Here is a 71,870-nt window from a genome sequence, read left to right as displayed (position 1 = left end):
AAAGAGGAGAAAGCAATGAAACATACAACATCACAAAAATCAGTGGCCTGCTAAAAGTGGGTTCAAGTGAAGTGAAAAAGAATTGCTGTATTAGCACTTGTTCCGCTTCTCAAAAAAGCCCTTTCCACATGTATATATAGAAATTAACACAAGAGAGAGATCAGAGTTGCATGTACTGGGCCATCCCCAACCACCACATGTTCAAGAGTCTATTTGTTCAGAGCCTACACATATACACTGAATTACGCATAAGCTTCTGTTCCTGCAGTCTGTATCTTGGACAAATACAGGGTATGGATTCTATATGTATTCAGTCTACATGCAAGAAGATTCTGAGAAAATGGGACCCCCAAATGTGTGGAGGTTAGAAGTGTGGGCAGAGGGTACAAACCCATTCTTCATATTCACATCTACACAGATGAATGCGTGAACAGGGCTAAAGATGGTATACTGTGTTACAAACACTCCTACCATAATCTAATTGAGATTCTTCTTTGCCTGTTCAGTTTTGAAATTAGAGTTCATAATGCCAGGCTGTCATTAATGACAAAATCATCCAGTCTCCAGCTGGAAGCTGAGAAAGAAGCTATCATTGGAGAACATTCAGAAAGCAAAATCTACAGTATTTCCCAGTGTCAAAGCAAACAGGCATATTGTGATGTCTTTCATTGTCCATTCTGGCTTCTGTCGAGCACAAGTGGCTGGCGAAATGGGTCAACCACTTCCTGGTGGCATTGATGGCAAAGTTATTGCTTGTCAGTCGACCCGACACAGACTTAAGTCCTTTGCAGCTGGTGGGCTTTCAGAGCACTCCACGCTGTGATGTAGGGTGGTGATTATTTTTAGCACTTTATTTTACCTTATTTTTCAAAATGAATTTTGTCATCTTCTGAAACTTTACAGAAGAAACCAGCATGCTGCGTTCATTGCCTCTTATGGGGAAAACCTATGAAGACAGAATATCTTATCCTAGGGATGAAATGTGTCTTGCCGAGAAATTAGGCCATTCCATTGCTAACAGAAGCAAGAGAAAAGAAGTTGTGTTAGCTACTGTTATGTGCGTCTTAGGGTTTGTTTCTTTGTTCACCTTAATGTTATATAAGTTATTTCATTTTATTTGGTCCTTTTAAAAATATATATTTAATGTTTTGTTTTTATGTGCTGTGCACGCAAGACTGCCATAGGGCAGCTGTTCTCTTGAAGTTTGATTTTTAGAATGCTGTGAAACTTGTAAGATGAATGAAGTGGCTCAAGCATAACAAGGGGCAGGATATGCGTATTATATTTATTACAGCTCCCAAGCACCTGGTCCTGCTTTTCTGCTGGTCTTTCATGTAGTCAGAGAAAACAAGATTGTGTGTGTGTGGGGGGGGGGTGTCTTCTCGTCTTTACCTTTCACTACCTATTCAAATAGAGCAGTTTGATATCAAGATCTCTGGGTACATCCTACAAAAGTTAGGGCATTTTAACAAGTGCCCAGAAAACTGCTTCCTCCATTTCTCACACCTGCCTATTTCCATAACACCTTCTCTACCAGAGGTAAATTGTCCTGTCTGCAAAGAACAAGTGATCCATTGTGGTGTGGGGGGGGAGTAAACACACAGAGACAAGATATGTTTCATTAGTGCAGTTTACTTACTGGTTCAGATCCATAGTAGTGATGGCAGCTGGAGGTAACAGTAATGTGATTGGATATAACATATACTTTTTGGAATACATGTGTCTTAATGCTGTGAAGGAGTAATCCCCCCCACACACACACACCCTTTCACAGCATTAAGGCACAGGCATCAGTTACTCCCATGGGAGGTATTTTGTGCCAGATGCTCAGCTGACATCATGCAGTTCCTGGTCCACTATCTGATACACTGTTTCAGGGATGGGTTCAAAGAACTGCATGGAGAAGTCTGCTGGTGGAACAGACACTTCCCATCCCCTCTAGTTTTATGCACACACACCCTGTGCCGCCCAAAAGCTGCTCCTAAAGGTCAGGAGACCCTTAGGAATAGTGCGGTTTGTAGCACATGGAGCAACAGTTCAAGTGGAAAATCCACAAAAAGCTTCCCTTGTGCAAGCAGAAGTGCCTCCCGCTCGAAGGGCACCTTCAAAACAAACCATCAGTAATCTCTGAATGTAAATCAACCAACATATTATTGTTGCTACAGTGTCATCTTTACTACAGATTTGAATAAACCTGCTCTTACTTCCTCTTCAAAAATGCCCTTATTTGTACACAGTGTATAGGAATGTTGCTGGGCAACTGTATCCCCAGCATCTGAGATGCCTAAGCACACTTAAAAAAAAATCTAGGTGTACAAGAATTTCAGGTATAGACAGAGTGAGAATGCACATATAGGTCTTTGTTTTTGAGTATGTTCGTTCCTTCCACAGCGTAGATCAGCATAGCAATAGGATGGCTGTTTTTTCACAAGGGGAAAAGTACAGCAACTGGCCACAGCTGAACTATATACATATGTACTGCAGTTGATAGGAGCTGCGGTGGTTCAAGTGGTCAAGTTCCGTGCGCCTTGGTGTTTAGTCACGCCGGCCACATGACCACAGAAATGTCTTTGGACAGCACTGGCTCTTCGGCTTTGAAATGGAGATGAGCACCGCAACCCTAGAGTTGGATTCGACTGGCTTTTGAGCAAGGGAACCTTTACCTTTACCTTTTTACTGCAGTTGATATAGTGCCAGATCCAAATGTGGGTGGCACAGTTCCAAATCACTATTCTGCTTTCAAAAAAATCACTGTTCTCAACCCTAAAAAGATTAGGTGTGTTAAAGATCAATGTGAAATAACTTGATTCCCATTGGATTTAAGTGCCACTCACTTTCTCTGGATTGGAGCCACTAGATTTGTGGCCTTGTGAGGAAATTCTTACATTCTAGGATCTTCTGGCTGCCTGACTGACAACCAAAGGGTTCCTGTCTTATGAAAGGAAGACAGAACGCCTTCAGAAAAGATAGATTAATATAGCTCATTTTCCTTCTCATAGAATGAGGCATTAGCCATTTTATGTATATATGCCAAGGTATTACAGTACATGTCAGTTTTCAAACTACATAATTTTGATAAGTAATTTTAAATTTAAATTAATTTTAAATTAAAATTACTTATGTGAGCTTGCAGAAACTCAGAGAACAATGATTAGCAAAAGTATTCCTGATCAACTAGTGAGCTCTTGAGCAAGAAAAAACATACATCCTATATGAACCAAATAATCTTTAAATTAAAAAATAGTTCAATGGCTGAGAAGCACTGTTCCTAAAAATCCTAGTTACTTTTATCACTAGCAACTTTTACATTCAATGTTTCCCTAGGTAATGGGAAAACAGCAGTTTGGGAGGCTGGTTTTGTTCTCAAATTCATGAAGACAAAACTCACTCGTCAGATATCTTCAAGTTTTACAAATTGAGGATATACCAAGGAGGACAAGGGCATCTTAATCCGTCTAGTTTGTTTTACTTCATAGAATTATACTTGCGGTTTTCTGTCAGGTTATCCAGAACTGGTGGTTCTGTTTTGTTTTGGTGATCATATAAGTTCAGTCTGTGTTCCTCCCACATACCAGTTAGAAGGTTTGTTTCTTAATGCCTCAGACATTAAGAAATCACAGGGATTTCAGAAGAGCAGATGGACACTGGTACTTTCCTACAGGCAGGTTTATGTTGAAAATGGCAGTGCCTAATATATATGGCTTTAGCTACATTTGGACTCTTCTTATAACACATTTTCACAGCCCAGCAGTAAAAACTTGCCCTTTAATGGCGGAATTTAGCAATCATGTCTTAACATGAAGTAAAAACTCATCTTTACGTTCTCAACTCCAATTACTAATCTCCATGACCCCCTTCCTACTACATATGCTATGTTGCATATGCTATGTTGCACAAGGGCAACTGAGTTAGCTTTCTTTCTTTCATTTATTTGCTCTTTATTTCACTTGCTTTCTAACAATTTTTTCCCCCATCAAGTTACAGCTGACATATGACCCTGTAGGGTTTTCAAGGCAAGAGACATTCAGACTTGGTTTGCCATTGCCTGGCTTTGCATAGAGACCCTGGTATTCCTTGGTGGTCTCCCATCCAAATACAAACCAGGACCAGCCCTGCTTAGATTCTGAGATCAGATAAGATCAGGCTAGCATGGACTATCCAGGTCTGGGTTTCTAAAGATTGTAGAGCACTTAATAAACAAAGGTCATCCAAAGTTTACAGTAGTTAAACCACTAATATTTGTGTCTCTTTTGAGCTCTATTTCCCATGTTTCAGGAAAGTAGATAAGGCCCTTTCCCAGTGGGCTTGTGAATGGAAAATGTTTCCACCTTGAAACAGCTGCCACTGGAGGAATGGATAACCTGCAAGCCTTCCTGAAGTGAGGAAATCATGCCAGGGATGGAAATAAACATAACTGCAGATGTGGCCACAGAGTGAGTTCCACTAGATGCATGGGTACCAGTGGGCATTGTATACATGGAAAACAAAGGAGGAACTGGCAGCTACTTTCTCAGAAGGAGAAGGACATCCTGAGATGGAGTTCATAGTAGGTGCCATGGTTTTTACCTTCTGCCCTGTGCCCTCTTGGCCTTTTTCTCCCTTTGCCAGAGAAAAGAGAATTGCCTGTAGTTCCTAGAATTAGGTCTTTCTGAATAAAGTCTAAACTGAAACAGGTTTTTTTCCCTATTTTATCCCCTCCCTATTTCTAGTTTGGCTAGTTAGTTCTAAGGTTCCTTTTTTTTAATTCTGGATTCCTCCTTGTGTGATAGCTAGCAAGCAAGCAGCACAGGCTTGGCCTGGGCCCACCAGCTTCAGACATGAGCGATCACCAGCATCTTAACTCCCAGATAATTAGGTACTACTTGGCATTAGCTGAGGCTTATTTTAGCAACCCCACCCCAATTGCAGGTACAATGGAGGGGCTGGTAAAATCTAGTCTTCCCTCATGACAGAGTCTCTTATCACTCTCTCCCATTACAGAATGTGATTCATTCCACGGGGAGTTTTGGAAGTGCTAGTAGTATAGGTAGGGCTGCGGTGGATCAGAGGTTAAGACACTGAGCTGCAGACTGGAAGGCTGGTAGTTCGGCAGTTCGAGACCCTACTGCTGTGTGATGGAGTGAGCGCCCGTCTCTGGCCCCAGCTCCTGCAAACTTAGCAGTTCAAAAGCAAGAAATTGCAAGTAGGTAAATAGGAACCACTTCGGTGGGAAGTTAACAGCGTTCTGTGTGCCTTGGCGTTTAGTCATGCCAGCCACATGGCCACGGGAATGTCTTCGGAAAACATTGGTTATTTGGCTTGGAAACGGAGATGAGCACTGCCCCCTAGAATCAGATTCAACTAGCTTTGAGCAAGGGAAACCTTTACCTTTAGTACTATAGGCAGTGGGACACAGAGGTACACAGTATAAAGCATATTGTCAATCTTGATATTCCTCTGATTCTGACAACTCTACAGTAACTGTTATGGGTAATCCAGCATCATCTATGCCTTAGGCAGCTATCTGTTAGTACTCCCAGTGCTCTCCCTGTTCCTACTCAAGCTCAGCCAGATCAGGTTCCAGCTTTTTCTTTATTGAGAATCAGACAAGTCATGCTGCCACTCCTTCAACACTATTGAAAGGGTGAGCCAATCTAACTGCCTTACTTGTTTGCAAAACAGCTTTTCAAACAAGTTAAAGAACTATGGTCAATCCAATAGTGTCTTCTCTCCATCTCCCCCTACAGACATGAAAATTACCACTGCTTCATCTTGAGCTTTTACCACCATAGCCTCATGTCATACAGACGGCTGCGTAAGACCGTGCTGTTTAGGAAAACATTTAAGGTTAGTTAGTAGTAACTACAACAGTCCTCTCTTTCCTGTACTGGCTTCCTGTTTTTATTGTGTGGTTGATTTTACCTTAGGTAGAAAAGTAGGCTACAACTATTGTAAACCAATAAATTAGTCATTAAGACAGAACATCTCTCCACTAGACTCCTACACTTGAAAAAGTTCCTGAGAGAAGTATGATTTACCAAACATGTCAGATTTTCAAAGGAAAAACATGGGGATATTTATTTGTTAAAGTACTGTTAACCCCCCCCCCCCTTCTCCTACTCTGGAGACTTAAAATATTTTATAAAATGAAGCACAAAACAAAATATAATTCAAGTAAAGACATACAACCCAACAGGCCCCAATATACCCTTGAAGCTGGTGATCAGGCAGAAGGTCATCCTGGGCTGGTGGTGGTTCCACTGCCATGGGTCACACAGGGCCCTGGCTGCAAGTCACAAGAGCCAAAGGACCGGGAGCTTTTTGGCTCTGGCCCTTCAGCTTGTGCCCCCTGGCTACAACTAGGCTTTAAGTTACTTGCAGAAATGGAGGAGGAAATGCCAGCCCAAGCCTTATTCATCCGTTTAAATTTTCCTTATACTCTTTACACCTCACCCTCCACTGGGTGAAGAGTATTCAACCAGGTCATTTAAAGGAAGTGATGCAGTCTAACTCAGTGTAGATTGATAGGCTCATCCCATCTCAGAATGGACCCCCCCCCCCGTTGAAAGGAGAATGTTGGTCCTACCATGAAGGTTCCCTCTGTGAAAACAGAAGACATTTTGGCCCCTCCTAACTGGGACCTGCACCAGCTTTTTAAAAAACTGGGTATTTTCCCCTCTACCAGAACAATTAGAATCTTCGTAATTACCTTCTTTTCTGCTCCCTTTTTTTCTCTATTGGCAGAAATATTTTTCTTAGCAATTGCATTTTTGGAAGATTAAACTCTTTTTCTGTATTAGGGTATTTTTATTCAGCTGTAGCTTTATTTGTAGTGCTGTCAGCTAAGTGGCTCTACAAGTGGATCTGTTTCAAAATGTCTGCCTGAGTAGGAGGAACATTCCCAGCAAGATGAATGTGCCATTTCTAGGCACAAGGTCACAACTAAAATGCAGTTGTACAAATCCCACTCTAGTATAAGAAGATCCACAGATTCCAGGTGCCGGTCATTGTACGCTTTCTTGTCAAACAGATATGTGAGATGCCTTAAAGATTGAAACCATTATAGTTACACAACCTGACCCTCGGTAAACAGTGGCACACATTTTTAGTGTGATGGGCTTATTTGGGCACACATTTTGGTGTGATGGGCTTATTCAGGTTGTTGATGGTTACCCATTAGTCCTTCCACACCATGGTACAGTGCTTTTAAGCACCACGCTCCATGTTTAGCTTCATTTGTTTTTGTTAAGTCCTATGCGTGTGAATTGTTTGGTTTGAAATGTCCATGCTGTAATGTTTCATATTTGAAAGGGGCTGCCAGCATACCAATATTTATTATCTGTACCTGAGTAATTTTTGAAAATAAACCTGGGTTAATGAAGTGTAATTTTTATAGCACAATGATTATTTTGGGACTTTGTACCTCGTTGGTCACAAGTGTTTTTAGAGAAGCTTCTTGATCCTATGTTTTGTGCACTGTGTCGACTGCTGCTGCTTCTACAGCTGCTGGCTTCAGCTGCTGAGTGAATGGCAATTGTGCAATTGTCTGGACTGATCTTCAGAAGTCTACATGTCTGCGCTGAAGGGTGCTGACAAGCAAAAGTGACTGTGTGTTTTTCATACAGGGCAAGAGTTTACTGTGACAGGCTCCTGGGAAGGAACCTCAGTATTGGCCTTCATCTGTACTTTTTCTTTATAAAGAAATAAAAATGAAAATGACTGTACATTACTTGCTGAGCTGACTGATCCTTGTCCTCCTCCCCCCCCCCCTTCACCAGCCCTTGCCAGCACTCCCTGGGCTGCCAAGAAGGAAGTACTCTTTGGCTCTGGCTCACTGGGCTTTTTAGGGGTGCCAGCCTCCAGGTGGGACCTGGGGATCCCCTGGAATTACAGCTCACCTCCAGACTACAGAGACCAGTTTCCCTGGAGAAACGGATGCTTTGGAGGGTGGCTGCTGTGGGATTGTATCCCACTGAGGTCTTTGTCTTCCCCTGGTTCCATCCACAAATCTCCAGGAATTTCCCAAACTGGATCTGTCAATCCTATCCCTCCATCCCCCACCAGTGGCCAGGAAGGACCTGGCAAACCTGGCTTTCATCCTAGCAGCAGGCCTTAGTCCCCCATGGCTCCACCTCTGGCTGCTTCAAACCCTTCCACAAGGCAGGACAGGAAATCTCACCATTTCCCATGGTGAGGGGGCCGCCTCCTTCCCTGGATACCCAGGATAGGGCTGCCAGGTGCCTACCTCATGCCGGTGGGGGGCATTCCAGGAGTGGGTGAGGATGTCAGTGATGCAATGACATCACTTCCTGAAGTGATGTCATTGCATTGGCGATGTCGGGGGGATGCTCTACTTTTTGGGCAAAACTATGATAAAAATGGCTACAAACCATAGAGTTTTGCCAAAAAAGTAGCGTGCCATCCCCCAATGTTGCTGATGTGATGACATCACTTCCGGAAAAGACATCACATCAAGGACATTGCACAGGGACGTCTGCTTGGGGGTGGGGCAGGCAGGAGCCCACAAAAGCAGGGGATTCCCCACCTGGGGACTTGCAAGCTGAACCCAGGATGTGTTGGACACCTGCCTTTGTTTCCAGAAGCTCCACCCACAGGAGGAACAGCCACAAGTGCTGGCTTGGGTGGTGGTCTGCTTGGCTGTGACACTGCCACCCACATAGCCATGGCCACAATCCAAGCCTCTGAGTGCATTACTTCCCTCATTGCCTTGTCCTGGCCTGTGCATCTCCATCTCTTCCTTGGCCTGTGTTGCACTGGAGCCTAGCAGAAATAATACACTTGTTTGTGGAAATTCTACTGTGTCAGAAGTGGATTCTTTAATCAGTTCTCACATTTTGAAAGCAGTCACACTGTGATGCTTTCCAGCTCTTTAGTGGTAACATTACTGGTATACCATATCCTGAGAATACAATATAAATGTCTGTATGATCAGCTCCTGGGGACATGCTGCTTCACATAGACAACTACTGCCCTCCAGTGTCCTCTTTTGACTCTCAAACTTCTGTTAACTGGCATTCCTTATCAACATATAAGATAATCAAGTCACAAGAAAAAAGAAACACCATGGAAACTAGATAAAGGTAAAGCAATTTTGGAAGCAGAGGCTCTTGTTAAATAAACTTTCAGAGGAGAGAGAAAACAGCAAGGCGGCCATAAACGGCTGCTGCAATTAACACAGCACTAGCGTTTGGTTGACCTATTACACTGACATACCTTTCTCCTTTTCCAGTAATAAAGCAGCAGGATTTAAAGACTGGGCTATTAAAAATGGCGTAGATGTAGTTTGGGTAAATGGTTTCTAAGTGCTTAAAACAAAGTGGTGAGCCATTTTTTTTTGGTAAATGCTGTCTGCATCCTTGCTCTGTTCACTGTCCTTGTTGTTAGGATATTCCTGGTATGGAAATAATTTTCCTCTTCCACTTCATGCATCCCTTTCCAAGAAAGACTTATGCAGGAGCACCCAAAAACTAAGTGTACATATTTTATTTGTTTATCTATTTACTTCATTTATACCCCACTTTGTTCCCAAATGGGGACCCCAAGTAGCTTACAATATTCTCCCCTCCTCACCTATGATTGCAATTATTAGAGAAAAGCATTATGAAATAATGCACAGGACAGTGAAAGTAGATAGAGAGAATTTTTCTACCTTTCCAATAATACTAGAACTCAGATCACCCAATCAACAGTGCAATTGTAATCAAGTCTACCTAGAATAATACAGAAGTCTACTCAACTGGGCTTATTCCCAGAAAGTGTTTTTAGGATTGCAGTGTAAGGTTATTATTAAGTAAATTTACATGAACACATAAATACATGAATCTGCCATATAATGAGTCAGACCACTAGATCTATCAAAGTCAGCACTGTCCACTCTGACTGCCAGTATTTTTCCAGAGTCTTTCAAATCACCTACTACCTGATTCTTTTAACTGGAGATGCTCCGGACTGAAGCTGGGATGTTTTCATGCAAAGCTGATACTCTACCACTAAACCATGTCCCCGCCCCTTAATTCAAGAAACATAAAATGAAGTACATCTTCACACAATAGATAACAGGGTTGCCAGATAAAAGGCTGGCCTCTGATGGGAAATTATGGGGGGCAGAGACCTACCAGTTCTGCACCCAATGTTGTGATGTCAACATGTCAGGGCAATACTTTAGCTAAAGCATAGCCCCTGACATGTTGACATAAATTCTAGTATGTACAGGAAGTAACGTTACAATGCGGAGGGGGATGGTCTTTTCATTTTTCACCCTGCTGGCCTGTTGAGTGCCATTGTGGAATGAGGGGCCTGGACAGGAAGTCACCCAATGAGTAATTAATTTGTGGGATTCACTGCCCCAGAATATAAGGGCAGCTACTAACTTGGGTGGTTTTAGAAAGGTGTTGGACAAATTAATGGAGAGGATGGGTCCCTGCTTGGCTATCAGACATAATTCCAAAGGGGTGTCTGTGTTAAGTCAGTTGTGGTTAGGCTTGCCAAGTCCCCCCAGGGGGCGGGGAAACCCCTGCTCCAGAGGCCCGTTCCCCACGGCCAACTCTATGGTTTTCCCTCGGATGGTCGTGGCCCCGCCCCAGCGTGCCCGGCGTCATAACGTCACTTCCTGGTGATGTGCGTGCGGCGCACGTGCTCCAGCCGCAGACCGGGAGTCCCCTGGTAAGGAGATTTTTCAACTTGGCAACCCTAGTTGTGGTACAATAAAACTGAAGTCCAGGGGCACTTCATGTCTTTAAGGTGCCAAGGGACTTCTTTCTTTTTAAATCATCTATGGCACTTAAATGGAATTTCCATGTGTAGAGGCAGTAAACATCTGTAATGGGAACAACAGGGGGGAAGCTTTGCCAACATGCCACACAGAATGCATGACTAGATAGAAAATTGTTCTGATTCCGCTCAGCAGGCCTAACGGTCTTAAGTTCAATGGAATTTCACACAGAAACTCTACCCCAGTGGTTTCAGATTGGTTACAATATATCCTTGCCTCATTTTTATCCTTACATGAACCCTATCAGTTACGATTGGCTGAGAGATTGTGGTTTGCCCAAAGAGCACCATGGCTGACCAGTACTTTGAGCCCAAGTCTCCTCTTTGAAATCTAAATCCAACACTCACTCTAATGCAGCAGGAAAAGGCTGGGTAGAAGCTATACTCCAGGTTTACCCCATGGCATTCTTGGTAAGATAGCAAACCAAAACAGAAGGGGGGAAAAAACAACCTTAAGAAACAACAAAGTTGGGTACCCAAAAGTTGGGTGAGAGAATTTTTTTTAAAAAAAATAAATTAAACCAAAATATAGGTATATATTACAAAGTAGACTAAAACTATACTTTAAAAACATTGGCACAATCCGCCCTTGAAGTGGTGTATATTTGAACTAAGAAGTCCTGAATCTATATAATCTGATACATTTTGATATTTCTGGGTTAAAACCCTTGAACCAATAAAACAGGACCAAATGCGTTTTGGCCTCCAAGGCCTTCCTCACTGGTCTAATTTTTGTATTTACATACACAGTATAATGTAAAACATGTTAGTGCCAAGGCCGGTTGATTATATAAATTATTGAAAATTATATTTTTAATTCATTATCAGGCCTTGTAATCAACCTGCCTTGGCACTAACACACACACACAAATGGCCACTGAGGAAGGCCTTGGAGGCCAAAACATGTTTGGTCCTGTTTTAACATGCTTCAAGGTTATCAACCTCGAGATATTGAATTATCGGTCCTGTTTTATTGGTTCAAGGTTTTTAACCTAGAAACATCAAAATGTATCAGATTATATAGATTTAGGACTTCTTCGTTCAAATATACACCACTTCCAGGGTGGATTGTGCCCATGTTTCTAAAGTATAGTTTTAGTGTACTCTGTAATAAATACATATATTCTTATTAAGATATTCGTAATGGAAGGGTTCGGTCTCTGGCTAACAAATGCATAATACCCCCAACTGGTTTGCAAATCGTCTTTGGAAAAACTTGGCAGTTCCAGCTATACTAGATCAGCTGTCACTTTCCCTTTGACCCCAGCTATTTTGGAAAGGACTTTGATGTTTACGGGTTTCAGGTCAGTCCTCCAGGGCACTCACTGTTTACTTATCCATGATTTATTGATTTGGAAATGGTCTTTTCAGCTTGTCAAGAAAGTGGACCAAAGGTGATAATTGGGGGCGGGGGGATAGGCTAAAGCGTTATTTGCCCTCTACCCCAATTCAAACATCCAATGGATCAGCAACTGTGCTGTGCAACTGGGATGTGCTGAGTGAGCCCCAAGGAATGCCTACCCTGAATATGCTTTATTCTTTTCTTTTCAAAAACTCCTCTTATAGCAGGAAGAATTTCCCTAGAAGAACTCAGAAGACTGCACTGGACAGAGATAGGAGCCAAGCTTGAACCTGCCTATCACATGTTTATAGCCTTCAAAATGTAATTTCCAAAGCCAAGGGGGGAAATGCTGCTTTTCATTATCTCTAAGAAAGATAACAGCAGCAATCCAGCTTGTTTGCCTGCTTTATGAGAGGCTAAAATCAGGTGAAAAGGCAGCAGTAGCTGAGTTAAAAATAATCTTTTCAAGATAAATGCTCCCTTTATACTTTTGAAACTGAAATCTTTGAAGAGTCCTCTAACAGCTGGCGCAGAGTACAGTACCCCTTATTCCAATGCTCTCCCAACAGAGAAATTGGGAGAAAAGACATTTATCTTTAAGCAACCAAGATCTTAGCAACACCCCTGGAGAGACCATGGTGACACCACCAACACCCACCAATCATGAAGCGGTATGCCTGTGTCAGACGCAGTCAGGGCAAATTCACGTACTTCAGCTGGTAGGCTGCCCATCACTTCCCCAGTCCCTCTCCTATCCCGTCATGCCTCCATTCTGCTTGCTTCTTTACTCAGACAGGCCTTATTAGCCGGCTCCCCTCCAGCCTGACTGTTTTATGCAGCTTAAATGCACAGTTTGCCACACGAGCAGTGATCATGGGAATTGTTAGCCCCAAAGACATCCCCCCCCTGCACTCCACTTTGCTGGAACAAAAGTAGGCAGAGAAAGGGAGATTCAGCCTGCTGTCACACACACTAAATAATCCCCTTTCAATGCACTTTCCAACTGGATTTTGCCAGTCCACACAGTAAAATCCAATTGGAAAGAGCACTGAAAGTGGATTGAAAGTGGATTATTTAGTCTGTGTGACCGCAGCCTCAGAGAGCGGTGCCACCAAGGCACTTTCCCCATGCCTTCTTGCCCTAAGAGCTGCTCGCACTTCAAGGTTCACCTGCAGGGAGAGACAATCCTCCCTGAGGCAATCCTCACCTTCCCCATGCAGTGTGTTACCGGTGAACTCTTTCTACAGTAACAGTTTGTGCAGCTATACATGGCCAGGCTGTAAAACGGGGAAGGCAAAAAGGGCCATAAAAATTTGGCCTGCAGAAGCAAATATGTGGCTGTGGCTGTATACAGTGAAAGATTAATCAGCATGTAGAGTTTCATGGGCATAAAGAGCCCTGTTCAGTCATTATGTTTCTGATGCTACTAACACATGTGTCAGGAGAACATGCCATGCACAATCAACTCAATATGTGTGATTGCCATTTTGTTTTGTCTGAATCAGGCAATGCACATATATTCCAGCTTTCGTACATGCAAATATGTACCCGGGTCTCTGATGGCAATGTACCAAGGCCAGAATACGTATGTGTTGCCCAGTTCAAACAAAGTGGTGATTGTGTATAGTAATAAAGATGGGTAGCCGTGTTTGTCTGTCTGTAGCAGTAGAACAGAGCAAGAGTCCAGTAGCACCTTAAAGACTAACAAAATTTGTGGCAGGGAATGAGTTTTCGTGAGTCACTGCTCACTTCTTCAGATACAGCATCTGACGAAGTGAGCAGTGACTCACGAAAGCTCATCCCCTGCCACAAATTTTGTTTGTCTTTAAGGTGCTACTGAACTCTTGCTCTGTTCTACTGTGTATAGTGAGATGATTTCATTTAGCATGCTTTCCTAGTACTTGTGGGGGAAGTGCCAGACATTCATTTATTACTTATTTTTTTAATTCATTTGTACCCTGCTTTTCCCCTGAGTGAGGACCCAAAGTGGCTCTTTCCCCCCATTTTTCCTCACAACAACCCTGTGAGGTAGATTAGGCTGACAGAGTGTGACTGGCTCAAGGACACTCAACAAGCTTCCATGGCACAAGTGGGGATTCATACCCAGGTCTCCCAGACACTGCTCCAACACTCTTAACCACTACACCACACTGGCTCATATGTAATGTAAAGACTGCAGAGGGCTATTGTCTCTGTGCCTTCTGTGTGGGAAACAAGGCTAGCAGCTTTTGAGGAAGGAATTGTTCAACCAATGCACAACAGCTACATATATCAGGAGTGGAAAGGAACAGACAAGGCAGACATTTGCATCAGACAGGAGGCATGGGGAAAAATTCATTCACCTATGTTGCATATATTGTCCTCAGATGAAGGAAAGGAGGTGAGGTTCCTGTTGGGTGCCTGCGGCCTGTGGTGGAGTACCTGTAAGAGATCTGAAGAGACAAGTGTTTATCAAGAACCTTTTCCTGTATTTGCTCAGGCTGTCTGTGCCTTTTTTGAGCAAAGCTCTTTAGCCAATGTTCTCATCATCAAAGACTCTGCTTCTGTGCTCAGAGTTTGCACAACAAGGGGCCAAAGCGATACAGCCCTATTTTCAGAGATACCAATGTCCTGGCATGAACTGCTGTGCTGCTATGTTTATGCTATGATTGGCTGCAGATTTTTCAGAATCCTATGCTCCATCATGGCTCCCCAATGAAGTGGGAGGTGGGGGCCGGTTACTTTATCTTTCCATTTATTTCACTGGGTGTATTTATACGTTCACCACTTTTGGGCTACAGTTGGGACCAGTGTTCCCACTAAGCTGAGTTAGTGTGAGCCAGCTCACAGTTTTTTAACCTCTGGCTCACACATTTTTGCCTCCGCTCAGGGAGGAGGGCTCCAGAGAGCAAACGCATTGATGCAGGAGCCAAATGGCTCGCTCACAACTTTAAGGCCAGGAGCTCACAAAGTAGAATTTTTGCTCACAAGACTCCACAGCTTAGAGGGAACATTGGTTGGGACTGAGGCTACGAGAGTGCATAGACGACCAAACTCCATTCCTTCCGTCACTTAACTGCCATTTAATTCTGCCATTTAATTCTGGCCTCCAGTGTGCCCTTCTGCTGGTGCAGGGATTCCTTTCTGGACTGGTATTTCCACACTCCTTAAATTCTGATGCTAGTACCGGTAGGTATAAACGAAGGACAGTTATTTAGGGTTGTTAACCTCCAAGTGAGGCCTGAGGTTCCCCTAGAATTACAACTGATCTCCAGACTACGGAGATCTGTTTGCCTGGAGGAAAGGGCAGCTTTGGAGGGTGGACTTCAGAGCCCTAGCCCTGCTCATGCATCAGCTCCCTCCTGAGCTTCCCTCCCCAGCCAAAACTCTGCCCTCCCCCAAGCTTTGCTCTAAAATCTCTAGGAATTTCCAACATGGAGTTGGCAACCCTAACTGAAGGGGTGGGGGTCCGATTCACAAGAGGAAAGGATACGTGTGGACAAAACCATCTTTAAGGGATTGTTCCGCCATTAGCTGCTTGCAACCAGCCCCTTCTGCCACATTATGGATCTGAAAAATCTAACTTATTTTATGACCTTTTCTCATACCTAAGCAGATGGCTCCAAAGGGATGTCTCCAAATTGGGGTGAACCAGCAACAAAATGGCAAATTTTGAGCCAGTAAGTGTTAAATAGCCAGCATGGAAAATCTTTACTTCACATTTACACTATTTGGATCTGAAGGAGGCAACTATCCAAGAAAGAGATCTCGGGGTTGTGGTGGATAGAAGCAATAATAAATACAGAATTTCAGTGGGCAGGATCAGTGAAATGGGGAAATTCCACGGTAGGAATTATTAGCAAAAGGATTCGATTATAAATGGTCAGTATGAGCTTTTTATATAATTCTTGCCAAAATAGATGAAGGACCGTTCTGAATTCTAAGCCGAAAGGTCATTTTAAAAAGTGATGTTTGTCTTCGTGCAGATATCAAAGGTCAGCCCTTTGACACACTGACAGCAGGCGTAGTATAGTGGCTAGTGTTTCAGATTATGGCTGGGGGCTCTGGGGTGCCCACGGCTCCTGCAACCATGAAGCTTATCAAGCGATCGAGGGTCAATCACGCTTCCAGCCTAGCCTACCTGACGGCATTATTGCGAAGACGATGTTGCATGGGGGAGTTAAGCAGATCTGTGCAGAGGAGGCATACACATTTTCTAAATAACAAATAAACAGTATGCGCTGCCCCGGGCTCCTGGGAGGGGACAGGCTAAAAATAATTTAGTCTAGACTGTACTGTATTGGAGCCTTGACCTTGAACCCTTCTGACAATTCTGAGAAGTGGGCTATTAATAGTTCTCAGTACTGCCGCTTTACGCCCAACTGGATGAGGGGGAAACGGCTCTATAAGCCAAAGGCCAGCAGAAAATAAGGTGGCTTTCCAGCTTGGCTGGGATTCGGACACTCTCCTCGCCCTTGACAGTCATACCGAAAGCAAAGGGGGTGGAAACAACAGAACGCTCCATCTGCTCCATCCAGTAGGCGCTCCAGCAGGCGCTCTAGTGCAACCAATAGCGGCTCAGGAAGCGCTGTTCCACTCTTACGTAAGAGACGCTGCCTAACAGGAGATTTGCGACATACGTCCCCCATCCAGCCTAGGGTGCCGCCCGCACTTTACGACAAACCTCCCTCCTCTGCCCTCGGTGGAAGTTATTTAGGCAGAGGGCGCGGTAGCTGGGCACCAATGGGTTGCGGGGTTGCTATGGGAACGGCGGCGCTGTCGTAAAGAAGAAGCCGGGGCCGGTCGTGAAGAGGCCGCTTGTCCCCGGTGGGAGTTTGTCATTGAAGGTGGTGGACCCGGGCCGGGCGGTGTGCTTTCTGTGCCGCTCCCCTACAGCCCTCTTCTGCCATGGCGGCGGTGCTGGCTCGCAAGGCCGTGGACTACGTGCGCAGCAAAGACTTCAGGGACTATCTTATGAGGTGGGCAAGCGGCTGCAAGAGAAGGGGAATCGGGATTCTGCCCCTTTTCAGGCACCACCACACCCCTCTTCCCTCGCCTCCAGGGATTTTTCACCTGATCTCCGTTATGGGCTAGGGGGAGGAATTCAAGCAGCCTTCCCACGCACGCTCAGAGCGGGTGCGCAGCTGCTGCGGTGGGTCTTTGTGGTTTGGAAACGGGGCTGGTGGATCTTATCTATAGGATCTTATAGCCGAGGCTGCAGTCCTAGATGCCCTTGGGCGTAAGATCTTAGAGAAAGGAAGTGGGGGGGGGGGGTGTCGGGATCTCCGCAGTGTGTTGGCATCCCATAGCCAGGATTTCTTTGTTCAGGGGGCATTTAAATTTTAAGAGGACAGTTAAATTATGGTTAATTAAATTAATGTGAATGCCTGTCTTTAAAGAGGGGAGGCTCAGAGCCTGTTTCCAGTCCTTCCTTTCAAGAGGCAGGGCAGCAAGCCCTTCAGTTCCTAGGGAAAAAACAGCTTGGAGGATATTTAATTGCTTTCAGAAGGCATTAAAAAGCCTTTTGAGTTCCCTCCCACAGGGCAAGACAGTTTAGAAGGGCACTCAAGAGTGGTACCTTCATCTCCAGCAATCCCCGTTTCTGCTAGCCCAGTCCTGCTGTATATTTCCCATGAGCCTTTGAGAAACATACAATTAAAGGCCCTCTCTGAGTCCTCTTTTCCTGGGTCCCATGAGGCCCCCCCAAACAAATTTCACAGTGGGAGGGAGAGGGAAGTCTGAGGACAAGCTGTGGTGCTCTCACCCTGGCCTCTGCTAGCCAGAAGTGAAGTGGGGGACTCTCCTCCAAAATAAGGTTTCAGGTATGTATATTTGTGGGGCAGGGCTTTTAATTTAGGGGGCGGGGCTCCAAAATGCCCCACTGTAGCTATGGGCCTGTTTGGCGTCAAACTCCAGTTCAAACTTTTCATGTGGATGAATTGTGTTATGCATTCCCTCCATCTGGTAGCTCTCCGTGGTAAACTACGTATCTTTTAGGGGGTGAGAGAGGGGACTGATTGTCCGAGGATGTGTGTCTAGGATCTGGAGGGGCTATTTGTGAGGGGTAATTGGAGAGCTAGTAGTCTGTTGGTATATGTAACGTCCTCTCTCCCCCTGGGACAGGTAATGATCCATGGTGTCGTTTCCACTCCTGAAACGGCAGGACAGACTTAGATTCCTCCTCTCCTCATTTGGAGTCAGGCCCTCTCTGGTGCTTAAGAATTAATTGTTTGGGAGCCCTGAAATTCTTTGGCCTGTCGTGATTACTTCAATGTAGTTACACTGGGTCAAGAGAATTGCCCTGCTTTCAAAGTAGCAGGGCCCCTGTTCTGCGTGGGTGGGGGTAGTTGCAAGTATCTGTCAGAACCCACAGCCAACAACGAGTACACGCTTTCAGGAAAGGTTATACTTTTATTGAAGAGCTATAGATGCAGTAACATAGTCACTGTTAAGAATGGCAGTTGCCCCTTGGACATAATAAGATATAGGGTATTCGTATGCACCCCCCCCCACTGCACTGGCCAATTAGGCACCCTCCAGCGTGCGGGATAAAGCTAGCAAGCAGTTTCTAGCCAAAGCTGGGAACTCGCCTTCTCCCAGGGCTCCCTGGAAAAAAGCAGACAACACAACTCCCACCTGCACATTGTTACAGATAAGCATTTCAGCGCAAAGCATGGAAAGGAATACAATAGCAATTACACTGACTCTGCCTGACCATCCCAACCCCCATGGCAGCATAGCTGACAGTATCATCCTGTAGTGGTTTCAGTAGGGGCCACCCTTTCATGCACTGTTGCTCCTGCCCACGTGTCTCACTGATGATGAGAGAGTGGATTTGCAGGATGGTTATCAATCAATCAGCTTCTCCATGTAGAAGGTGTACTGCTTTTCAAAAAATCTCTACGTACCTGGTTAGGCTGGAGGAGGGGTACAACATCTTACGCTTTAAAACAGAGGCTTCTTAAGTGCAATCAGTGTTGCAGAGATTATAACTGCACCTGCTGAGTGCTGTCTGGGTGCAGATGTTGGAAACTCTGTGATTGGATTTTCCTAGTATCCTTTGAGCCCTGCAGGTGGTTGATTTGGATTGGAGCTACATGGAGAAGGGAGAGGCGGTTTAATGTTTTTACTGCCTCACAGTGACTGACTAGCCAAAACTAGTTTGCCTGTATTGTTACAGCTGTTAAAAAACATAACCTGCACAGAAGGCAGGAAACTGTTTCTTTTCCTTTAAAGATCTAGTATCAGCTCTTGTAGTCCAGTTTCAGCTAACAAGATCTCCTTTCCCATGGGATCCTGATATGACCCTAAAACTGCTTGTGTAGCTGGGAATAAGTTTTCTGCAGGGCATGCTTTTGAAAAAAAGGCTATGATTTTGGTAACCACATTGGAGAGTTGCTTGTTATTTAGCAACATATTGTTCTCTGAGTAGTCTGCAGAACAAACATTGCAACTTGATATGTGCTGAAGTAGCAATTGTTCTAGTTAAGAGGCAAAATTAACAATCATGTAAATACTAGTCAGTCAGGCATTTATTACGGCAACAAGACATAGGGCACACATGCTTAAATATAACATTCATAACATTCATATAACTGAATATAGGACATTAAAATAAAACTCTATAAAATACAGTTGAGCGTTATAAAATAAAGGAAGAACATACAACAGAGACTATTAGGCAACTGTTATTATATATTTGATCATGTATTTCGGATGCAGTAGCATGCTACCCAGAATTTTGCCACAGTTTCGGTAATTGTCCAGTTCCCATCAATTAACAATTGGTTACACTGTTGGCACCCGATTGTCCCACCATATCTGTTATAAGAGGAGTAATATATTTGTCACCATGTAAATACTAATAAGGCATGGCAATTGTCCCAAAGTCCCCCCCCCCCGGCAGCTGATGTTGGATAAAGCTGGTGGTGCGGTGGCTCAAGTGGTTAAGACGCTGAACTGCAGGCTGTGGAAGGTCAGTAGTTCAGCGGTTCAAGACCCGGGTGCCGCAAGACAGGGTGAGCTCCTGTCTCTAGTTCCAGCTCCTGCCAACCTAGCAGTTCGAAAGCAAGAAATTGCAAGTAGATAAATAGGGACCACTTTGGTGGGAAGGTAACAGCGTTCCGTGCACCTTGGTGTTTAGTCATGCCGGCCACATGACCACGGAAACGTCTTCGGACAGCGCTGGCTCTTCGGCTTTGAAACGGAGATGAGCACCGCAACCCTAGAGTCGGATTTGACTGGCTTTCAAGCAAGGGAACCTTTACCTTTTTATATGTGGTAGTTTATTACTTAATATTAATGTTAGGCATTTGGTTCTGTTAATTGTAAGTTTGGTTTCATGCATGTGGTAACATGTTACTGAAAAAGTACCTTGCGTTGATACTGCACAAGATAGGATCAGCTTTCACAGTAGAGGTACTACTAGTTACTTGAAATGGCATTTCATTTCGCGAACTAGCATTTCTATTCATAACAGTACAAATTGCCTTTGTTTTTCTTTCTGCTATGTCACTTGCTTTGCCTGTTACTAAGATGCTACCTAACTAGTGTAATGGAAACTTGCCTCAGCTACTGTAAAGGTAAAGGTTCCCTTGCTCGAAAGCCAGTCGAATCCGACTTTAGGGTTGCGGTGCTCATCTCCGTTTCAAAGCCGAAGAGCCAGCGCTGTCCGAAGACGTTTCCGTGGTCATGTGGCCGGCATGACTAAACACCAAGGCGCACAGAACGCTGTTACCTTCCCACCGAAGTGGTACCTATTTATCTACTTGCAATTTCTTGCTTTCGAACTGCTAGGTTGGCAGGAGCTGGAACTAGAGACAGGAGCTCACCCCGTCTTGCGGCACCCGGGTCTTGAACTGCTGAACTACTGACCTTCCACAGCCTGCAGTTCAGCATCTTAACCACTTGAGCCACCGCAGCTCCTTCTCAGCTACTGACCTACCTGTAAATATATATATGGAATCTTAGATGCAGGGTGACCAATTTCTTGAAACTTATTGCTTCAGAACTGAAAAGATTCTAAGTACATACATCTGTTAATTAGCCGTATGGGGAATAAAAAAAAAAAAAGCTAATCGTCAGGGTATATTTTGGTTTTTGGCACAAGAGGCTTGCACGGGCTTCTTAGGTTATCTATTCTACAGGTTAACTCCATTCTGGTGCCTCTCAGACTTGCATTGATTAGGCAGTCTATTTTTCGGTAACAGTCAATCCCACCCCCATTCATAGTAGCCAGCATGGGTTTATCAAGAATAAGTCATGCCAGACCAACCTTATCTCCTTTTTGAAAGTTACTAAAATGGTTGACTCTGGCAATGCTGTGGACATAGTGTATCTAGATTTCAGTAAAGCATTTGACGAAGTTTCTCATGATATCCTTGAGGAAAAGCTGGTTAAATGTGGGCTGGATGGTGCAACCATTGGATGGATTCATGGTTGGTTGAAAAATCGTACCCAACGAGTGCTCATAAATGGCTCTGCATTTATGTGGGGGGAAGTCTCAAGTGGAGTGCTGCAGGGCTTGGTCCTGGGTCCAGTGTTGTTCAATGTTTTTATACATGACCTGGAGGAAGACATAGAGGGGATGCTTATCAGATTTGCAGATGACACAAAGATGGGTGGGATTGCTAATTCTGAAGAAGACAGAGTCAGTATTCAAAATGATCTAGATAGGCTGGAACAGTGGGCTGAGACAAATAAAATGAATTTCAATAGAGAGAAGTGCAAAGTCCTACACTTAGGTACAATAAAATCAAAGGCACAGATACAGACTGGGAGGGACTTGGCTTGACAGCAGCACATGTGAAAGGGATCTAGGTGTTCTAATTGATCGCATGAGCCTGCAGTGCAATGTTAAACATGAGCCTGCAGTGCAATGTTACTGCAAAGAAAGCTAATGCAATCTTAGGATGCATTAACAGAAGCATTGTGTCCAGATCACGGGAGGTGGTAGTTCCGCTCTATTCTGCTATGGTCAGGCCTCACCTGGAGTACTGTGTCCAGTTTTGGGCACCACATTTTAGGAAGGATGCTGACAAGCTCAAGTGTTTCCGGAAGAGGGCAACCAGGATGGTGAGAGGGTTGGAATCCAAGTCTTATGAGGAAAGGCTGAAAGAGTTGGGTATGTTTAGCCTGGGAAAGAGAAGGCTTAGAGGGGACATGATTGCAGTCTTCAAATATTTGAAAGGCTGTCATGTAGAAGATGGAGCAGATCTATTCTCTCTTGCTCCGGATTGCAAGACTAGATCTAATGGGTGGAAATTACGAGGGAGAAGATACCAGCTAAATATCAGGAGAAACTTCCTAACTGTAAGAGTGGTTGAGCAGTGGAACAGACTGCCTCTGGAGGTGGTGAATGTTTTCAAGTGGAGGCTGGATGACCATCTTTCGGGTATGTTGTAGGGCTATCTTTCGGCTATGCTCCTATAGAGTGCAGGGGGTTGGACTAGATGACCTGCAAGGTCCCTTCCAACTCTAACATTCTATGATTCATTCCTGTTCATTTCTTTCTTCATCTGTAGCTAAGCTGCTTTTGATGCTCTTCTCCCACCGTCCTGGATTATTTTTTCAGTCTCCTAGCAATGTGCAATTTTACTTTCCTGCTGTGCTGAAAGTGTATTGTAGAAGAAAGCTCATGCTGTGAATATGTAAGGTTACTCCAGCACAGCCTTACAGATACATACATTTCTAGAATCTTGACCAGTCCAATTGCCCACCCATACCAGTACTAGCTATTGATGAACAACCAACTTCACTAAAGCTGCCCTACGTGGTCACTTTGAGGTAATTCTTACGACAGGAGACAAGGCAAGTATTTGCAAGCCTGTAGTAATCTTTAAAAGCCAGCAGCAAACAAGTGCTTGAGGAAATAGGGAAAGGTAGCAGGGAAAATGCAAGATAAGCCACAACAGGGGGCTTCAGCTACTGCTGAGGGCCATTATGCCAGAGTTCTAGAATTAACAGAGCTACTTATCTGTGAGTAGATCCCAAGCATCTGTGGGCAGTGTATCAAAATAACCTAATCATAATGGTGGGAGAGTTGTCCACACTGGGAGTGCAGATGCCAGTTCTGTGGGAAAAGCTAGTGTGATCCTCTGCATGACTGCTTAGTGGACAAGGTTTTTAAAAGGGGGAGAAGATTGTCATTTCCTGTCATTTCTACTTCATTCTCAAAGGTTGAAAGAAGGCTCTTTTGGCCCTGTTGAGAATCCTTTTGGAATCTAAGCAGTTGTTGGGAAGTGGAAGCAAAGCGAAGAGAAAGCCAAATAATTAAAATATTAAATAGGGATTATTGTTAAAATTGGTAAAATGAGGTGTAAAGGTAAAGGTTCCCTTGCTCGAAAGCCAGTTGAATTCGACTCTAGGGTTGCAGTGCTCATCTCCGTTTCAAAGCTGAAGAGCCAGCGCTGTCCGAAGACGTTTCCGTGGTCATGTGGCCGGCATGACTAAACACCAAAGCGCACGGAACGCTGTTACCTTCCCACCGAAGTGGTCCCTATTTATCTACTTGCAATTTCTTGCTTTCGAACTGCTAGGTTGGAAGGAGCTGGAACTAGAGACGGGAGCTCACTCCGTCATGCGGCACACTCGGGGCTTGAACTGCTGAACTACTGACCTTCCACAGCCTGCAGTTCAGCGTCTTAACCACTTGAGCCACCGCAGCTCAAGTGGTTAAGTGAGGTAGGTATCAGCAAAGGAACTGGCCGTGACCATATTCAGGACACTGACGATGTATGCAGAGCTACCACAGTCAAAGCCCAATGATTTCACTGGGCTGAAACTGAAGTAACAGTACATAGGACTGCAATGTGAAATGTGGACTGCTGCATGGTATAAGGGAGTCTGCCTTTTCTTGTGGCCGGTGAAGTTAGTCATAGTTGAATGGATTGGACAACTTGCATGTTGCTTATAGCTCTGTGATTCTTGTTCAGTTTGCTAAACTGCTGGCTTTTGATAGTACAAATATTTTTACTTTGATTAAAGCAAGTGGAGACTTGTGATAACTCTTGGTGCATTAAAGGGGTGCTGCATAGGAGGAAAAAGGGACTCACCCCTTCCTTTTGCTTTCTTATAGCCCATATGGCTTCCTTATTTCCTTCTAAGAGTTGAAGTCCATAACAGAGAACACAGGTATATATTAGTAAGGGGGAAAGACTAGTACTCACTTTTTTTGCCTCTCTTTTTCTTCAAAAGGCTATAGCAGCATGAATACACATGAAGCTGGTTTATACAGAATCAGACCATTGATCCAACACCATCAGTATTGTCTATTCTGAACTAGAAGTGACTCTCCAGGGCCTCAGGGGGGAGGGTCTTTCACATCAGCTACCACCAGATCTTTTTAGCTGGAGATGCTGGGGACTGAACCTGGAACTTCCTGCAGGCCCAGATGCTCTACCACAATTACCACCGAGCCATGGCCCCTTACAGATGGGGAGCCTGTTTTTTATTTGCAGATGCATGGTGGGGTTCAGTATTGAAACCATGCTCTCTGTGGCCCGAATTGGAAGCCTGGCCCTGTACAACTGTAATTGAGCTTGGAAAATTGCTGCAAGGATCTCATCACAGGTCTCCCAATGTCTTGATTATTTTTGACCTGTAGATTCGGCTTCTTTTGAGGTGACTGATACAGAGAATAAGTAGATCCTACCACCACAATCCTTACTGAACTGAGAACTCTCTGGGACAAATGGATTGGTAGCAGTTGTTCTGTGAACCTTCCCTTCTGAGGAGGGAGTGGCCATAGGACAAGTGGGAATGTAACTTGGCAAGGTAGAAGAGGGAAGAATCTGTGACATTCATTGCATGGATTGGACACTTGAGTCTCAAAATCACTATCTGCAAGTACATCTGATTTCATTGAGGATTGATCCCGCATAATATGGGTAGGGATATTCTGTAAAACAGAGCTTGAATGAAAAACAGTGAAACTTCACTCAGGTGCAATAGGTATAGTGAATGGCATGTTGATTTAATTATTTGAATCAGGTAAATTCTTGGCTAAAGTCCTCTGCACTGAAGCACACCCGGGACTAAGGGGTTTGCACAACTGGCGTGGCTGCCATAGAGACACATGATCAAATGTGGATGCAACAGGAGCTTGAGTCATACATTGCTGATCCAGTCCTGTTAGAATATTATACTTGTTTCTAGTCTCCTCTTAGAGGTTTGCAAACCTTGCTTAAAATTATTTTTGAATTAGGGATCTTTTAAAATGTGAACACTTTGAGATCCCTTGCTGATGTAAACATAGTTATGTTCTGGAAACCTCCGTCTGTAAGTTTTGTGTTGCCCCAATATGACCAGCAGAGGATTCTTTGTGTCTGTTCCAGCTGCAAACAAATTTTAAGTCTTATGACAACTGGAATAAACAAATCTATCATTTAAAAAATTGTGTCCAGAGAAAAATAACATGCACATAAATGTTGCATGCTTAGGTTAGGTGATAGGTTTGGGAGAGAGACTTCCATCCATATTGAAAGACATGTGGGAATGTATATGCACATGATGCCATGTGGGTGACCAATTGTAACTCGACTGTAAGTGTTCATGTGACTTAGCAACACAGTTTCTGATCCACTAAGGGAACCTGTACATGTGAATGGATAAAAAAACAGACTTACCTTTCTGCTAGTTCAGGGTCTGTCTGCAGCTCTAATGGTTGCCGTTTTATGCATACTTAAGAGAATCCACTTCCAGGCATACAAACATAGGATTGGATGGCATGGCTTTTATAACACTTCTGATCTATGGATTCCTGTAAATAACCTTCTCTATAGCTGTTAGCAGCCATCATATGCTAACAATTAACAGTTGTACCTCCCCAGACTGCAGTAGAAAAGAGCAGGAGTCCAGTAGCACCTTAAAGAGTAGCAAAATTTGTGGCAGGGTATGAGTAGGGTATGACTCTTGCTCTTTTCTGCTGCTACAGACAGACTAACATGGCTATCCATTTTGATCTATCCCCAGACTACAGTGCATTTACCAGTCACTGTGAAACAGGAAACTGTGTAATCCTTGTCCAGTAACAATATCAGATTTTTAAAAAATATGAAATGTTGAAATACATGACACTTAGAGGATGTTCCTACATCCCCTTCTAATGTGAAATGATTCTACATTGAATCTCACATATTGCATATCACAGCTAATCCAATCACGCCTGCTAGTGTCATTCATCTGCTACTGTCATTTTGTGTCTTAAATCACTCTACTCTACAAGATATAAGGACAGATGGACTCACATTCTAGCTGTATCAGAAGACGTGAGCAGTAACTCAAGAAAGCTCATAAGTAAAAGGTAAAGGTTCCCTTGCTCGAAAGCCAGTAGAGTCCGACTCTAGGGTTGCGGTGCTCATCTCCGTTTCAAAGCCGAAGAGCCAGCGCTGTCCGAAGACGTTTCCATGGTCATGTGGCCGGCATGACTAAACCCCAAGGCGCACGGAACGCTGTTACATTCCCACTGAAGTGGTACCTATTTATCTACTTGCAATTTCTTGCTTTCGAACTGCTAGGTTGGCAGGAAAGAAAGCTCATACCCTGCCACAATTTCTTTCTAGTGCTACTGGACTCTTGCTCTTTCATCCTTACTTGATACCGTATAGCAGGGGAGTCAAACATATGGCCTGAGGGCTGGAACCGGCCCGTGCAGGGCTTGTATCTGACCTGAGCTGAGCTGTCTCCTGCTTTCTCCTCCAGAGCTGCCGCTGTTGGCTGTCTCTTCCCCCCCTCCTTTGGGGAGGAAAAGAGAGAGGGAGCTTAAGAGGGAGCAAAGTCCACATTGTCCCACTGCACCCTTAAGAGACCAGTGAAGTTTTATTCCAGCTATAAGCTTTTTTTTGTGTGTGCACATTTCTTCTCCGGGGTGGCTGCTGCATTGCAGTCTGGCTCTTTCAATCCAGCGGGAGAGATAAAAAACAACTTCCCTTTCCTCCATTGGCTGTTTCCTCCCTGGCTCCTATAGGGAGGGGAGGAGGGAAAGATAGAGAGTGTGGGCTTGAGAGGGAGCAAAGTCCAGGTCATCCCATGGCACCCTTAAGAGACTGACAAAGTTCTATTCCCGATATAAGCTCTGGGGTGGCTGCTGCGTTGCAGCCTGACTCTCAGCCCCGCGGGAGAGATGAAAACCAACTTCCCTTTCCTCCATTGGCTGTCTCCCCCCTCCCCTTTCCGGGTCCCATGGCACCTTTAAGACCAACAAAGTTTTATTTCAGGCAGCTGAAAATTCCTTTGTAATAACATTCAGTTAGCTTTGAGCTGTTGTTTGTTGATGCTCTTCCCTTGCAGTGCAGAATTAAGGTTCCTGGGATGGTTGCTGAGGGAAGGAATTTCTCAGCTCTGGGCTTTATTGTTTGGCATATTAAACAGCCTTACTCTTGTGTGTTAACGCTGAAGTTTGTGAGAGGGGCTTGACCTGGGGTTTTTGAGGCGTGGAGCCTGAGAAGGGCAGAGTTTGGGGAGGAAGAGGGACTTCAGTGGGGTATAATGCCAAAGCGTCCACCTGTCAAAGTGGCCATTTTCTCCAAGTGAACCGATCTCTGTCACCTGGAGATCAGTTATAATCCCAGGAGATCTCCAGCCATCACCTGGATGTTGGCAGCCCTAGTTTTGGGCCTCTGCAAAATTTTTCTTAAGCAGATTCCCCACCAGCAGCAGCTTATAAATACCAGCACTACCACCTCTCTGCTTAGCCTACCTAATCTAGTCAAGCCTGCTATTGTCATCCATTTGCTATTGCCATTTGGCATCTGAAATCATCTTTATATCTCGTGGTACTTTGTGTTACATTTTATGGCATGTATGGCTCGGCCCGACAAAGTGACCTTTATGTCAGCCCTTGTAACAAATGAGTTCGACACCTCTGCTGTACAGTGTTCCATCAGTGGCTATTAGCCACAAGGTATAGATAGGGACTCTGGGGCAAGTGATGCTCTGTCATCTTGGTGCTTGGGGGGGTCAACAGTGGGAGGGTTTCTAATGTCCTGGCCCCACTGGTGGACCTCCTGATGGCACTGGTATTTCTGGCCACTGTGTGATACAGAGTGTTGGACTGGATGGGCCTTTGGCCTGATCCAACATTGGCATCTCTTATGTTCTTATGATTCATTTGAGACTCTGCCTAGATTTTTCAGAACCTTAAGGTTGTAAGGCCAAATTACTGATAAATTTTCAAAACATGGCCTGACAAACATAAGAGTGTGTCTTTGTTCTCCTGCAGTCCCACAGTGGGGATTGCACATGCATAGGCCTGCCGATGGAGAGAAATTTCTGCCTTCTAAGATTAGAGAAGGCACTTTTCCCCTTGGCGCATGCTCGGAGCATTCCCCCAGAAAGCGCACTAAGGGCAAAGGGTGCCATTTCCCCTCAGTTCTTCTTTTGCCGCTGAGCTGAGAGGTTCACTTCTAGTGTTACTCCTTGTTCATGGTGCTGGTTCATGTCCATCCCTCTTTCTTCATCGTGGGAGACTCGAATTGGTATAGTTTTTCTTCATTGTTTCTACCATGGCTCAGAAATTGTTGTTTAAAAAGTTCCTGCAGTGCAGCACAAAAATGCCTCACTTGGATGAGCATGTTCTCTGCTTGATGTGCCTTCCTGCTGCATTTATGAACAGTTTACTCCCAAGGCCAGGGTGGATAGGGCTTCTTGCCTCAAGGCAGCCCTTTGTGAGCACACCTTTTTAAATTCTGATCTGCCAGCAGCAAAGTCATCTGCCTTACGGGAACCCATTCCAGGGTGAGTACGTTGTTTCGCCTTGATTGCTTCTGTCCCCAGATCCACATCGGTGCCGGTCCCACTCACTAGAGCTGTCTACGGCCCAATGCAGCTCTTCCAAGCCTCAGCTAAGAAATCACGTTCGAAGTCAAAGCACTTTAGCCTTTGGTCCCAAACCATTCAAAGCAATCCGACAAGCTGACTAAGACCCCATCTCACAAGCCCACAGAACTGATACTTTTGGAGGACACTGTCTGCCCCTCGCACTCCATCTCCACAGTTTGGGGACCCTGGTGTCTCGGACTCTGAGGTTGAGCTGGTTAGGTCACTCCCGATGCACATGGAGAAGCCGCTTCCACCATTGCAACCCTCAGGTGCAGTACAACAGGAGAGGCAACTAGTGCCCTCTCAAAGCCTTCCCTCCACAGCCTTGGTGGGGTGACCCCTCGCTATTTCCCTACCAACAGGGCTCTTGGCCTCCTTACCCCAACAGCAGTGGGGCAAACAACTCCCTTCGGATCCAGTCCTGTCATGGAAGCGTGCCTCTGCATCTCCTCTGGGCCGGTACTTTCACCCTGCCGGCTATCTTATGAACCAGCAGTGCTTCTCCGATTCCAAGCAGCAAGAAGCTTGTCTTTTAGACCTGGGCTCAGAACCAGCCTCTGATCCTTCTCTTGACAAGGCGGTGGGAGACCCTACACCTGTGTCCCTGACTGAGGACCTAGAGCTCTTCTTCAAGCAAATGTTTAGGATGGCTAAGTCTTTTTTTTTTTAATAAAGGTTTTATTAGCTCCCCTAAAAAGGGGAGGTATTTCGCTTAAAAGAAAAAAAAGGGAGGGGTAGACAGTGGGAGAAAGAGAAAGCTGAGTGATATATAAACTGGTAAATTAAACTGTTAGTAATGTCCAATTAATCTTCTTGGGCTTCTTCTGTGTGTTGTCAAACTTCTTTTCTTAGTCCTGTTACATGTAACTCTCTGTTAGTATGTTAGTAATGTTCCTCTGAGTTTCTATTAATAAAAAAGATCTCTTCTGTGCACATTCAGAACCGCTTCTTTGCGTGCTGGGTACTTTTACTATCGCTGACGTGGAGGAGCTTCCTCTGTTGTCTTCTCCTTCCGGCTTGTTAGATCCTCCTTCGGGTTGTTGTTGATACTCTCAGTTCATGCACTATAAATCCTCTTCTTTTCATGCCATTACCGGAGGTCCCCAGTTTCGAGAATGGTATTAATTTCATTTTCGCTTTTATATCCGCTCCCAAACTCTCTATGGGTCCTCCTCGCAATTGTTGACTTATATAAGCGCTTGTCAGGCACTTCTCGCTGTCACAATTCCAACTTATCCGTTTTACAAAACTCCCGTCGGATTCACAAAGGATGGCTAAGTCTTTAGAGCTTGGGGTGGTTTCATTGAATCTGAAACCCAAGCACAAGATCCTTTCAGCACTCTTCTCCGACGCTTCGATGTCTGTTGACCTCCTGGTCCTTGAAGATTTCTTGGATATGGCTAAGAGCCTTTAGAAGAACCCATCCTCTGTATCTTCTACTTCTTGTAGGATAGAAAATCTTTATAAAATCAAGCAGACAGACTGCGCTTTCCTTTTCACTCATCCTCTTCCTTTCTCACTAGTCACGGAAGAGTTTCAAGCAAGACATCATCATGGTTCCCGCCTTGCTCCAGTGGATAAAGAGGGCCACAGGACTGAAACTATGGGCTGCAAGGTTTATTCAGTGGGCACTTTAAATTTTAGAATTGTAAACAATCAAGCTATAATAGCAGTGTCTTCCTGTGGGACCGAGTGGCTTCACATTTTGACTCTCTTCCTGAAGAGCATCCCTCACTGGTTAAACTCCTGCATGCGGAGGCCTCTTGCCTTGCTAAGCAACAAATGAATGTGGGGAAGCACATGGCAGACTGTTCTGTACTCCATGGCCTCTGGCATCGCCTTACGGTGCTTTGCCTGATTGTTTTCTACAGCTCTACCACTGGAGACACAAGCCAGTGCTGAGGATTTGCTGTTTGAGGGTGAAAAGCTATTCTGTTAAGATCAATGAGACCCTGGAACAGATCGAGAAGAATAGGCTAACAGCAAGGTCCCTAGGCATATGTACAAGTCAACCTCAACAGCCTAGGCAGCGTTTGCCTTCCAGGGATTGTCCCTTCCAGCAGGCAAGGTATAAGAAGAACACTCGTTCTGTTCCTCCATCTTCTTCCTTGTATTTTGGGCATGGCTGTCATTTTTCTGCCCAGTCGCATGGCAAACGTTGGGTCTCCAGAGCTAGTCTGCAGCCCTCCCGACCGCACTCTCCTAAGGAGCAGGAGCAAAAGGCACTGTTGTTTTTTCGGGACAGACTGGCCCCCTTCCTTAGCAAGTGGTGGAAGATTACACCTGATGTCTGGATCCTGGCCATTGTCATGGAGGGCTACAGATTGGATCTCGTCAGCACACTGCCGCTGGGCCTTTTCCCTCCTTTTTTGGGGGAAATTACTGCTCCTGACCTGGCAGATGCAGTGTCAGAGCTCCTGCAGAAGGGTGCATCCATTTAGTCCCCAGTTCTGGTGTTAGCAAGGGTACTTATTCCTGTTACTTTTCAGTTCCCAAGAAGGATGGTGGATTACAGTCTTTGTGGAGTACAAAGTAAGATCTTTGATCTTCATAACTTAAGTTTCTCTTCATTAGAAAATTCCAAATAGTTTCTTTGTCTCAGGTGTCACAATTGTTGAAATTAAACTGTGGCTCATAGTGTTGAACTCGAAGGATGCTTATTTCCATAGAGAGCCAGTTTGGTGTAGTGGTTAAGTGTGCGGACTCTAATCTGGGAGAACCGGGTTTGATTCCTCACTCCTCCACTTGCACCTGCTGATGTGACCTTGGGTCAGTCACAAGCTCTGGCACAGCTGTCCTTGAGAAAGAGCAGTTTGTGTCAGAGTTCTCTCAGCCCCACCTACCTCACAGGGTGTCTGTTGTGGGGAGGGGAAGGGAAAGGAGTTTGTAAGCCGCTCTGAGACTCCAAGTGAAGGGCGGGGTATAAATCCAATCTCTTCTTCTTCTTCTTCTCTTCTCCATATCTCCTTCCACCAAGATCACAGAAAATGCCTCTGTTTCCAGTGTGGTGATTCTTTTCTTTTTTTAAACAAATTTTATTAGGATAATAAACATTTCACATATATCACATTTGTTTTATATCCTTTTCTCTCTTTCTCCCCACCCTTTAATTGGCTTCCCATAGTTTTCCAACCACCAGTTCATTTCTTATAAATTCACATACTTATAAACCGTCATTTCTTATAACTTCACATACTTATAAACCGTTATTACACAACTAAAGGTAACTTATATTCCAATACTGTCCATGTTCTTCTTAATTCTATTCTATTTCTATTTATCTCAATATGTGTCAAAGCAAATCAAATTGTCCTTCACATCCCAGTATTTCTCTAAATAATCTTTAAAATCCTTCCAATCTGCAAAAAATTCTTCTGCTTCCAAATCTTTGAGTTTTCTTGTTAGTTTGTCCATTTCTGCCATAAAAAGTAACTTCTTTATCCATTCTCCAACCTCTGGGATCCTGTCTTGTTTCCAATTCTGTGCATATAACATTCTTGCTGTTGTTATCATATACCACATTAATGTCCTTTTTGCAAAATTAACTTCTTCCATTTTTAAACCCAACAGTAATATTTCTGGTTCTTTTTTAAATTTACATTTCAATATTTTCTCAATTTCCGCATGTATATTAGTCCAAAATAATTTTGCTTTCTCACAGGTCCACAGTGTGGTGATTCTTACTATCCCCATGGATTGGTGGTGGTTGCCTTTTTAAGGTCTAAGGGCTGTGTCATTTTCCCTGTCTCAGTGATTGGCTGTTAACTGCTCCCTCTGAGAGTTCCCTGTGGGATCACCTGTCCCTACTGCTGTCAGTTCTAACTAAGCTGGGGTTAGCTGTTAACTGGGATAAATCCGAGCTTATTCCTTGTAGCTTTACTCAGTTTATTGCTGCGGATGTAGACTACTCCAAGGGTCGTGGTTACCCAAGGGTCTGCAATTAGGACCGGACCGTAATTATGGGTTTCAGATTAAATAGATTCCAGTCTGTACTTCAGATACAGAGTTTTATGGCCTCCACAACAGCGGTTATTCCATTCACCAGGTTGCATCTAAGACCCTTACAAAATGGTTTGTGAAGACGTTTAATCCTTCTGTCCAGGTGCGATCTACTTGGCTTTTGGTACCCAGGTCCATTATAAGGTCACTTGAGTGGTGGACCCAGGATACCAACCTTTTAGTGGGAATCCTGTTTGGAGTGCAGCTCCGTATGTACACAGTCACTACAGACACCTCTCTCCTGGGCTGGGGCACTCCTTGCAGTGACCTTACAGTGCGGGTGTGTGGTCCCCCCCTTGAATCCTCTATGTGGATTAATTTCTTGGAACTAAGGGCTATTTGCTATGCTCTTTCCGCTTTTGCAGACTTTCTCCGCAACGAACTTGTTCAGGTACAGACAGACAATACCATGACCATGTTTTATGTCAAAATGCAAGTGGGCACAGGGTTGTAGCTTCTCTGCAGAGAGACAAAAAATTGGAATTAGGCAAACCAGAACAACTTATCCCTCCAGCCATTCATATCGCTGGGGTACACAACACAATGCTGGATACACTGAGCAGATTCGCCTTACCGTACCATGAGTGGTAACTGTCCAGGAAGTACTTCCTCCCTGTCTTTAAATGGTGGGGCTTCCCACAATGTGAAGGCAACCCTCTTTTGTTCACGGGCAGCCCACAACCCACATTCTGTAAGGGACGCATTTCAGAACCCCTGGTCTGGGGGCCTCTTCTACACCTTCGCTGTGCAGGGAGGATTCTGGGTGGGATTCAGGCCCAAGGTACCCACTGCATTTTCATTGCCCCCTTTTGGCACAGGCAGGTATGGTGGAACTTCTGCTCCTGTCCAAGACCCATTACATTCTTTGGGAACTTGCAGCAGACCTTCTTACCCCCAGTTCCCTGTGGCATCAAAATGTGGCCAAGCTTTGTCTAATGGCCTGGCTTCTGAACCCCCCCAGCTTAGGGTTTTCTCAGGAGGTATGGGAGGTGCTGCTGCTCCATTCTCAGAAGCTCTCCACTAATAACTCCCATGCTAGGAAATGGGATAGGTTTTCACACTGGATCAAGAGCAGGGGCTCTGTTCCTTCCTCTAGTCCATTGCCCCTAGTTTTGGAATACCTCTTGTCCCTTAAGGGCTCTGGCCTGGCTCCCTCCTTAGTGAAGGAGCCATTTTGGCCTTCCATAATTTTGTAAATGGGGTTTCATTTTTTCCCCATCACATGCCCAAGAAATTCCTGAAGGGCCTCTGTAACGTCTGCATGAGTTCTGTAGAATTGCATGAGGTTTGTAGAGCTGCCACCTGGGCATCAGAGGATACCTTTATCTGACACTACACAGTTAACACAGACACATGATGAGAAGTGGCTGTCAGTAGAGTGGTTCTGCATTCCCTGTTCACCTAGAGCTCCGCACCCACCTCCTGGTGAGTAGCTTGGTATTCTTCCCAATGTTGGGCTGCACAGAAGACTGAAGATGAAAAGAGGGTTGCACTTACCTGTAATTGTGTTTCGTCAAGTTGTCCTGTGCAGACACACATTCCTTCCCTCCTACTCTACTGGGAGCTCTTGCTGTGGCTTGGCTGAGCTGCTCAGTGGCTTGGCAGTGTGAAAGGACTGAGGGGAAATGGTGCCCCTTGGTGTGCTTTCAGCGGGAACACTCTAAGCATGCGCCAAGGGGAGGGGCGCCCTCTCTACTCTTAGTAGCTAGAAATTTTTCTCCGTTGGCATATGCATATGCATATTCTCCTATGGTTCCCTTGACAGAATACAACTCAATGAACAACAGTTACAAGTAAGTGCAACCCTGTTTTCTGTTTATACATTTCCTGTTACCACCCAGAGGTACTTTTCCATGGTGGATTTGACAGCTTCTTACCTTAATGTACTGGTTCTGATCAGGTAAAATTATTGACAGTAAATTCTTTTGAAATCAATGGGCCTTAAGTAAGTTGTGACTGATTAAAGTCCCACAGATTTCAACAGAAACATTGCTGCTGCCATTATATGAATCTAGGATAATATTGTTTGATTAAAATGGTTACTTTTTAAACTTAAAAATCACCTCCTTTTAGCAGTTGGTGGTTTAGAGATAAATGGGTTGATTTATCACAATTTATTTTATTAAGGCAAATGACTTTCATGTTCTCTTTCATGTATCCACTTGAATGATGAATCACGGCCACTTACAAAACAGTACGGTAAGAAATTCTCTGCTTTCTTTCAAACACTTCTGAGTATTTTCTAGCATAGTTATGAACAGTGCTCCAAGCCTACTGAAGTTAGACTACTGCTTTGTTCCAGGGAAGATGAATTAAATAAAATACTCATCTTTTTGCTCCATTTGCATCTTGCACACAGTCCTGTGTTCTAATAAACTTTACCCTGAGAGACCTTCACTGCATGTTACCTGAAAAATATATGGGAAGGCTTTCTTCACAGCTGTTGACTTGTGAAGAAAGCAACTTCTAAATGTCTGTCCATTAAAATTGTTTGTAGCAGTCTGTCTCTACTAGTGATTGCTGCAAGAAAAAGGAGCAGAAAGGTACTTAGGACCTCAGCAGAACACAATAATCTACATTTTTACTATCCTTTACTCCTTCTTGCTTCTCTACAGATAGCAACTGCTTTGTGTAGTAAAGGGGTAGCACCTAGGGTTGCCAAGTCCAAATTCGGAAATATCTGAGGACTTTGGGGGTGGAGCCAGGAGACTTTGGGGGTGGAGCCAGGAGACTTTTGTGATATCACTTCCTGTGATGTCACTTCCAGGTCAAATGGCAAGTGATGTCACTTCCCCTTCCGATGATGTCACTTCCAGTACACTGCACCAAAACCTCACCGCTTCCTGTGATGTCACTTTTCAGGCACTCACCCACACCCGCCGCCTCTCCCTCTGAAGTAACCTTCTTTCAAAAAATAAAATTTAAATTCAGTGTCATATATCAATTCTTACCCCACCTTTCCCCTATTTTACATTACCTCTAGGCTTTTAGGCCTCCTTCCAATGCAAAAATAACAAAAAGCTTTAAGAAACATAAAATGCTTTAATTTAAACATTTAACAATCAGAAGGAAAAAACAAGCAAACAGCACATGTCAAAAGTGAAGCCCTTTTCAGTGGTTTCAGTAGGAAAGAGAAGCACACACTGAAATGTTACACTGAAATCAATAGAATTCAATGTGCTTAATTCTGACCAAATGAGACTATATGCATTATAATGAAAACAAAAAGTATGTGTGCTAGGCCCTAGAAAAAGATCACCAGACAACATTCCTTCACACTATGCAAAATACACAACAGAACGGTCTAAGAACTGAAGACTGAACACTCTGCCAAAGTCCTCTACCTAAAACCCTGGAGAATCACTGCCAGTCAGAGTAGACAATGCTGACATTGATGGACTGACAGTAGAGAGACCATGCTTTGTGTGCATTGAGTGTGTGAGCTAAAGGCATGAGGTACCAAAGGAAAAAGAACACAAGAGAAGCCAATGTTGGATCAGGCCAATGGCCCATCCAGTCCAACACTCTGTCACACAGTGGCCAAAAATACCAGGTCCCATCAGGAGGTCCAGCAGTGGGGCCAGGACACTAGAACCCTTCCCACTGCTGCTCCCCCCCAAGCACCAAGAATACACTGCATCACTTGCCCCAGCCTGAGAGTTCCTCTCTATACCTTCTGGTTAATAGCCACTGATGGACCTCTGCTCCATATGTTTATCCATATAACCTGGAATTGGCTCGGGTATTTCTGGAATGTGTGTAGCTATCACCAGATCAGCTCTATCTCAGCTCCTTTGTTTCCGTACAAATTCATGAGGTTGATGTGAGCCACCTCCTCCATTGTCAATCATAAATCTTGCCCTTGTCCCTCTACCAGTTCCAGTGTCCAGTTCTGCTGCCTTCCATACCTGCATGTTCCCTTTCAGTGTCACACTCTGAGTTCTTCGCACACTATTGCCTACTCTGTTGACCACTGACCCAAAGAACACCCCCCCCCCTAGTCTCTGTGAAATATCCCAACCTGTAGTCTAGCTCGGGGGTCTCCAACCTTTTTGAGTCCGTGGCACTTTTGTAATTCTGACACAGTGTGCTGAATGCAGACACAAAATGTATGATTTCTACACTAAAATGAAATAAAACCAACATCATACTGTAGACCATGTCTTAGATTATAAGAAGCACTACAAATATTCATGCCCCCACGAATTCGTGGCACCACAGAACTGCAAAAACATGGTTCCAAAGCATGGATCCTCAGGGATCCTCAGGGTTTTTCAATTGGGTCACCACAAAAACACCATCAAATCACATAACACGTCCACAGCCACAGCCACAGCCTGCACCACAAAAATCACGGATCCACGGCTTCGTGGTCACACCATTCTGCAAAAATGTGAGCCTGAAGCATGGGTCCTCTTAATTTTTATATACCTTACTGGGATACTAACTTCTTGACATTTCTTCTATCCACTTATACACCCTTTCCCATCTCTTTTCATGTACCTTTTCATTCTTATTTTGTAGCATTAAACTTAAGTCGTCCATTCTGGCTAGTTCCAATATCTTATCTATTAGTTCTTCCCTCATGGGCATAACTTCGGATTTCCATTTTTGGGCTAATAGCAGTCTGGCAGCTGTTATAATGTATCCTATTATATATGATTCTTGCTTATTATAACCTTTCGGAATCATATTTAGCAGGCCCGAATTTTTAAAAAGCGGGTAAGGGCTTTTAAAATCAGGGGTTCCCCCGCCCCCAGCGGGGGCTTGGCAAGCCTAGTTGCACCTGGCTTCTGCATTCAAACAAACGTAGAAACACTTTTGCCCCACAAGTAGGATATTTCTCCTTTAACTAGGCTCAGGCTGCCCTCCCAACTCTCCAGAGTAACTCTGTCTGATAACTTTACCAGAAAGCCAGGAGAGTAGTAGCCCCACTGACCTCTTCTAGGAGGCTGTTTTCACAGACATGGGGCAGTCACTGAAAAAGCCTGAGCCTGGTCTGTGCGGAATGTGCCTTAGAGAAGGGTGGTAATGACAATGGACCTTGTGCGGAAGAACTGAGTCAATCAAGAGGGAATGTTATAATGATGCTGACAGCATACGTTCCCTGCTTCCTGATCTCAAAATGTAAGATCTGCTATAAGCGTGTTGTATATAGCTCCTGTATCAAAGGGACTAAGTCTGCTTTCACAGTTGCACAAATGCAGTGGAGAGTTTGATTTCCATTAGCAGCAAAGCACTACAGCCAGTTACCCTAATTAGATAAAATTTATTTTGTCCTTTGCATGAATGAGGACTTTTTCCTGACAACCCAACCTGTTGTAATAGATGTATCTCATTGTGCATGACTGAAATAATACAGGTTAAGCTAACAAAAGTTTATTCACTTAAAATAAGCTTTTATGCAAAAAGTTGTCTGCAAAGCATTTTCCTATATATTTGGAAAAATGTTTTCAGTAATGCTCTTTCAGATTATTAACTTCCGCTTTCTTAAAGGTGCTCAGTTCGGTAACGTGTAAAAACACATTGTTTTTGCACAATGTTCTGTGGAACGTAAAACAGTTGTAGAAGGTCCTAGGGTTTGTTGCCAGTCAACTGAAAGGATCACGGGTCACAAGGCTGGGAGAGGGGTCTGTCATGGACAATTGAGGGTGGCTGCTAGATGCAGCAACTCAGTTGGATGATCAGTCATCTGACTTGGCGTAAGACAGCTTCATACATTAATCTCTTTTTGTCTTGGAGGAAAACGATTGTACTACGTGAGTATTTAACAGTGTAGGGAGAAAAGAACCCTTTTGCAAGCATGTTTCTTTGAGGATATAAGGAAGGCATCTTTGTTAAAGACAAAAGATGGTGTGGATTCAGCACTACACACACTTAGGAGTCCTGATATAATAATAAATGTGAACTAACAAGAGGATAAATTTCCTTTTCTTACTTTTCTTAAAGCACTTCTGGGGGCCAGTAGCCAACTGGGGACTCCCTATTGCTGCTATAAATGACATGTCGAAATCACCAGAGATCATCAGTGGTCGAATGACATTTGGTAAGCAATAAAATGCGGCCCAGGTAAAACTAAGCAGTTTCCTAACGTGCCATCAAACTTACTGAAACGTGTGCTATGCCTCATACATCTCACACATGGTTCGATTTTGCATACAGTCAGGCCCAGACATTAGGAAGTAGCTGAAGCAGCACCCCAAATAGCGTCATCACTCTAATAAGTGGAAACAATCTTGGGTTTTGATATAACATGTCCATAACCTTGGCCGGAATTCAGTGAAGCATCTACCTAGCTCTGTGAGTGCAAGGATAAAAGGGTGTTCGGACTTGTCTTTTGTGAACAATTTCTCCACATGCAGCATGACCAGCCATTTGGGGGGGGGGGGCGGTAGAGTTCCAAAAGCATTATGTTATGATGTGACAATGTGCTGTTCAAAGAGGGAAGATTGCATTAAGGTCGTGCAGGGCCTGTAAACACAGGAAACTATTACACCTTTTTCTAGGCAAAAGAAATGGCAATTGAGAATATAATTTACAAAATATGGTTGAGCATTACTTTTTTTAAATGCCCAATAATCATTTTCTGGCTCACAGAATAGCCTGGATTCCAACCCATTTATTTAATATTTACATTTGGGGAGGGATATTTACAGTCCTCTAAGGAAGTTGGAGTCCTATTTAGTGGTCACTGAACATAGACCCAATCTTATTGAAGTTATGAATATGACACCAGTAAGTGGTCCTGGGCTTACTTATTGACTGGTCATATAAGGCAGCTACTAAAATACAGCCAGTATAAATAGTTGTTTTATGTCTTAAAATAGAGAGGTATCTTTGTATTCTGTAGATAGAATTTCCTACCATACATCCCTGTTCAAAGAGCCAATCAGCTTTTAAAACAAACTAAACAATTTAATTGCTTCCATGGAGTTTACAATAGTTAAGAAATTAGCAGAAAGATGCACCCTTCTTTCACAAGATAAGTAGATGCAACAGTCTATATATCCTTTAGATATGTCAAAACTGTGAATGGGCTAGAAATGTGATCCTACTTCTTTTGGGGAAAACTTTGCTAAATAGCAAAGCTGTGTACACTTCAAAGAACTTTATTCCATCAAAGACTAGCTATTTTTGGATATCTTAAAATAAACAGCGGATTTGAGCCAACCAGCTTTTCTGTTGGTCACCAAAGACGGAGGGGTTCCCCTGTGAACATCAGAAAATGCTGTGCTGGGGATCATGAGATCTGCATGTACAAGCGCCATGTGTGGCCCCCACCTTATGGAATGGTCTGCCTGAGGGACTCAGGAAGGTTCTGACTCTCCTGGTTTTCTGCAAACTGTGCAAAACTGAATTATTCAAGAGGCCTTCCCTACTCAGGCAACAGAATTGCACCATAATAAATGATTCACAAAGTTATTTAGATAAATTATTAGGGACTGTGTTCTGTACTGCTGTGTTTAGCTTGCTGAAACTAGGATCCTGCTAGGTAATTTTTGCATCATTTGATGTGTGATGTTAATACTTATGCTTTGCTTCAGTTCTGTTTTCAGATTTCTGATTGGTTCTTCAAACCTCATCCAATTGTATTGTTTACTGAATGTCCCATCCTGTCAATTGTATTGACTTCACTCAGTGTAATCCACCTTGAGTCCAAGTGAGAAAGGTGGACTGAGTGAGATTGAGTGAAAAAGCTGGCTGAATCCAATGCAGTAAGGGTAGTAAGAAATAGGATCTGTCTGTATGTTCCTCTAGTGATTTACTTAGGTTAATAGCACTGTGTGGCTTTATCCATGTATGGAATTAAAATTTGGAGCACATAGTATTCTTTTGCTCTTGTTCTCCAGTGCCATTACAGGTGCTCAACTTTGTAGTCACTCAGATTTTAAGAGAATTTCTTATTGAAAAATAAATCTTTGGCTTTGGTACAATCCCATGAATGGAAACATGAGATAAATATAATCACATTTTGGTGATTCTGACAATTAAGCAGTAGTTCTCAATGTTTTCAATCTTAGTTGGTCTGTGAAGTTAATCTGAAAACATGTAATTGTGAAATATAGATACGTCTGCATTGAAGTGAGGCTAATATTAAATATTTCAAAATCCTATTTGCAGAAATTATGGGAAAGTATCCTTTATGTCAATGTTCCTCAGGCCACTAACTGGTTTTTTTCCTTTTATAGCACTTTGCTGTTATTCACTGGTATTCATGAGGTTTGCATATAAGGTGCAGCCCAGGAACTGGTTGCTGTTTGCTTGCCACTTTACCAATGAAGGCGCACAACTTATCCAAGGAGGGAGACTGATCAAATTCAAGTGAGTAAAGTTGAGAATTTGGCATTATAGTTGGGGAGAAACAAGGAGACTTTCATAGGAACTTTTTCTTTCTTTCATAGGAATGCTTTTTCTTCATAAACCAAGTCAACATATTTATTAGTACTTTTCTGTTCTGTTCTTATTTTTTCTTGGCAGTCTTGAAAAAAAGAACTGAGTATCTGTTTAAGAGGGAAAGAAACAAGGTGCTCCTCTTCACAGATGACAACCGATGGAGGTCTTTGCCATCCAGAATTGCTGTGTCTCCTGTTGCATTCCCATTGTTGTGAGCACATTCATGCCAACAGTTAATGTCACCCATGCACTAAATTTTGTAACTTGCCTTTTTAAAAAGTACTTAACAATTGAAAATGTTACATTGAACAATTTGCCTTACAAGTACAACATTTTTATTTTTCTATTTATTAAATTCTTCAATTCATACGCACATCAGTCTGTTTGCGAAGGATAAGGTCTGCTGTTTGTAACAAAAAGCTGCAGAAACCTGTCACTGAATTAATTGGTGCAGTTTGTTAAAACTTGCAAACTCAGTGTGTATTTGGCAGTCAGGTGTACAGATTCAAGAGTGGAGGTTCTGTCTCAAGTGCTTGGTATTACCCTACTTGCATTCAGGAACACCCATTCCTGGCTGTTACTGCAGTTAAAAATATGTAACAGACTGCCAAATCATCAATCCAGCACTTACTGAAAGCGGGGAATTACCAACTAACTGCTCTCAGGTTGCTAATTTGAATGCTGTATATTTACTTCTGATTCTGGGTCCCTAAAAGTCTTAGATCTCACCCCCCATAGGTATCTGAAGGAAGGCAACAATGTTCCTTATTGCTTGTGGTTTATACAAGCAGTGGCCCAGCCTTCAAAGGGGTGGGGGGAGCAGGATCATTGTAAGAATGTATTCCTGCCTCAGGTGCATTGGACATAATATTTGTGTAAGGCCCACTGTATAAATTACAACATCTGAAGGCTTGAGACATGAACCTTTATTTTTGCTCTTATGTGGATTTAAAAATGCATGGTTTGGAGTAATGTGCAATGCAATTTCTGTATTTTGGCCCCCTAGGAAAGTGCCATCTGACTGTGTGACTATCTGGAGTTGTGTGTACCCAGTCGGCAGAGCAGCTTAATCCTATATCTTCCTTTCTTAGAGTTTGTCTGACTGCCCCATTTATTTCCATACACTGAGTGTTGTAAATGTGTCCTAATTCCATAATGTCTGCCTTTTGGAGATTTGCTAAAGATTTCTTGTGAAACAAGAAACACCACAGACAAGACTGAAGTTTTTTTGGGATAAAGATTTGGAAGTGTTTAACTTTTAAAATTAATCTGATCACTTGTTTCCAGAGAACGTGTCTTACGTCAGCAGCTGTAACACACAATGTACAGAACGTATTCAACAATTTTATTTTCAGTGCAACAACTTTGAGAGCAGTAAACAGTCCCAATAGGGAGAAGTTACGATAATGAAAATTTTAATCAAACTAATGGCAATAAAATATTTTGAGGGAATTTTGTGATTTTCGACATGGTTAATAATATTTAACTTGCATCATTGAATTGTACAGAAAGTCTATGAAGGATAGGCTTCCTTATGAGGTCCATTTCAATTATAATGGCCTCCAAATTAATATTAATACATTGGTAAAAATAAACAGGTGTTTTCTCTTTATTTCTAGTGATGCTAATTTGGAAGTGAGTGCTACTGGCCTGCAGACTGGAATAAAGTTACCCACTGTGCAAGAACTTAGTCCTGTAGCTAGTGGCAAGGCCTAACAAGCAGTTTCAAATAATGCCAATCACACTTTTTATATCTAGTTATTTTAAATTAGGCTTCGTAGCCCTATTCAGCCATTTGCCTAGAGTTAAATGAATGTGTGGAGAAATGAGATAGGTTTGCAGCTCACAGCCCATGCCCCTGACTTCCACATCAAGGGCCCCATGTGCCTAATCTATGTACCTATATACAAATGTGTGCAGGTTTCTGTATGCGTACACTAGGATTCTCCATTTTCCAGGTTATCAGAGTATTATTGCCTATCATTCTCCATAATTTCCATGCCTGCTTATTTTGTAGGCAGAGTCTGCCACCATGTGGTTTGATAGCAACTATTTTTACTAGTGTGGCTGCATAGCTCTTACTTAGTCCCTTAACGTATAGTGCAGCTTTGATTTTATTCCACTTCTACGTTGGTCTCCTGTGTTCACATGGAATTGTTGTTTTTAAAACAGTAAATCCCCCCCAAATGAACATGTGCCATAAAAGGCTTACGCACACACACACTAGCTAGTCAGTTGTCTTTAGCAATATGTTGACAGTGCCGAGTATAAATGAGGGTAATTTGAACAAATACAGAATCATTTGCAAGGAATATAAAAGACTGTCCCCAGAGGGGACCATTTCTTGATGATAATGAGAATGTTCAAGAAGTTTTGGCTGAGCTCTAAATGGCAGTAATTTCCAGATCAAAGAATGAAATCAAAACTTTATGAAGAACATTATGTTGGAGGGACCTCTGTAAAATACTTGGGAATTACATTATATAAGTGGGGATGCACAAGAAACTTGCAGGGAGAGTGCATCCCTCCGCCCCCTTTGCTCCTTTCCCTCTTCCCTTTATTTTCTTCCCTCTTCCCCCTTCTCTAACAATCTTTCCCTTCTTACCCCTTTCCCTTCTGTCAGTCTTCCCCACTCTCTTTATCCCACCTCCCTTCTCTGATAATTTCCCCCCTTTCTCCCCCTCCCCTTATCAGTCAACCTACCACCCATGTCTTTTGCCATTGCTTTTCTGTCAGTCTACCCCCTCTACTTCTTCCCATTCTCCATCAATCTATCCTGCACTCTATTCCCCCGTTTTACAATCCCCCCCTCTTTCTTCCCCCTTCTCAGTCCACCTACCCCCTCTTTATTTCTCCCCCTCCCCTTCTGACAATCCCACTTCTCCCCCCCCCCCCTTTGGGAATATTCTCCCCACTTCCTCTTTTTGGGTAATATTCCCTCCATCTCTCTTTCTACACCTTCCTTACCGGCCATGGCAGCTGTGGTGTCTGGAGGCTGCTCCAGATCCGGAGTGGCTCCCCTGTTGCCAAGGCAGGGGCACAGCACCAGGCCTCTGAAGTTGGCCATGGCAGCATTGGTGTCTGGAAGCTCCTCTGGTTCCAGAGAGGAGCCCAGATGCCACAGTGGCTGGGCTTAGAGAGGTGCCCAGACGCCAACGCCAACTGTGAAGGAAAAGATTAACTGCATTGTCGGCAGATGCATAGATAATGCTGGGAGGGAATTTAAATTCCTGTGTATTTTTTTTAGATGTCAGATTTTTTAAAAACTTGAAGGGTCCCCCAAAGTTTGCAGACAAGTTTCATGTCAGTGTGGCCCCAATATGTAAATTTAGATATCTGTAGCTGGTGGCCACACTTGAGAATTAGATGTATAGATAAAGATGGGTGAACTCCTGCCAAAGATGAGGACAGTAGTCACAAAATTCCAGGTAAGGTGATTTCCTTGCTCTATTCTGAGTAGACAAGACCACCCCCTGGTCTTTGAGAAACTAGAAATTGGTCCTCTTATGTCCTGCCACATGGTGAAATTTTAACCATAGAAGCTGACCTGATCAGAAATGTGTGAAGCAGGAAAATTGTATTCTCTGTCCCATTTGACAAGATTTTATACACCATTCACTAACCAGATGGTTATTGATATAGTATGGTAAGCTATCAGCTGGCAAATGGCAATCAGATTGTATAGCATCTGATGTATAGCATCTGAGAAGTTTGAAACATGGCAAAATTCCCCTTTATCCTTTTATTGCTGCTATTAATCTTTTATAGAGCTGGGTTCATTTACAAGCTGCTGCTATCACCCTCCTGTAGCGTCCTTCCTATTGGGGGGGGGGGGGCTGTGTTTCCTTTAAATCATACTCTGTGGCATGCTGCTTATTTGTGGGGGGTCTGTTTTTACTTTAAAATTACTCTTTGTATATAAACTGGGTAGTTTCTGCTGCCACCAGGAATTCAATATTCCAAAAATCTCTCTCTGCTACTGGTAATGTGACATAGGGTCTGGGCATGTCAGAGGTTTATGTGGCGCTGAGGAAGAATTGAACTGAAATCTGGGATATACTTAAACAAAATTTGATTTATTGATTAAAGAACAAAAATAAGTTGCTGGTTATCTAACTGTTTGGGAATAAAGAACTTGTAAATATAACTGGGTAGGTATTCAAACGCAGTCCTTCTGACACTAAAATTCCACACTGGCAGGAATCTCTCATATGGGCATCCATGCTGGCTAAGCTCTTTGTCTTATGAACGCTCTCAAAACTTTAGAGTCACACAGGCTCTCCTCATAGCTCTTCCACACTTCACTTTCCAAGAACACATACACAGAACTCTAAGTTTCCACACAGAACTCTGTCATATCACTCACTGAATTCCCTCAAAACACACACACAGATTCACTCAGAACAACTCCTTCCACACTCAGTCATCCACCAATCACAGCACACTTGTCTCTATCACTCTCTTTCCAGCACTGCACTCAAACCAAACATTTAAAGACACACACTCACTAAAACAAGGAATCCTTACACCTTTCTTGTTTGAAAGCTAATTGCATTGTAGAGTTCTAGCATGACCTCATACACTAGTACTGATAAAGAAATATATTCATGATTGCTGTTACATTCAGGGGCCATAACTGCCCACTAAGGTGGATATCACGTGAACTGATATGCAAGCTGACCAGAAGGAAGGACATCAAATAGGGTAAGTTACCTGATGACATCAACCATCTTCTGGAATTTATTCATTTATACCCTTACGCTTTCTCCACAATGGGGACTGAAAGTGGTTTACATCCTTTTCCTGTCCTCTATCCTCCCAACTACCCAGCAACCTTCCATAGCAGAGAGAAGATTTGAACTGAAGTCTTCAAGCTCCTAGTCTGGCACTCTAACCACTATACCATACTTGCTTTCAGGTTTGAAATCTGGATTCTTCTAAACCCATAGGGTACACTAAGAAGGACCATATTTTATTAGATGAACGCTTCTAAAAATCCCTTGGCTTTCAACCAGGCTTTTTTTGCCCAGGTGTTTACATTTGTTATCATCAGGGGTCATTTCCTGTAGGAGTGCAAAGGAGCGGACCCACGGCAGTCAGGAGCCCAGGGGGTGGGCACATGCAACAAGCCCCATCCCCTGCTCCCAGCAGCCCTCAGTCAGGCCAGGTAAGTTGCAGAGCCTCCCGCCCGCCTTCAGGTACAAGCTCTTTCTCCTCTGTGAGGGCAGATCTGCGCATCCCCCCCCCCAATTGCTAGCAATCCAAAACAGTCCAATGGAGCCTGAGCAGTGGGTGTTGCCTTCTGACACACTTCTGGTGATGTCAGGAGGGGTGGCATATGCAAATAAGTTATGCTAATGAGCTCCTGCACCTCTTTTTCTACGAAATGACCCCTGCCTAAAACTGTTTGCAAGCAATGCTCCCTCTAAGCTGTGGAGTCTTTTGTGAGCTACTGGCATTAAAGCTGTGAGCGAGTGATTTGGATGCTGCATTAGACTAGTTTGCTCTGGGGCCCTCCTCCCTGAGCTAAGACCAAAATGCTGAGCCGGAGGCTGAAAAACTGTGAGCCAGTTCACACTCACTCAGCTTGGAGGGGACACTGTTTGCAAGTACCAAAAAACGAGTTAAGGGGGTGCCCTTCCTTAGACTCCTCCCAAACCTCAAAATAGTTATTTGAATACCCCCCCAAAAAAAAACACCCTCTGAGGGCAGAGAAGGCGGTCAAATGTCCAGGAATTTCACAAACCAGACATGGCGACCCTATCTAGTAGGGAAGAATCACAACCAATGCTCTCTCTGAGCTGTGGAGTCTCGCAGCAAAAATTCTAAATTTGTGAGCTACCGGCATTAAAGTTGTGAGCAAGCGATGTGGCTACTGCATAAATCAGTTTGCTCTCTGCAGCCATCCTCCCTGAGCCAAGAAAAAAGTGTGTGAGCCGGATGCTAAAAAACTGTGAGCCAGCTCACACTCAGCTGAGAGGGAGCACTGGTCACAACAGGACCCAGGAAGCGAGAGGGAGCTGAGGCTCACTGGCATTTGGTTTTTGAGAAACCGGGAGGATGTTACAGAAGCGCACGTTTTTCCATGCAATCTTAAAACCACCCCCGGATCGGGGCACCGCTGACTGCTGTCCGTCCGGTCCTCCTGGGAAGGGCAGGAAGCCTTCTTGCCTTCGGGTGCAGCACGGAAAGGGTTAAAGGGACAGAGCTCTGGGGAAGGGCGTGTTTCCTTGGGGGGGGGGGGAGAAGTCTTTGTTTCTGAAGGGACAGGGTAAAAGCCCCAACGGGCCCGGAACGGGAACTAAACACGGAACTCTCACACTTTTATTAACCCTTTCCAGGCCAAATTGCCTCCGGAACGGGCATTAAATACACAACTGTACCGCAAAAAACAGTGGCATAAATCACAGCCACTCCAGAACAGTATTCTAGAACTGAAAACACGCTAACTCTCGCATTTTTATTAACCCTTTCCAGGCCAAGCTGCCTCCGGAACAGCTCTCCTAAGGGCCAACTGCGCTCCTCGCGCATCGTCTCCACTGGGAGTGGTTTTGCCTCTAGAGTGGTCTCCGCAAGGAGTGGTTTTGCCTCCAGAAGGGCCGAAGAGGCGCTCCTTAAAGCGCCATGGCCGCCCGCGCCCCACGCCCGCCACGCGCCGCCTGCGGGTTCCCCGCGAAAGCTTCCCCGGCCTCTTGCCGGCTCCGCCGGGCGCCCCTGATTCCAAAGGTCCAACTGTGCTCCTCGCGCCACGTCTCCACGTAAATCTGCAGGCCGGGCGGTATTGCTTTACCATATTATTATGGGTTTGCCCCGCAAACGGTGATATTTACATGAAACCCGGAAGTGTGCGCTTTCGCCCTTCCGCTCTTTACGAATGGGACAAGCCGAGTGGTCAAAGGGTGCCTGGGGTCGCTATTTCAGCCACTCGAGAAGAGCCAATGAGGTTTGGGGGGCGGGGAGTACACGCGAGAGGATTCGAAGACTCGCCAAGCGGCGGCCACTCTTGTGACAGTTGAAGCGGCCAACGTGCTTCCAGTTTTCCCCCTCGGTCTCGTGACTTCCGGGTCGGCCGTGGCTCGGGGGCGGGGCTAAGTGAGTCGCGGGGGGTCAGCTGAGGGGCGTGTGAGCGGCTGGTGGGTGTTCGGTGGTAGCAGTTCGAGGCTCTCGGAAGCAGCCATGGAGAAGCTCCGCCGGGTGCTGAGCGGGCAGGATGACGAGGAGCAAGGGCTGACGACACAGGTATGGCTGGCAGGCGTCTCTCCAACGTCCTCCTACTTTGACTTCCTCCCGAGTAAGCGCGCGAGGGATATTAGGCCGCACCGCTCTTGCGGTTTCTCCCTTTAAGTTATTCTTCAACTGTCTTGGGTGAATCTCCCTTTCTTCTGTGTTTGAATCAATTGAAACAGAGAGTTCCGATTAAGAAGATAGGAGCAAATGTAGATGCAGTGTGGCCCTGATTTAGAACGCGTGTTGTAGGATTATTGGGATAAAGTTCGAGAGATTTCATTCAAGAGGATTGTAGGAGCAAAGCAAGCAATACATGCATTTTGGCTAGGTTTGTTGTTTTGCCCCTGCCCCTAGTCCCCTGGGACTCAGGAGAGGGCTCACGCTATGAGAATTCAGCAATGCCTGGAAAAAAGTGTTGGGATGGTCATATCGTGTTGGTCTTGAGGAGGAAGTAGTATTTATTTGTGTTATACATAGCCCACCTTTCCCACAGGGACTCAAGGCTTATACACAGAGTGAGTAAACACAATCAACAAAATGGAAGATAAATAATGCACACAAATTGTAGAAGCCTGGAACCAGCCAGACATCTAAATGCTAGAACTGAAGCATAGCATAAATATTATCTTTGCACATTAAGCAGTGCAGAAATTATGTAATAGGATCCTACTTACTGTATGTTGTACACAGCAGTATAGACCACAGTCCCTATACTTTTATATTTATCATTTCTCCAAGTAAGTTTGTAGATCATTTTGTACACTGCAACCCTATTACCTGCACAGTTTTGTATAGCTTGTGGAAAGCCTGGAGAGTGGGAGCTTTCCTGACTTTGGGCAGGCCATTCCATAAGGTGGGAGTCAACTGTGATATGGAGGATACTTTTGTGCAATCCTGGCCAAAAAAGTGTGTGTGTGTGTACTGAAGTTGCTAAACATACTGAAGTTGTTCTTTTCCCCTTCAGTCCCTAGTCATTCTTCCAATAGTGCATTTATTTGGTAATGAAAGAATTTTTCCCTGGGGCTTTCTTGTTGTCTTCATCAGAGGCATTCAGTTACACTTTTTTAGCATGATCAGCTAAGTGGCTGCAGTGCTGAACCTTCTATGTACCTTGTATGCAGAGCTTGTGCATTACGGCTCCAAGATGCCAATCCAGAAGCTGCTTTACAATTGGACTTCCTTTAAGCTCAAAGCTGTTTTCTTCTTGCTTTGTCTTTACACCTTCTAACCATTTCTGTTAAACCCAGAGCCATTTGTTCAGCATGAGGTGTCATATCCTGTGTCCTTATGAAGTGCTAAGCATGTGTGTGTTATTTTCAGGATGTTAGAGTAGTTTATGGACACACTTAGATTGCTTTGCAATGATCTTGCTATGAAAAACTGCCTCAACATCATGAACAGGAATCTAAGAGGAAGGATAAACTTCTGAGATGTAAATAATAATTCTGGCTAAAAAGCCCATTTTAATTGGCCCTTGTTTCTTCTACAGTTCTGGAGCTTGACTCTAAAACTGTAAGAGCTATAGAAACATCTTAAACTATAACTGGGATTTTAATGAGCCTGTAACCTAGGAGAGTGGTTTTGCTGGCCCCCTAGATTTTCTGTGAAAGCTGATATTTATTTATTAGTTCAATTTATACCCTGCCCTCTCTGCTGAAGCAGGCTCAGGGCGGCTTACATAAAATATTCAAACACATAAATAACAATTATAAAACAATCATAAAATAATCATAAAACAATCCAAATATTGTAAAGTGCTACTAACAGTAGGTCTAATGCTAATACCATTGCTTAAAATGGCAGTAACAGTCATGATGGTATGTTCAGGTGATCTAACTTGATCTATTTATTTATGCGGCAAACACAGGCTGTTGATGGTAAAACCAAGGCACAGAGCTCACTTTCCAGTGATGTGGCTCCTTGATTGAAGACCTGGTGGAAGCCCTGGTGTCTTGCAGGTCCTGCGGAACTGTAAAAGGACCCGCAGGGCCCTGATCTCTTCTGGGAGTTCATTCCACCAGTACGGAGCTGCCACTGAAAAGGCCCTGGCCCTGGTTATAGCCATCCTGGCATTTTTGGGGCCTGGGAGGGCCAGTTGATTTTGGGACCCTGACCGCAGTGCTCTCTGGGGAATATGTGGGGAAAGGTGGTCCCTAAGGTAAGAACCAGCACCTTGAAGCGAATTCGGTATGCTATAGATAGCCGGTGCAGTGTTTTTAGTGCAGGCTGGATGTGCTCCCACATAGGGAGACGCAACAACAGTCTGGCCGCCACATTCTGCACCAGCTACAGCTTCCGGATTTGGGACAAGGGCAGCCCATGTAGAGAGCATTACAGTCTCAAGGTGACCATCTGTCATGACCCCCAGCGGGTTGCCACCTTCAGCTGCCACCACACTGGACTTCGGGTCCCTTGAGAAAACCCAGAATACCCTCCCAAGTCCGTCCAAAATGCCCCTTTTCAAGCCGAGAAACTATAGGCATGATGACCAGGCAGAGAACATTAAACAAATGGTTTATTAACACAGTAATGGGGCATTGAAAACAAGACAAGGTGCTTAAAATATATAGCAGTGTTTAAAGGCAAAATAATCAAATCTAACGCAACTACCTATTTCACTTAACTAGTTACTTTTTCAAGGCCCACAGCCCTCTTATACCAGGCATCCTGCCTGTACTCACTCTGTCCCAAATGAGGGATCTTTTCCTAAGACCAGACTGTCCCCTCCGTTTAGCTCTGTGAGAGACAAGACTGCAGAAGAGAAAGAACACCGTTTTCCACAGCTCACAAAGTATATAACAGTCTCTTCACACAATCCCTGGACACGGATTGACTACAGCTGTCGCTAAGGATTGTGGTGATTGTAGGCTATGTCTGCTTTCCACTGCCATGCAGGTCTCTCCTGGGACCAAACCGCACCAGGCCCCATCTCCCAATCCTACACAGATCATGACACCATCGCATGGATCACTGTTGCCAAGTCATTGTGTTCGAAGATAATAAAGATAATAAAAGGCTGACTTGGCACTGGCTCCTACCTGGGCCTCCATTGTTAGGGAGGCATTCAAGAGCACTCGTAACCTTCGGTGCTGGCAGATCTTCAGGCCACCTTGGCTCAGACACAGGACCTCTGTCTTCGTCGGATTCAATTTCAGTCGGCTCAGTCTAAGCCATCCAGCCACAGCTTGTAATGCCTGGTCCAGATCTTCTGGTCTGGAGTCAGACTGGCTGCCAAACAGCGGATAGATCTAGGTGTCATTGAAATACTGGTGACATCCCAGCCCATGCCTCTGGGAAAGGGGGAACATATAGATGTTAGCATCGGGGAAAGCACCATCCCTTGGGGCACTCCACAGGTCAGTGGGTGCTTTAGGAATAGATGTACCCTTAGTGCCACCCTTTGTCCCTGACTCTGAAGGAAGGAGGCGAGCCATTGCAAAGCAGGCCCCTGGACTCTAGTGTTGGCGAGGTGGCGGATAAGTAACTGATGGTTGACCATGTCAAACACTGCCGACAGGTCCAACAACAACAGTACTGCCGATCTGCCCTGGTCCAGATGCCTCTGGAGATCATCCATGAGGGCGACTAGTGCTGTCTCCATCTTGTGGCCTGGGTGAAAACTGGACTGGAAGGAATCTAAAATGGAAGTGGCACACCCCTGGAGGAATAGCCACTTGCCAACTGTCTGCCTTCCCCCAGGGCTTCTCTTAAAATAGCATGTCTGGGACGGTGGAGGTCTACGTGGTACAGAGAACCTCTGGAAGCATCAAAAGTTATAAAGTATTATTAAAAAGAAAATGTTCACAAGCATACTTTTAGCACAGCACCAGATTGAGCAAGGGAGGTAGATAAAACAAATCCTCTGTCCCTCTCTCTATACATGTCATATCAGATCTTAAAATATTGGACAGGCTCTTTAGCTTAGGAGTTCTAGATGCTACAGAGTTGCCATTACCTTAAAGCTTGCTCCAACTCTTTAGGTGAGCACATGGTCAAATGGCTGCCTTCCCGGTAGAGAGGTCCACTCACAAACTCGGCACCAAAGGAAAGGAGACCTCCTTCCTGCTGTAAGGACTTTTTGTCAAAGCTGGTTCTCCACCCATTGACCCAGTAAGGCCAGGTCAGAGAAGCCTTTTCTGATGTTCCCAGAGTTTTCCTTCCTGAAGACTCTCTAGCATTTAACACCTCCAAATCTCTGTTCTCTGCTTGGGGAAGGGGGAGAGCTTGACCATTATCTCTCCTGCTAGATCTGTTTAAGTAAGCTGGAAAGCTATGGGACTGACTCCCCCCCCCCCCCGGCCTGTTCTCTGCCCAGAGGGAAAATAACTTTAAAAATACAACATAGAGGTTTTGCTCATTTCAAACCTGCCAGAAAAGAATGAATTTTTTCACAGTTGGTCTTAGGCCTGCTAGTTTGATAGGACTTTTAAGAGGGTTTGAATAACAGGCAGCTTTTAAGAGAAGAAGGGAGGGAGAGATTTGGGGTTTGTTACTTTATTTTGGTTAACTGGAAATGTTTAACAGTTGTTGTAAGTGGGGTACAGATGTTTTAATAAATAATAATTGTTGCTCTAGGAATATAAGTTACAGATTCAGAAAGCTGATAATCCTCTTGAGATAGTATTCTCATGTTTTAAGATTCTAGCATACACAGTCATACGATGGGTATCCTAGTGCTTGTGATACTGCACTAAATAAGACAAATAAAATTGGTTCTTTGGAAAGTGTCTATAAGTGAACAGAACCTAGCATACCAAATGAAGCTTTTGGGGAGTTTTATATTTGCATCCGATGGAATCGAATTTTAACTGTTTTAAAATTTAAGAGCCAGTTCGGTGTAGTGGTTAAGTGTGCAGACTCTAATCTGGGAGAACTGGGTTTGATTCCCCACTCCTCCACCTGCACCTGCTGATGTGACCTTGGGTCAGTCATAAGCTCTGGCACAGCTGTCCTTGAAAAAGAGCAGTTTGTGTCAGAGTTCTCTCAGCCCCACCCACCTCACAGGGTGTCTGTTGTGAGGAGGGGAAGGGAAAGGAGTTTGCAAGCCGCTCTGAGACTCCAAGTGAAGGGCGGGGTATAAATCCAGTCTCTTTTTCTTTATCTATTTTATATACTATATGCACTTTGTGCCGTGTGTAAGCCGCCCTGAGCCTGTTTGCGGGGAGGGCGGGGTATAAATACAATGAAATAAATAAATAAATAAGACAGTCTTCTAGCATTGGGGTCATTATGCCTTTTCTGTTTGTTTCTAAATGGAGCTTGATATACATTGCAGTGTTTTCTCATGACAGTCAAAAGTATTTGAAGCTCTTTGAGTGCTAGAATTTCTCAACACATGGGGACAAGGTCACATACTAGCATGTTGTGTTTAGGAGTGCATCGTTTGTATTACTCTGTGGGGGGTTATTGAATTTTTAATGTGTTTTTCCCTGCTGCCTATGGAAGGATAAAGATTTGGATTTGAAAAGGTAAGTTGTATGTACATATCTAAAACTATTGTTGGTTTGAGCAGGGGAGAAGTGGTTGGAGGTTGACTCATTCACAGAATAATGTGTCTGGTTTCTAATAAGAATCATGAGAATAGGGATGGGTTAGACCAGAGCAACAGATAACATTGTTTTTAGTGTGTCATAGTCTCTTCAAGGTTAGAGAGTGAAAAAGAGGGGGTAGACCTCTGTAAGAAATCACAAAAGGTACTGATTACCAAAGGCCACGCAAAAAGAAACAAAGGAATGTTAGTATATAAGTGCAAACAGTCCCTATATACAGTGCATCATATAGAGACTGTTTGCACTGTATACATTTGCTTTTACACAGTTAAGGATATTTGCCCTTCAAGGTTAGGGCAGGCAGGCAGCATAGTAGTGAAAAGGAGACATTCAGGGAGTCCACAGATTTTAATCTGGTTTAGTAGATAAGTCATTATTTGTAGTTGCTTGTAGCCCTGTTCCTCCCCACATTCCCCTGGAACAAGCAAAAAAAGGGGGGGGGGAGCAGCATATTAGGGGTTTTTTTTCTCTTCCCACACTGCTCTCTAAAGCTTGATATGAAGTGACCATGACTTTTTACATGAGCTCTCTGTGTGTGCCAGGAACTTGAGGCAGAAGTAGGCTCTGTATCTGATCTTGTAATAATAATAATAATAATAATAATAATAATAATAATAATAATAATAATGCTTTTGATTTATTGATCGCTCTTTCCCACATACCTGTGGGCTCAGAGCGATTTACAGTTACTCTTGAGACAGTTGGACTAACAATATTTGTGGGGATAGGGAAGACAAACATACAGCATTAATTACACACACATTGCAGCTAGCCGGGCTTCATCTGCGGACTGGGTCAGTCGTGTTCCTACGGCATCTTGTCGGCTGGCTGATGACATCCGGCTTCTTGATGTTGTGCAGCCACACACTGCCACCGCCTGGCCGACTCGCTCCACTGCAGGGAAGCCGACACAGCTCTTTCATCTTTCTGGTCGCTGCGCCTCAGAAGTTGCCTCGGCAGCTCACACCTTCCTGAAGGGAGGGGTGTGCCCACCCCCTTAGGGGGGTCCCCAATTTATCTACTTGCCGAAGCTTTCGAATCGCTGGGTAGACGATGGTGGTGGGCACTCCCGAAACTCTCTGTAATGCACTGAGAGCTTGAGGCAGGGCAGAGACCGCACATCTTGTGTTGGAGACTTGCCAAAAAAAGATGCTGGGTGGCTTTGAATGCCTAGTTGACTGCATTTGAGAATCCTTGAACACAATTTAGGCGGAGAAGCAGGGGTTACATGAAGATGGCATAATACACCTTTTTTGAGATGGGCATATTGCATTCTTTAAAGTACAAAGATGGGGTTGTGAGCATAACTCAATAGAATGTATAAACACATATCCAACAGATTGTTCATAACAATTAAGCATTATTTACAAAAGAACATGTTCAAAACCAACAGTAGGCTCCTCTGTAATTCCATACATACATAGTGTCCATAGACCTCCAAACAGAAAGTAACTGCAACCTGTGGGATTTGATTATATGTAGTTGTGAATTGCTGATGGTCTTCCCTGGTGGGTGTTATTTGTGGCTATACTTGTACGCTAAGGGTTCCCTATTGCCTTTGGCATGATTCTTGAATGGGCAGAGTTCTTCTTAAATGTCTTTGTCATATAAAAATCTCATAACTTCTTCCTTTTCTTTTCCCCTCCCAAAGGTGCTGGATTCTTCATCTCTTAGTTTTAGTACTCGAGTGAAGTGGTTCGCAATATGTTTTGCAGGTGGCATTTTGTGCTCTATTCTTGTAAGTAAATATTTTGTGGGACTGTATGGCTTTCTTTCTGCTTGGGTCAAAGGTAAAGATTGATCAGTCTGCAAGATAAGAAAAAGTACAGCCTTAACGAAACTACCACTTCAGAATGATTGGATGCCCAGACATACTTTACGCTGAAATCAATATAAAGTTGGCAGCTAGATGACCTTTCTCAGATTTACCAGTTTCTTGTATGGAGGCAATTAATGACATGAGCCGAGTAGATTTGAAAGCTTCCCCTCAAAGGTGTGTTTATGTAGGCAATATGCATAACTGCATATATGTGATTTGATGGGTACACTATATCCACAAAAAATGAGCTCAGTGATAAACTGAAACAAACTGTAACAATAGTCAAAATATAGTCAATAAAACATCTGTATCAATATAACAAACTTGACAATGTTAATCCAAACTGTTTGTGTAAGTGCTGTCAAGTCACAGCTGAGTTACGGTGATCCAGTAGGGTTTTCAAGGCAAGAGGAAAAAACTTTAATAACCGATGCCTTTTGGTAGATGTTGGAGGCTGCCTAGAAGATTTCTCCAGGCAGGGAATTTCACGGTATAGGAATTACAAGGAAAAGGCCTAGCTGTGAGTCTTTGCCACTCTTCTGTAATGCAGAGAGATCTAAGCATAAATCTTAAACAGTGTGTGAAGGTATATATGGAAGAAGAGTTTAAAGTTAACTGGTAACTGATAGATGAAGGAAATACTAGCTGTTTGGCTATTTTAAAATAAAAGTTGAAAATAGAAATCATTTTGTAGAAACAAAAGGTTTATTGTTTGGAGTTAGAAAATGTCTTTCTACATTCAGAATATTAAGGACTGTTAATGGATTTGTATATTGAGTTAAACTAAACAACTGACATGTTCAGTAATATAGTACAGTGGTGCTCACTCCACAGATCATGGAGAGGCACATTGACATTTCCCATCAACCAGAAGAGGCACAGGACTACACCACCCCAAAACACATAAACAATTATACATAACAATAATATAACTCTTTTTTATTATTATAGTACCTCTGAGCATGTAGGATTTTGTTTCCTTGGCACTGTTGAACTTTAGCCAGCCCTTGGATAGCTGGAGTGAAGGGAAATACTCACACGTCACAAAACAGTGTGTAAGCTTTCAAGTGCTTCAGAACTCTATCAGTCTGATGTTAATGTTTCCCTGTGTTAAGTTCCTTTAAGCTGAATTCTAGTGTTGCAGGAGAGAATGGTTAGAACGTCTCTTCATGCTATGTTTTCTGCTTGCAAGGAATTTTGTATTATGGGTTATGCTCCATTCCAGCTCTGATTCAGTTGCCCATGTTGGCCCAGCCTCCTACAAAGGAACCCTTCATCTCCACAAACTTGACAGAATGATCATTGGCAAATTGTGGTATATTTTAAAAATAAAGCTGTTAGTCTTATTTTGGTCCCATAGTAGTGATGAAATTTCTAAAGTTGCCCACTTTCCAGAATTTAGGGCAGGTTTCATGGGGAAGAGTGCTCATGAGAGGCACAGGTGGGCATGTCAAAAAGCTACATGTGGCTCCTGTACTAATGAGTGAGTATTACTAGTGTAGTATAGCATGTTGTGAACAAAACTAATGTTTAAACAATTAAATGTCTGCTGTATACACATTATCTAATATTACATAAATATCTTCATACTGTATAGTTCTTAGCATGTTGAATAACACCTTATCTTTAAAAAGAGATTGTTTCATAGGACATTTTCAGTGTTTCCCAAAATGTTTAATTTTTCCAATGCAAAAAACTAGAAAAGAACACTTTTCCAACTTTTTCTGAGGCTTCGCATTTCTACTAGGTACATGTAACTCTGGACAGCATAAACTTGACTTTATGCCTTTATGGCAGGAAGCACCCATACTGGAGATACTGTTCATAATATTCTTTTAAACAGTACTTTGGGGTCTTGGAATATGTCATTTCTAAAATGTACCTTTTCCCGATAGCGATACTTCACAGAGTAAATTACTGTAGAGTCAGCTTCTTTCGATACTTTATTTAAAATATTTCTGCTCTACTTTCCATTAAACTTGCACATTTTGGCACTTCCATAATAAGTCTACCACCACTAAATTTTTGATGTCGGTTAATTACCTTTAGTACATCCAGTTGTTGGTATATGGTGAGTGTGCTTGCATGCTCTGGTCTTGCAGGCACTAGGATGATCATCCTTAATAAAGAATGTATGCTCCATTAACCAAAAGCCTTGGGTGAATTTCTGTCTTCTAGAGATGTTTTCAGGGGGGGGGGGTGCTGCCTATTCTAGGCCCTCCCATAACATATAGTATCACAATGTGTGTGTGTGTTTATTTTAGTAATAATTGTGATTTCGATTTACTTCATTGCACAGTTATCAACTGGCTTTTCTTTACTTAGGGGACGATAATGCTCTGGGTTCCAGTTGGCGGCATGAAGCTTTTTGCTGTATTCTACACCTTAGGAAACATTGCTGCATTAGCCAGGTATAGAGGAATTTCTTGTTGCTATTTTTTAAAGAAAGGCATTGGTTATATTTCCATTACTTGGAGAGATCTCTGAATGCTCAAATACCATGAATACTTCACATGATATCTTATTAAAATGAAAGTGAATTGTCTTGTATAAATTGCTTGATATTTGGATATAGTTGGTAAGATTTCTTTCTGAAAGATAGGGTCACCTAAATTTTGCATAGTTACAGTATTTCAGAGAAAAATAAAGGTCATTAAATTATGTTTTGAGATGTCAAGAAAGAAGGTGAGTTTAAAGGTTTTCTGCTGGTACTTTATATATTCGCTGAACAATAATTCATCTGACAAGACAACTATTTATTTTTAAATTGACATGGTTAGTCTTTTTAGGATTAGAGGCAACCCTAACATGTTTTTGTGATAAAATATGGAAATATGTACAATGAATCTGCATCCTGTTCCACTGTTCTTACATATGTTATTAAATAACTCTAGTGCCTTGCCCACCCTAGGTTAGACACAAAGTAGTCAATAATCACATATGTTTGGATGCCTCTTTTGAGCATCCCAGGAGAAGTAAGAAATATTTGTGCATATTCTGGCAGCAGTTTAGCACTTTCAGCAGTGTTGACTCTCTAAAATTTATTTCTTGAATTTTTTTAAATTTAATAAGCAGATGTAATAAATTAAATCAGTTACTTTGATTCAGCTAATATAAGCATTCTTTCCCCCTTTTTATTCTAAACCAGTACTTGCTTCTTGATGGGTCCTGTGAAGCAGCTGAAGAAGATGTTTGAACCCACAAGATTATTGGCAACACTTGTTATGCTGGTAATTTCATCTGTTTCCTTTGCTTTTCAAATAGATATTAACTTTCCCTTTGGATTCCCTGGAAAGGGTGATAATGTTTCTGGATCATTCTCTGGTAATGCTTGAAAAATCTGTTTTCCTTCAACAGTCTTTCAGTCTGTGTATGCAGTGACCAGATTATTATCTGGCTGGCATGTGTGTGACTCTGTAAAGGTCATCTGGGAATATAGGTATAGTTGACAGGACATGGCTGATGGCAGGGGTCATTTCGTAGAAAAAGGTGCAGGAGCTCATTAGCATAACTTATTTGCATATGCCACACCCCCTGACATCACCAGAAGTGTGTCAGAGGGCAACACCCACTGCTCAGGCTCCACTGGACTGTTTTGGATTGCTAGCTGGGGGGGGGGGGAACGTGCAGATCTCCCCCCACAGAGGAGGGAGAGCTTGTACCTGAATAAAACTTGGTATTAAAGGTGCCACTGGACTGTTTTGGATTGCTAGCTATGGGGGGGGGGAACGTGCAGATCTGCCCTCACAGAGGAGGGAGGGCTTGTACCTGAAGGCGGGCTGGGGGCGGGTCTGCAACTTACCTGGCTGCTGGGAGCAGGGGGCGGGGCTTGTTGCATGTGCCCACCTCCTGGGCTGCTTACTGCCGGAGCTCCGCTCCTGTGTGCTCCCGCAGGAAATGACCCCTGGCTGATGGTATGTTAAATGTTACAATCAGAAGTATAAAATATTAGCTTACAAGTACTTGTGTGTCTGACTTTATAAAATTATTGTATTATAATAAAGTGCACTACAGAAGTACATTAGGTTTATCCCAGCAGGTTTTCATTATGCAGTTGGTTTAAAGTGTTTCTGTTTGAAAGGGGTTTTTTTACTTATAAATATATTTGGGTTCATCAAGTAGACACTTGTGTCAGTCCCATAAATTAAACTTATGTTCCCCGGAAAAAAACCCCTATTATTTCAGAATGTAGTGTTGTGTATTTCCATCCATATTGATTCTGTTGGGTAGTTAATTCCCGACTTTTTCCTAACTTATTTGATTGTATGCCGCCTTTGATATACAACACACCAACTGGTCCTTCCCTGTGTTGCAGCCGTGAAAAAGACAACCTCTGTGTTAGGGATTATTAAGAACGGGAATGAATATAAAATGACCAATATTATAATACCCCTGTGTAGATCTATGGTGTGGCTTCCTTTGGAATACTCCGTACAGTTCTGGTCACCATATCTCAAAAAGGGCATCACAGTACTGGAAAAGGAATAGAACAGGGCAATCAAGATGATTAGGGGGTTGGAGTACCTTCTTTGTGGTGAAAGGCTGAAGAGTTGTGACTTTTCAGTTTAGGAAAGAAGCCAACTAAGGGGGGACATGATAGAGGTTTATAAAATTATGCACAGGGTGGAGGGAGTTGACAAAGATAAATGTCTCTCTCTCTCCCAAAATACTAGAACTCAAGGGCATCCAATAAAGCTGATAGACAGTAGATTCAGGATGGACAAAAGGAAATACTTCTTTACACAGAGAGTGATTAGAATGTGGAATTCACTACCAGAGGATGTAGTGATGGCCACAGGCATAGACAGCTTTTAAAAGGGATTAGATAGATTAATGACAGATCTGTCAGTGGCTACTAACCATGGTGGCTAAAGGGAACCTTGCCATTCAGAGGCAATCAATCTCTGAATCCCAGTGCCAGGAGGCAGGAGGGAAGATATTGGCCTCTATCCCCTGCTGTTGGCTCTCCAGAGGAACTGATTGGCCACTGTGTGAGACAAGATGCTGGACCACTGGTCTGATTCAGCAGGGGTCTTCTTATGTTATGTGTATTAGTAATATATTTAAAAATCTTGCTTTCCTGCACAGTAATACGCTTGTGCCAGCTGTTGTTGTGTTATATATTTGAGCCCTTGGTTGCCTTTTTTTCGGTTTTAATCATTCATAACTTGTCAGTGTCTTTTTCTTAGAATTTCAAACTACAAAATCTTTGGAATTCCAAACCACAAAAAACTAAGTGATATAATCACAAGGTTGAATTTCAAAAAATTATGTTCTCAAGTTGCAAACAGCTCAGCATTTGAACAGTTTGCATTTACTTACATATGTGCATTCTAAAACTGTTTTCCCTTCCCCATGTGCTGGACATCAGATGTCTCCAGTACATAAAATATTTCACAGTGAGCAACACACAGGAGTAAGGTGTCACCCTCTGTTAATAGCTATTTGTCCCAATGTTCATTAATAAGAACGGCAAGGGAACTGTGCAGATAACAGAATAATTATGTTAAGTTTCTTCTCATAATACTTTGCCATGGCTGTCCTGTGCTCCCAAGCCAGTAGCATTTTTTGTGGAAAGAAAGAAAAAACACTTTACATAATAGCTTGTTTCTTCGTTAGGGCTAAGCTCTGCACAGCCAGGAACCTTGTCTTTTTCTCTCTGTATATCTGATGCTGAAGGAAGGGGTATTTAGTTTCATCTTCAGCAGATCCAATGAGCAATCCTACTGTGCTATCCTAAGCAGAGTTGCATCTTTCAAAGCCCATTAATTAAAGTGGATTTAGAAGGGTGTGACTGTTTAGGATTACACAATTAATGTATTAGTTTAGAGATGAGCAGCTCTCAGCCTAGGAACAAGAAGTGAAGTCAACCAGGCCTTTCTTAGCCAGAATGGTTTGTACCTTAGAGAGATATATAGCGGAAGCGGTGCCCCCCCCCCCCCCCAACAAAGGGTTTTGACAGTCATATCTTCAGGCACAAAAGCAGCACATACTACCAGCTTAGCTACTTGGGAAAGAAACATTCTATGATGACCTGGGCCATAGTAATCAAGTTTGCATAATCACTTTTCTGGCCTCATGCTGAATATTGCAACTGCACAGATGCAAAACTTATTGCAGTACTTGTGATCAGATCTTTGATGCAGTCAAAGAAGTAGTTTGATGACAAAGCAGGCAGTTTGAGCAGGGTGAATTCAAATGTTGGTTACAACATCCCTGAAGCATCTCCCCCCCCCCCCCCAATTTACAGTGCTCAGAGGATCTGGTGGAAGAAATGCTGCAGTTATCTGCATCTTGAGAACCTTCTCTGTTCTTTTACCTTTACATTTGTTATAATGTAAAGTTTACACTGTTCAGCATGTGAGTTTCTGTGGTGTGTGGGTCGCAGTCTGTTCACTGTATATGTCCGTGCATAGACCCTTATCTTCAGCCCTTCCTGCTTCCATGCACTGTGTGTTATGTATGCTCCGTTAGTTTTTAAACAAATGAGGGTGCTTGTTGTTTCTAAAAAGATCCTAAATCACAAACTTTCCTTGACAGTGCAAGGAACTGAGGGAATTTGGTGTATTCTGGACCTTTTAGTGCTCTGCTGGGAGTGTTTCCTATCACGGTGTATTTTGATTACTAATTGATATTTTTTTTATTTCCCCAGTTTTCTTTTATCCTAACCCTATGTGCTGTGTTTTGGGTAAGTAATATTGCTTTAGCATTTTGAGTTTTGTAAGCATGAATGGAATTAATATAAAACTGATAGCAAAGTTTTCTTACTTAAGTTGCATTAACCTTTTGTTTTAGGGCTGGTTTAACATTGACTACTTGCCAAGCAGTTTATTTTGATGTAGTCAAATAATGGATTTTTAGAAGAAAAACATCCTTAATTTTCTTCAAGGATCATACTAATCTAGTGAAGATTTTGTATTCCCTGTGTACACTTGTGGAAGAATAAGCTTCATTAACCTTCATAAAAGTTGTTTTTAGTTAATATGTTTAGAGTAAGCTGCATGTGCCACTGAAAACTATAGCCATGAAGGATATTGAATGTGCAGCAATGGCATTTGCTGCTTTTAGATGAAGGATATCGGACATCTAAAATTCATTTTTATGTCCTTAAAAAGCACTCAAGTTCTATAAATGTTCCTTATCTCTCTTTCCTTAGTGGCATAAGAAAGGGCTAGCTGTGCTGTTCTGCGTATTCCAATTCTTGGCAATGACCTGGTAAGTAGCCTTGGTAAACCTTTGTCTTGTACTACTGTTATAAATCTTTTCATGTAAAAGCTCGGTAAGAGACTATATTAAAAGTTATGCCAGTGTAAGAAGTTATAGTCATCTTGATTAGTGCTCTATAGGTATTGAAAAATAAACCTCCATTTTTTTGAACTTCTTGTAGCAAGAAGCAGAATTTGATTTCCCTCTTCCTGTGCTGTGAAATGTCCTGGACTCTGATAATATAAATACTGCACTAGCAGTAAATAAATAATAAAATGTACTATGCTTCATCAGAGGTTTTAGCATAGCTAATCTTTAATTATAGGTATACCTTTGTATGAAAACCAGATGATTAAGATCTTGTGACACAATTCTAGATGATGTCCTACAGATATGATCTGCTGTTGACACAACTCTATTTCAATTTGTAATTTATTTTGTATCTTAAAAGCAGGAAATCTGTGAAGATGGGGGAAATACTTTTCCCGTATATAGTGATCAGCTGCTCAGGCGAAGGAATGGATAGTCATGTTGATGTTCATCCAGTCCTGAATCGGATAGTATATCATGGGAAGGAGGTTTATTAGGCTGGTCTATTAAGGTCTATTAAACTGTTTTAAGAGGTCTAGACCAGGATAGAAAAAGGACAAAGCATTTGCTTGTTTACTGGGAATACACACTTAATGTTAAACAGAAAAAAGGTAATTCAGAGTTTGATTTAGGCAAGTCTTTTTTGATTATAAGAGAAAATGTGACATGTCTTTGACTTGGTTTTGGTAGGCTTTTAAAAAGTATCCTATTTAATCCTTACCACTGCTGGAATTTTTCTCATTTCACTCCAGACCAGAGCAATTAGAAGTTGTACAAATGTGTATTCGACAGTCTTGTATTTTTTTTATGTAAACCATGCTAAACTGAGTCAACTCAGGTTCTCAGTTGTCTGTAACAATCTTCTAAACCAGTGGTTCTCAAACTGTGGGTAGCGATTTTGAAGATGACACATAAAAGGGGAGGGGTGCATGAAGCTCCCGGTAGGTGTAGAATCCTGAGGTGCATGGATCCCTTCTTTTCAGCAAGCCCAAGATCTGGGTGGTTTAATGCTCTCTGGCACTGAACGCTTACTGTTTCAGCCTAGACTAGCACTGGTGCCCAGACATCTCAGTCTGCTGTGGAAAGAAGGAAGCATGGGAATTGTTTGTTCTTCTGATAGCTCTGTGTGTATCATTTGAGGAGGGAGTTGGATGTTTTCTAATCTGTGTTGTAGCAATTTCTAGCAGTCATTTTGCATTCATTAGCAGCAGCTTGATACATTGACTGTGACTGTTCAAAAAGTAACTTGTGGACAGATCATTGCAATGGGGGGGGGGAGGCACAAAATATAGTGATTTCAGAAGGGTAACAAGTTCATACAACTTTATTTACTTCATGTATAGTTCCACTTTCTCATGGAGACCAAGGGGAGATTATAGTTAGAGACACTGAGCTAAATGTATCTTGGAGAACCAGAGTTTAGAATGATGAGGTTTTCTTTAACAGGATTCAGAGGATTAACAGGATTCTTCTGTGCTAGAGTTCTTAGGTATTTATTTTAGAGAATATGAACTTTCTCCCTAAGCTTCAGCTCTCAAGACTTATTTGTGTGTACAAAATGATTGCCATTTACTGGGTCACTATTTTAAGTGATGGCGATCTGTTAAAACAACCATCAGACACAGAGATAATATTAAAAAGGTTGCATGTAGACACTTCGATTGCTGCAGATTATTGGGTAATGAACTGATCTGTAGCATTAAAAGAGTAATTTTTTCCTTAGATTAAGATTTTTATTTATCTACCTGGCCTTACTGTGCTCTTGGGCAGTTTACAGATCAGGTATAATTTTATTGCGTTGCTTAACAAGTTTTGCTTCTGTTGTATGTGCACAAGTTCAGTCTGCATACCGTCTTGTGGGTGGCTGAGTAACTACTTTCATCAGACTCTGAAATGGAGAGTGGAGTTGAGAATTTTTTGGCTGTACACAGAGTTCTTCCCAAAGCTTTTTTATTCTGAAGAGTGTATAGTCTATTAGTTGCTGTAGATTTTCCGGGTTGTGTGGCTATGGTCTTGGCATTGTAGAACCTGACGTTTTGCCAGTAACTGTGACTGGCATCCTCAGAGGTATAACACAGAAAGATGGAGTACTCTCTGTGTCAAGGTGAGAAGAAAAATGGTAGGCAGATAAAAATGGTAGGCAGTGTATAGTCTGTATAGGTAATCTTCAATTACGTTAGACAGACTTCCTAAGGCTGGATTAAAACTAAACATCCATGTGCTTTCTAACTTCTCTTTTCAGGTACAGTTTGTCATATATTCCTTATGCCAGGTGAGTCTCTTGGTTGTGTTGCTTTACAAAAACAAGAGCTTATATAGTTAATACCCAACTTTTAAAAATGTGTGCTCTCATGAAAAACCAGGTCTTCATTCTGTTTCTATGTAATGCCTTTACATAGTGCTTCTGTGAATTCTAATGCCTGAGAGAGATTGTGTACATAGCACACCTCAATTTCACTAGGCATTTTACTGTGCTTTCTCTAGCAGAGCAGAGGTTCCTTTGAACTTTAACTTTTGTCACTTTTTAAGCCATGTGGAACATTTCATGATATTCCTGTCCTGGCCTCAGGCTTTTATAATAATGCACTAGGAGTCCTCTTCTGATCTGATAACTATCACATTAGTAACAATATGTGCATTTTTAAAGCACATTAGAATAATTCCTTTCCCCTGAGTAGCTGTTACTTCAGAGTAAACATGTATTTGATAAGGCTGCACAAATGCAAGTTTTGCTGTAAGTGTACTTCAGATTGCAGCCATTATAAAACAACTACTTAGAAGAACTATTGTTTGAAAATTACTGATCCTTTTGTAAGACTCCCAACCAGTGTTCCCTCTAAGCTGAGTTGGTGTGAGCTAGCTCATAGTTTTTTAGCCTCTGGCTCATACATTTTTGTCTTAGCCCAGGAAGGATGGCTCCAGAGCAAACTGATTCATACAGTAGCAAAGTCGCTTGCTCACAACTTTAATGCCAGTAGCTCACAAAGTTGAATTTTGGCTCACAAGACTCTACAGCTTAGAGGGAACATTGCTCCCAACAGCCTTCTTTGAACTGTCAGAATTTGTGCATGTAGTGGGTATACTTTGCCGTAATAGTAATAGTAGTTTTGGTATTCTGTACATGGTCAAATGCTAATTTTGTTCTTTTTTTCAAGGGATGCTATAATAAAATGCTTCACATCGTGCCTAAGTTAAAGTGAACAAACAGGAATTCTTCTGGAAGCCAACTCCACTTACCTAAATTTACTTTAGTATTTTTCAGTTCCTGAAACAGACATCCTCCTTTCACAATAGAATCACTTCTAAAAGTCTCTGTGTGTCATGAATACTTAAATCTATGATAAGCTTTAAAAGTATTGCTCTCCTCACAAAATGGTCTTAAATCCATTTGGATTACATTCTGCTAACATAACCTAAAAGTAGATGGTCTTGAGGTTTCAGGAAAACACATGTAAATACTTTGTCTTCAGTTTTCTATTTATCTTTATTGGTGCATTATTTGTTACATGTTTTTCCCAAAGACCTTTATAATCATTGTAAAATGAGTTATTTTACTAAATCTATACATAATGGTTCTCCTTTGTAATAGTATAGAAGGATTGTGAACATATGAGAGTTTTTAAACATGTGAACTGTTAAACTCATTTTAAATACCAACTTTTTTTACTGTGATACTTAAAATACACTTGAAAATGCTTATAAGTAATATATAAATCAATAATTGTGAAAAATAAACTATTGTTTTAAAAGAATATTCTGGATAATTCCTTTGAATATTGGATATAATAAAAATCTTACTTTATGAATAATTTTACTTTGGAATTGATGCTTATACAGATCTGCTGACGATGCCACCTGTGCTTTACTGCAGTAGAAAAATGATGCCAGTTGATCTTCCAATATATAAATGGCCTACTGGATGGCCTGATCCAAAGGGTTTTGTGCAACAAGTTCTATATGCACAGCAGTCCTTGTGTTTAACATGTTCTATTGCATCAACAACAAAACAAACGATGGCTCCGGTCACACGGGCAGGAAACTGCGGGGGGGGGGGGGGTGTGGCTGTTTGCCCCGGGGCAAACTAACGTGCGGTTAAGCGATCAGACCTCCTGTGGAGGTTCTGTGGAGGTTCCGTGGGTAGGGAGAGGTGCCGATCACAGGACACGCAACGAAGCGTGCGGTGCGGCAAACTGGTTTTCTTTTTTTGTGTACACGACGAATGCGCATGCTCCGTTGGGTGTGTGTGCGCATCCACGGAGACTTGGGGGGGGGAGAAACCCTTTTTCGCAAGGGGACATGGGCGGGCGCCGGATGCCACCGGAAACGTGATCAGACGCCCACCCTTGCCCCGCGGTTTCCGGAAACTAGTACCTCCGTGTAATGTTTCCTACCACCAATGACTGCAGTCATTGTCTTTCATATGTCTTTTTGGTACAAAACCAGTCTGATCAGGATGAATTACTTTAGAGATAGACTAAAGAAAATGTATCAGCCATGATTGAGGCAAAAATTTTGTAGTCCACAGTCAGCAATGAAATAGGTCTATATGATTGTGGTAGCATTGGGTCATTATTCTCTTTATATAATAATGTTATATAAAGAGCTTCTTGCCAGGATGGTGGCAATATATTCTTTTCGCTTATATCATTCATAACTTTTTGTAAGGGTAACATTATTTTCTCTTCAAAAGTTCTGTAGTAAATTGCAGTAAGTCCTGGTCCTGGTGCCTTATACTTTTTTGGTTTCTTGATGGCTATTGAACTGAAATACTTTGATTCAAAATTTCTCTATCTTGGTCTGAAAATGTACAAGTTAAGGCTTCTTTAATATATTCATCCATTCCATTTACTGTTAAAACATCTTTTTTGGTAGAGTTTTTTGGGGGAAAGTTCAAATTGTTCTTGAATTTCTTTCTCTGCATAGGTGATACCATCTTGTTTCCCATCCACCAATTATTTTTCTCATTTGAGTTTCTGTATGTAGGCAGTACGCAAGATATTTTCCTGGTTTGTTAGCATGTTGAAAATGTGTTTGTTTTAGAAAGCTCAATTTTTCTGCATTTCTTCACAGCTTTCTTTAAAGGAAGTACAAGCTTGTTTTCTATTCTAGTCCTTGATCTGTTGCTTTCAGTACTTGATTTCTTCTCCTTAAATTTCCTTTGCTCCATTGTTGACATACTGTTGATGATTTAATATTTGACCTTTATTTACAGATTTGTGTCTGTAAGTTTCAGTGATGTTCTCTTCCTTTTTCATCTTGTGACCAAGAGATTCTACTTGGTCCCCTTACTCTATATTCTTGCTGTTCATGCTTCCATCTGATCATGTTTATAATGGTCCCTGAGGGGGGGGGGGGGGGGGGAATGCACGGGCAAAGTGCAGCTTTTGAAAGCCGCACCAAAATAGGCACGCGGTGGCGGGATCACACAGATCCCACGAAAGCCACAAAATAGAGAGGGAGGCTGCCGAACTGCGCATGTGTGAGCATGCGCAGTTCAGCCAGGAGCCTCGGATGCGCCGGCAGAAGGATGCGCCAGCGATCCCACGGCCATGCTTGCCGTGGCCTTTCTGGTAAGTCCACCTCTAGGGGTGGTTCTTTTTTACAGCGGGTTTTCGGCCTGAAGGGCCGGATCGGGGACCGGGTGCGCGCCGCTTCCCAGATGTTGCGGTGAGATCGCGCCCGTTTGCTGCGCCCCCGATCCGTCCCTCTCCCGGCCCAAAACCTTCCGTGTGACCGGGGCCAGTGATGGTCTTTCTGTTGCTACAGTGTCAGACTGCCTTCCTCTTTGTGTAAAAATTGTAGATTTTTTGTTCTTTCTGTCATTATTAGTAACATGGCTATCCAGTCTTCTTACTATGTTTGCAGTTCTTATGTAATGTTTGACTTCTCTTTCATTTTTTTGCATTTTGTTGGTTACTATGATGCAGGGGTTTTTTCTTGATAATGAAATTTGCACGTTTCTCATCAGTACTTCTAAGACTGTGGTCCAGAATCCTGTCCCCATATCTTGATGACAGCTAGCCTTTCTCACTTTAAAAGATTGCTTTGAGAGGTTGGGTGATCCATGCCCAGCTCTAAAACTATAGAATACTATGTTCTCCTTCAGTAGGGGAAGTCATCCAATCTGGTGAGGCATGCCTCCTCTCCCTTCAGGCAGGGCTATGCAAATTTGTGTAGACTGTACTGGTTGAGAGCGAGACTGACCCTCCTGTTTTGATAGCCCTGCTGCTTCCTAGTTCACTTTCTTGGAGACTTTTCTGTTATTGACATGGAAGATGGAAAAGGCTTGAAGAAAGGGCCCATCAACAGCCTTAAAAAAAGAAGAAAAGGGATCATTAAGATGTTCCAGGCATCAGAGACTGGTCAATGGCAGATAAATCTACAGCAGCATAAACAGGCCCACAGCCAGGATTATTTTTGTTTTGTTTGAGAGGTATTTAAATTTTAAAAGTGGTAGTTAAATTATAGTTAAGTAAATTAATCTAAATGCCTGTCTTTGAAGGGGGAGGCTCCAAGCCTGTTTCTAGCCCTTCCTTTCAAAGGACAGGGCAGCAAGCATGCCAGTTCCTTGGGGGGGGGGACAGCTCAGATGACATTAATTGCCTTCAGAAGACGTTTTGAGTTCCCTTCCACAGGGCAAGAAAGCTTTGAAGGGCACTCAGGAGTGGTACCCTCAATATATCTCCAACAATCCCCCTTTCTGCTAGCCTGGTACAGCAGACCACTAGGTGAATGGCAAGTGCATGTGTCCTCGCCCTCTGCCCTGAGATCATAGAAACTCTTTAGAAACCTGGTGACTTGATTGATTATAAAAGGTTTCTTGATAGGGATCCCAGAATGAAGTATGAGTTTGCCAGAAGATCTTTTTGTTTAGATTCCATTCTCCTGGATCTAACTCCTTCCTTTTGGCTTGCATAATTTTTCTTTTCATAAGCATATTGGGTATTTCCTCAGAGGAACCATGCAGTTGGCACCTCCCGTGTTACAGGCCTTGAGCAAACCTCCGTTTGAGCCTTTCAGATGTCAGAATCTAGCCTTTTTTCTTGTGACTTCTGCAAGAAGGATTTCTGAATTTGGGGAGTTATTGGCCAGGAAGGAATTGTGTATATTTCACAAGGATTTGGTGGCACTCAGGAGGGATCTTTCCTTCGTGCCAAAGGTAGTTTCCCCTTATGTTAACCCAAAGTTGGTGCTACCATCCTTTTGTCCTATGCCATCTTGTCCCTAAGAGGAAGTCTGTCATAAGCTAGATGCACACAGGGCTCTGCACATCTGCTTAAATAGGATGGTGAAGAGTAGGCTAAAGGATGTGCTGTGTCTCACGGCTCACATTTTCTAGGTAAAAAGGTCTCAAAATCTGCCATCGCCTTACAGATCCAGCCATGTATATGAAAGGCATATGAAGTGTAAAGCCTGAGACCTCCAAAGGATGTTATGGCCCACTCCACCAGATCTACAGCAACATCAGTGACCTTTTCCACCAGGACTCTGGTGGAAATACTCTGTAGAGCTGCAGCCATGTCCACCTTTTATACTTCTGTGAGACACTATAGATGGGACCAGTTAAAATCTGTGGGAAGCTTCATTTGGTTGAAGAGTGTGCAACATAGTGGTGGAACAGAATAAAAAGGAGTATCCCGCCCAGGTTGTGGCTCAGGCATGCAACCAACTTGGATTACTTCCCCCACTGAAGGAGAACGTAACATTGGAGCTTACCTGAAGGGGGGCGAAGTCATCCACATCCCACCACAAAAAAAATCAAATCCAGTCGGATGCAAAATCTGTTATGGAGCTGGGCTATACTAAGACTGGAGGGTCAGCTTCACTCTGAGTCAATACAGTCAACACAAATTTGCATAGCCCTGCCTGGAGCAAGAGGAGGCATGACCTAAACAGCTTGGATGACTTTGCCCACTGAATTGAAGAAACCTTCAGGTAAGTTCCAATGTTTCGTTCCTCCTGTATGATGCCATAGGTATAAGGACTAATACATCTGTACTAAATTGTTTTGGTGTCCCATTTTTCCCTGGAAATGTAAGGGGTAGATGATGGCTTATATCATGAACCCACCAAAATTGTTGTTTTCCTTTCTAGTTTATCCTGCCTTTTCTTCTTGAGGGACGCTGAGCTGTTCATAGTTCAGTTTATTTCAAAATGTTTCATCTACTCTGCAGTTTTGGTATTAGCAGCAAAGGCAGCTGAATAGGGGTTTTGAGATTAATTCTGGCCACACCAAAGCTTCAGCTTTTTGGAAATGATCAACTCCTGCTCACCACAATTTCAGCTGTCAGTCACCAGCAGAAACTAGCTAGAAGAAATGAGCAGAGTAGTGCATTAGTTGCCTTGGAGCCCCAATGTTCCCTCTATCCCCCCCCCCCCACTGGGCAGAGCAGTTGACATCCTGAGCAGAATGTAACTGCTGTAATCTTAAAATGAGAAGGGAGCACTCACTGGAGAAGACCCTGATGCTGGGAAAGATTGAAGGTCAAAGACGGGGACGGCAAAGGATGAGATGGTTAGACAGTGTCATCGATGCAACAAACATGAAATTGAGCCAACTTCAGAGGACGGCGGAAGACAGGAGGGCCTGGCGGGAGCTGGGCCATGGGGTCGCGAAGAGTCGGACTCGACTGCGACTGAACAACAACAACAATCTTAAAATGGGCTGTGGGCAGTG

At 43.2% G+C, this 71,870-nt stretch overlaps 2 protein-coding genes across 2 annotated transcripts; both read left to right on the top strand.

The window, feature by feature from the left end:
* Nucleotides 1-16,749: 16,749 nt before the first annotated feature.
* On the top strand, nucleotides 16,750-42,886 carry MPC1 (mitochondrial pyruvate carrier 1). Its single transcript, XM_015428012.1, has 5 exons — nucleotides 16,750-17,070; nucleotides 35,104-35,107; nucleotides 38,858-38,954; nucleotides 41,098-41,230; nucleotides 41,387-42,886. Exons 1-5 carry the CDS (start codon nucleotides 17,000-17,002, stop codon nucleotides 41,403-41,405), a joined length of 324 nt encoding a protein of 107 aa, XP_015283498.1. The 5' UTR covers nucleotides 16,750-16,999; the 3' UTR covers nucleotides 41,406-42,886.
* A 5,433-nt stretch (nucleotides 42,887-48,319) lies between these two features.
* Nucleotides 48,320-66,681, top strand: SFT2D1 (SFT2 domain containing 1). The gene is made up of 8 exons (XM_015428013.1): nucleotides 48,320-48,541; nucleotides 55,730-55,816; nucleotides 58,223-58,308; nucleotides 59,046-59,127; nucleotides 62,550-62,585; nucleotides 63,054-63,112; nucleotides 65,436-65,465; nucleotides 66,349-66,681. The coding sequence occupies exons 1-8, from the start codon at nucleotides 48,479-48,481 to the stop codon at nucleotides 66,386-66,388; spliced, it is 483 nt and encodes a 160-aa protein (XP_015283499.1). The 5' UTR covers nucleotides 48,320-48,478; the 3' UTR covers nucleotides 66,389-66,681.
* The last annotated feature ends 5,189 nt before the right edge of the window (nucleotides 66,682-71,870 follow it).

The sequence above is a fragment of the Gekko japonicus genome, unplaced genomic scaffold (genome assembly GCF_001447785.1).
Source record: "Gekko japonicus isolate JY-2015 unplaced genomic scaffold, Gekko_japonicus_V1.1 scaffold1020, whole genome shotgun sequence".
Taxonomy (NCBI): Eukaryota; Metazoa; Chordata; class Lepidosauria; order Squamata; family Gekkonidae; genus Gekko; species Gekko japonicus.
The sequence above is the reverse complement of the archived record's forward strand: the minus strand, read 5'-3'. Positions and strand labels throughout refer to the sequence as shown.

Excerpts from the sequence above, each read along its gene's own strand:
- MPC1 (XM_015428012.1), top strand. The coding sequence starts at position 17,000 with ATGGCGGCGGTGCTGGCTCGCAAGGCCGTGGACTACGTGCGCAGCAAA. Across the intron at positions 38,955-41,097 it reads CAGTGGTCGAATGACATTTG|CACTTTGCTGTTATTCACTG; the intron begins GTAAGCAATAAA and ends TTCCTTTTATAG.
- SFT2D1 (XM_015428013.1), top strand. The coding sequence starts at position 48,479 with ATGGAGAAGCTCCGCCGGGTGCTGAGCGGGCAGGATGACGAGGAGCAA. Across the intron at positions 48,542-55,729 it reads AGCAAGGGCTGACGACACAG|GTGCTGGATTCTTCATCTCT; the intron begins GTATGGCTGGCA and ends CCCCTCCCAAAG. Across the intron at positions 62,586-63,053 it reads CCCTATGTGCTGTGTTTTGG|TGGCATAAGAAAGGGCTAGC; the intron begins GTAAGTAATATT and ends CTCTTTCCTTAG.